This window comes from Nicotiana sylvestris, chromosome 6, assembly GCF_000393655.2.
Source record: "Nicotiana sylvestris chromosome 6, ASM39365v2, whole genome shotgun sequence".
Lineage (NCBI taxonomy): Eukaryota > Viridiplantae > Streptophyta > Magnoliopsida > Solanales > Solanaceae > Nicotiana > Nicotiana sylvestris.
The window spans coordinates 40567225-40639313 of record NC_091062.1 but is presented as its reverse complement, the minus strand read 5'-3'; the positions used below and the strand labels follow the sequence as shown (position 1 = coordinate 40639313).

The window sequence follows — 72089 nt, the reverse complement described above, 5'->3', positions numbered from 1 at the left end:
ACTGCACAGTTGAACAGATTTTCTTTTAGCAAGAATTTAAGCAAGTGGCTCTGGTTTGAAGACACTTATCCTTAAATAGAAACATGATTGAGCACCTAGATTTGGTAACCAGCATAGTTTCCTTCTTTCATATTTGTCTCAGGCTTAATATGGATGGTCATCACACTTTCAATTTATCATATAAAAAACATAGAAGTATTTTTGTAATGAAAAAATTATTCAATTATGCATTAATTTAGTATAAAATGCTAAATCCATTTCGAGAAATTAATCATAAGTAGGTTACTACCTCAACAATTCACCTTAGCGTAATATGCACCCGACACCACTTACAAAAATAAAGACATATTTTCTAACACAATTTTAAAAAGGTAATGGATGATGTGCCACATGATGGAAGACATAGGTTGGGCTGGAAAATGCAATATTTTGCTTTTTATATTTTGACATGGATATACTTAATTACATGATAATTTTATTCATATGAACAGAAGGCAGCCTACTTGCGGTCGTCAGAACTGAATTTTAATTTTTGATATTTCTCTTTATATTCGTGATACATAACTTAAGTAATTATCTTTTCGAAATAAAATAGTTTTATATTTTCTCCGATCCACTTTAATTGACATTTTGGTCCTTTTTTTTGGGCCACAATATTTGATTTATTAAGATATCAAGAAGTAATTAATTTTTTTTTTCTAAAATTGACCTTGGAGTAAAGAGTTTCGGTGTATATGTTATATATTTCTAATGAACAAATTGAAAAGATAGTAAAGGTTAATATGACCAATTTATTATTAATTAATATTAAAAAATAAATTCCTTAATATATATAAAAATAGCTATAAAAAAAGAAAGCAATTAAAATTGAACGAAGAGAGTATCATTAATAATAAAATAAAAGTTGGACGGCCATCCATGTAATCACTTTTCTACTCAATATCGTTAACTTAAACGAAGAAACCTCTTTTAAGTGCCCAATGTATTCCATTCAGCAGCATGTTAACACATTACTACTGTTTCGATACACACAATAAAACCATAAGAAAACATTGTTGCAATATAAAAATGGGATTGACAACTAATCGAAACCTTAGCGCTCTCTTTATTAATTACCCTCTAAGCTGGAAACAGAACCATTCATGACAGTACAGTATTCCTTACAAAGGAAGAAGCCAAAAGCAAAGAGGGCCACGAAACCGCGTCCGGCTGAAGTCGGTTCTGTGTTTGTGTCAGTGGCGCATGTATAAGAGTTCAATTGAACCCATAATTTTAAGATGGAGCATAAGTTTATGCTAAAAATTTATTTAAATTGCAAAAAATAATGAATATAAACTTATAACTTAGAAAATATAATAAGTTCAATATTAAAATTTTTAAATATTAAATTCATAAAATTTAAATTATAGATCAGCCTTTGGTTTGTGTAGCCTATCTTTGCAGAGTTTAATAATGGAATTTTTGCTCTCTCAGTGTGTACTGTGGTAAACTGTTCGATATTTAAGCCATCCATTGCGAACCTTCGGCCACCTCTTGTTTCTTATTTTTATTTTTTGTCCGAACGTCACAGAAGTACTCTTAAACTATTGCATGGTTTCTTGACCAGATTTTAGATTTTTCTTGGATTTTATTTAAATATTGGTCTCTGTATTTATATAATTAGTTTTTCTTTGTTTTGTTTTTACTATCTCCTGCCTTTACAGCGACCCATCTTTCCATGCTTTCCCTTACATGCACTTGCTTCCCCTAACTCTTTTGTCTTTCTTTCATACCCTGCCACTATTTCCTTAATTACCATTTTGACATCACTGCTGTTTATTTATAACTAATAAATTTAATCTTTTGCAATTGTTACTTCAATATATATGGAGGGTGTATTGGTGGAAAAATGAATATGACACGTGGATTAACGATATGTTGACAGGTGGCATTTGAATGAGATCAATAAAGAAGATTATGAGATTAATTACTAAAGATATCGTATCTAACAATTGGGAAAAAAAATATAGGTAGGGAATGCATGAATACTACAAAAAAGGAAGATCCATAGACAGTTACGAATATGGGAAGGGAATCAGCATTATCGTTGATTGTGCGCGATTGTTATTATTACCTGTTTGCAACAAATTTTCTTAGAGTAGAAAATTAAATGCAATCACAATACAAATATGAAGAAACATAATTTTATTGATAAATAATTGTGGGTACAATTCTGTTTCTCCCTTGATTCTTCTCTCCTGATTATCTTCGTGATTCGAGTGCTAGAACAACGTGTTTCTCGAACGTAGGATGATGCAAAACCTTCATGAGATGTATTTGATCTCCATGAAATTATGTTTATCCGGCCGCATCTTGATCTCTTTGTGAATATCCCATGAGTTTATGGAATTTTCGAGATGATCACCATTTTTTGAGATGCCATTTTAAGAGAATACGTAATCCTTTTTATAGGAATGACCTAGGGTTAGGATCGAGTAGCCTCTAATCCTTAGTTTTGGTAGAGTAGCCTCGAAGCAACACACTGACGGACTCCTAGAATTTCAAGAGGTCTTGTAGTATCTTGAACTTAGGACTTAGCTTGATCCATTAAAATTTTGATGTCTACAAATATCCCCCTACTTCAAGGTTCGTCGGGGTGTAGGCTTGGCGAAACTTGAAGACGAGACTTGATGTACCCGATACAACAGAAATTTTTGAAGCTTGTAGTTTCGATTTGCAGGAGGAAGAGATGAAGCGCAGAACTGGTCCCACTGGGTGTACCAATTTGTTTGCAACAAATTTTCTTAGAGTAGAAAATTAAATGCAATTACAATACAAATATGAAGAAGCATAATTTTATTGATAAATATTTGTGGGTACAATTCTGTTTCTCCATTGATTCTTCTCTCCTGATTATCTCCGTGATTCGAGGGCTAGAACAGCGTGTTTCTCGAACGTAGGATGATGCAAACCTTCATGGGATGTATTTGATCTCCATGAAATTATGTTTATCCGGCCGCATCTTGATCTCTTTGTGAATATCCCATGAGTTTATGGGATTTTCGAGATGATCTCCATTTTTTGAGATGTCTTTTTAAGAGAATACGTAACCCTTTTTATAGGAATGACCTAGGGTTAGGATAGGGTAGCCTCCAATACTGGGTTTTGGTAGAGTAGCCTCCAAGCAACACTAACAGACTCCTAGAATTTCAAGAGGTCTTGTAGTATCTTGAATTTAGGATTTAGCTTGATCTATAAAATTTCGATGTCTACATTACCATAATTGTTACGAGTAATTTAAATAACAGATAATTAATGCAGTTAATGTTAGTAATGGGCAGAAAATAAGTGAGAAAAAACCTTTACATAGTGTATTCTTATATAAGAGCTTCTTGTCTTATTTTATACTATCATCAAGAAATTTACAAATATATGCAATTACTCTTTACTTTTATTCTGTTTGATTGAAGATTCTTACTCGTAATTCTTGGAAGAAAGCTACATTCATCCATAAGATTTACTTTTACCTTTGCCTCTCCCGATTCTAAAGGCGAATGTCATTATTTCTCGACATATTTAATTGGTAATATTACCGAGAGAAGAAGAAGTTAAACAACTCAAAAGATCATGTGACCAAGAACCAGAACATTTCATAACTCTTTATCACGCAGTCAAAGAGATGGCTGATGTCTAAGTCGGAAAATACCCTAAAATGAAATCATCGGCACATGTAAAGGGTCCTTATTGTTCCCATTTTCCTATTCACAGTCAAATAACCACATTACTTTCGGTGAGAATTACACTACAGCTTTGTCGAAATAACCAGTGTCAAAAATTCCACTCTTAATTTCAATTGACTAAAGATGGCACAAGGCTCTACTCTCCATACTATGGACATTCTGCATTCAGACCAAACAAGTGAAAAATATCAAGAAAGTAGAACACAAAATAAGTAAAGATGGACAGTACTAAAGTCGCATTTGCGAGTGGCAAATTCTTGTGTAAATTGTTAGGATATTACTATACATAATAAGGGACAATGAAAAAAATTTTGTCGTCCTGGTTACATTACAACTAGGCATTCCAACTAAAAGGCTTCCTCTTCCAAGTTCACCCTTTGTATGTATCCTATATTACTTTATCTACTAAAATGTATTGTCCATAAATCAAGTCACTTTCAAGCCTTTTTGGTAAGACATCATAGCTCCTTAGACTAACTTTTACAAGTAACGTGATAGTACTATAACTTCTTCATAAGCCTCCTTTTTACTCCTACTATATTTTTTTATTATTATTACTTAGTTCACACTTTCATTTTGGTAAATTAAAATATTTCAAGGTCATTTTAAAATATTTTTAGTTTTTGGCGAAATACAAACGGTCTCTTTAAATTATCCACAACGATCAAATAGACACTTTAACTTCGTCAGTGACCTGATAGACACCCCTCTCAACCCGTATACCATATTTTATTACACAATATAAATAAGAGTGAGCAAAAAATAATAGGGTGATTTTAAAGATCTTCACCATGTTTACCGTTATAACACTTATCAACCTTGTGATTTGTAATGTTATATACCTTCCATATTATGATTTTTGGCAACAATATAAATTTCAATGTTTTTAAATTTTACCCTTTTGTAATTTCAGTGTTATTTTCCTGCAACTCTTAAATAAAGAAGAAGATAATGTTGCTATATTACACCACTTGGCTAGAGTTACAGATCTCCATTATATTTATTGTAAGAGCACTGGAAGCAAAAAAATCAAGAACGAGAAAACAAAATCTATAATTTGCAAGCCATGTGTAATAAACATCAAACATAAATGTAAAACGTTCTTACTAAAAAATAATAACAAATTTTTAAAAGTATATATTCAAAGATAAAAATACTTGAAAGCACAAAAATATAAAATTATTTCTATATAGTAAAAGATTGTCCAACAAGAAGAAAAATTGTCGATAAACTGCGCCTTAAAGTTGTTTAACCAAAAATAGAATTTTAGTCAAAGCTAGAATTTTAGAAGAACACGGGTTACTGATAATCAAAACAATGTATAAAAGAAATTGACTTTCAATAATAACAAGATGAGCAGAAGAAAGCAAAGTAAATCAGTATATTCCAATATTATTTTGTGTGTCCTTACAAATGTTCAGCATTCTCCCTTTTATAATGGGTTTTTGGAAATATATGTATTGCTTTTGTCTTAATAAGGCAATTATGAGCAATAAATGACAATAAAAGAAACGTTACTCAATCATTTATATTAAATACAAATTCTCTAACGTATTAGGTATTTAATATATATTGAATACTGAATTTGGACTGTCATGCGTTGTCAAATTCATTTCCTTGATTCTCCTTGATCTTTGAGCTTTAAATGACTTAAATAGGTACGAGCGCCGAACTATTTGAATAACTGCTCGTGTCTCTTTCATCACCTTCTCTCGTATCTGTTGTTGCTCGTGCCTCTTGGCTAATTATAATTCTTTGACCTTTTGACTAATCCACGTGTCATGACACGTCACCTCCAATATGCAAACTCTAATTTTTTCCAGTACAGATAGTCCCCCCACTTTTCATTTATTTATCAATTAAATATTTGGGAAGTGGATTTCATTAAAAAAAGGAATTTATGTCATCATTAATGCTATGACAACATTGACTCTTCAATTGTCTCTTCTATTAAATGCTCTATACACGTGTCATTCTCCCATCGGTTCTGCAGTTTTGCACCCTTTTTTCAAGGCTTTTACAGCTCCACTATTCACGAAGAGCTAGTTGCCTTTATTATAGGCTTTTCATCATTACACTTCCTGCCTTTGACGGTTGTTTTCTCACATAAATATAACCTTTTTCTCTTGTCCTCTTCTTCATAAAGTTTTATTGAATACTTTACTCTTCGATATTGTTCACTTCTTCCTTAATTCGACCTTCTTCATCATGTCTTCTTCAAACCCTAACCCTAGAAGAGTTCCTACCTTGGATAACTTCCCCAATGCCCCTGTTAAACATAGAAGGGGTAGGGGTGGCAGACTCCATAGTTTAGGATCTGTCTGTGGCGGAAGTTCTGCTGCTGGTTCTTCTATAACTTCCTCTAGTTCTGGTACTCCTTCTAGAATTAGAGGTTCTTTTACTCAGAAATCATCTTCTAAGAGTAAAGAAATTTCCGAACCTTTACAAGAACCTTTGATAGAAGAGATAGTTCCTAGCGACTTATCTTTTACCCATGACAGAGAATCACTTCAAAAACAAGTTTCTTAGTTGAGTCGTGCTGATACCTACCCTACTATGATTACAGAGGTTTTAACCCCCATAGTTTGTAACGACTGTCATTGGAATAGTGACTTCCTAATTGTTGTTCCTAACCCAAATCAAAGAATTACTTCTTATATGACTGGTTTTTCTTTCGTTTATACTTATCCCTTGACTCTAGGATTTAAACCAACCATTGATTCAGTAATTCTTGATTTTTGCACTTTTTTCCAAGTTTGTTTAGCACAAATCGGCCCACTCGTTTGGAGAGCTGTAGCTTGCTTAAGACATTTATCAAACAAGGCTGGTGTTGATTTTACTTTCCCTCATCTAATTCATCTTTACTCCCCCAGGCTCTATCGCATCGGTGTTTTTATTTTAGTAGCTAGGAGTAAAAGGGTTTTGGTAAGCCCAGAAGATGATAAGGATCGTGGCTGGTATGTTTGATTCGTTGCTGCCCCCACTATTGGTTTGGTGGGTGAAGAAAACGTTCCTTTTTCCGAGAAATGGAATTTTGCACGTAAGTCTTTTATTCTCTCGTACCTTTTTCTTTCAATTTTGACAATTTTTTTTTTAATTTTCTCTCCCTCTCCTCTCTGTAGCAATCATGGGAGTTGTGGATAAAGTTCCCAACTTTCGTGGTTGGGTAGAGAAATTATTGAAGGCCGCACCTATGGAGGCCAGGTCATGGAAATCTATTTCCAATCAGTACGGTTGGAAAGTGAAAACTCATGGTAAGAGTTTTTTTTTTATTTTCTCGTATGTAAAATCTTCTATTTATTGCCTTAATTTTTATCCTTCTTTTTGTCAGGATTTTCAATTCGAGGCATTTCTGCTGAGGTAGTTGCGGCCTCTCGAACCTTTACAGGAGCTCAACTCACTTTAAAGAGAGCTCAGGACATACTTGTGAAGAGGAAGACCATTGATGAAGATTCCGAGGAGGAAGATGAAGATGGCTCTTTGATAAAGAGGCCAAGGGCTAGGAGACGTGTAATTTTTGATGATGAAGCTGAAGTCTCTCCCCATGCCTCTTTTGCTAAGCCTGTTCACCTCGTCTTTGATGACGATGTTACCCCCCAAGATACTCGTGAATCCACCAACCAACTTTTTGCTAGTGGTTTTGATAGTGGTGATCTCGGGCCTGTTTTAGATGAAGTACCATTATCGTCTTTTTCATCACCCGTGCCTGCGATTCCTTCTTTACCGGCCCCTGTTATTTTCGTTCCTTCTTCTACTGCACTTACCTCTTCTCCAACTCCTCCTTTGATTATTCCCCCTCCTATTGTTCATCATACTGAAGTTGGTTCTACAAGCAGAACTACTTCCATGAGGAGTGTGACTATTAAAGTTCCTGCCAACAACAGCCTTTTGAGGAAATCTGGTCAGGCAGACGTTTGGCTTGAGCCTTTGATTGGCTCAATTAAAAAAGAGAAGATGAATAGCCATAGCTGCTTGACTTTGATGAACGACATTGTTCATGCCACTTTGAAGGTATTTTCCTCCGTTATTTTAAAAAAAATTCTTTTTCTTTTTACTCTTGGATTCTTACTTTCCTTCTTCATCATTTTCAGGCCAACCTCATTGGTACAGAGTTGATGGGAAGAATTTCTCTTTTAGAGAAGGTGGCCCGTGACTCTGAGAAAACAATTCTTGAGGCCGAGAAAGTGACTCATGAAGCTCAACTAGAAGCGGCTAATTGGAAAGGGCAATTTGATAGTGCACAAATTGCTATTGAAGATATGCAAGAGAATAGGAGTAACCTGGAGCAGCAGGTGCGTGCATTGACTTTGGAATTAGTAGTGGCCAAGGCTTCTTCAAGCCAAGCAGAGAAGGACAAAGAATACCTTGAATCTTCTTTCTCAGATCAGCTATCTAAGGAAAATGAGGAGATTAAAGAATTGAAGGCACTTCTGAGTCAAAAGGAGGTTTACGAGAAGGATCTTGCACAGAGCTTGAATCAAACTCAAATGGACTTGAGGGCCTCTACTGATAAAATTCGTGCTTTGGAAAGTTCCAATGCCTCTCTTCAAATCTCTTTAAATCCCACCTTGGCTGAAAATGAAGAGCTCAAAAGTGAAATTGTTATTTGGGAAAGAGACGAGCTTCTCGGGGATAAAATGGTTGTTGAGGTAAGTTGGACTTTTCTGAACTCTCGCCGTGATGCCTTAACCGAGGCTAGCCAAGAGAACTTTAATTTAGAGTCAGAATTGGCTAAAGTCATAGAGACTATTGAAAAGGCTCAACAACCTCTGGACTTTCCATCTCCCGCAATTGAGGCTTCCGTGGCTGAAGCTCCCGAAAATGATGTAGCCTTGGCTCAAGTTCCTGAAGTTGAAGCTACCGTAGATCAAGCTCCCGAAGGTGAGGCTTCCGTGACTCTTGCTCACCTCAACGAGCCTGCTGTTTCAAGTCAAGTTGACACCGTGCTTGTGGCTGCTTCTTCTGATGGTGGCACCATTACTTCTGATGTTCCTGCCTCCCAGTGACCAATTTTTACAGCTTAACTTGTTTTTTTTTTGGAAGATAATGATCGAACCCTTAGTTTGTTTTAAGGGTTTTTCGAAGGAAAAAGTCCCCAGTTCTTATTATGGGGCATTTATATAAAACAATTTTTCATGACTAAGTTTATACTTAGTCTTTAAATTTTAAATATATCAAGAAGTTTTTATTACTTCTATTCGTTCTATTCTTGCCTTTTATTTATATGGACTTAAAGAATAGCTTGCATTTTTATCTTTTGAAAATGCTCTATGATTAATCTCATGACTTAATAACATGAGTTTTATAAAAGAGGGCCCTTTTAAATTTTTGACACTTAATGAAGAAGACGTCTCAACTTCATAATGGTGTTATAATACGATGAAAGGAATAAGAACACACATGTTTTGTTTGAAATAATTTTGACAGGTTTATATTTATGAACCTTGACAAGTTTTTGAGTAATACTTTACATGTATTTGGATTACATCTATAGCTTTCTCGTAACTATTTTTCTTGTAACAGATTTTTACAAAAGAAAAATAATAGACACAAGGTTTTTCCTTATAACCCGTTTCAGTACATAGTTATTACCCTAACTCCATGTATTGGGAAGGATTTAAGAAGTGACTCCGTTGTTCTCATGAGAAAGAACACTATGATGAATGCCATAGCTATTCATTGTCTTAAAGGGAAAGAACACTATGATGAATGCTATGAATGTCGTAACTTCGTAACTTTTGCTCTGCACTTGTTTCTTCTAAGCTTGATTTTTTCTTCAAATCTTTGATTGAGATTTACACATATGTCTGTGTATATTAGGTAGTCCCCCAAGTGTTTGAGCGTTGAAGTTTGAAGCCTCGAGCACTTGTTTGTTTCTCTCATCTTGGTCCTTTTCCTGAAAAGGAAAAACATACGGGACTCGGAGAGACGATTATAGATGAAGACTACATAACCCATTTTCGTTTCTATTAGAATAATTGTTACCTTAGGCCAGGAAATTTAGGTTACTCCGTGTGCCTTACAGGTCGTGACTCATCATTTAGTACGGGTTAGCTTTTTGCCTATCATCTAAAATCGTTAGTAAAATTAATAATTCAAAAATGAAATTTAAAATGGTTATACCTGACCGTGGGTTTTCCTTAGAAATAGTATCTCTTTAAATGAACAGCATTCCAATGTGAAGGCAGTATTTTGCCATCCATTGTTTCCAGTTCATATGCTCCTTTTCCTACAACATCACTAATTCTGTAGGGTCCTTCCCATGTTGGACTTAATTTCCCTGACTTAGTTACCTTTGTAGATTGAAAAACCTTTTTAAGCACGAAGTCCCCAATTTTGAAGAATCTGAGGCGCGCTTTTCGGTTGTAATATCGTTCAATGACTTTCTTTTGTGTTGTCATCCTTATTAATGTAGCTTCTCTTCTTCTCTCGAGTAAATCAAGATTGACCCGCATCTCTTCGCTATTAGACTCCTCCGTTTGCTGCATGAACCATGTGCTCGGCTCTCCTATCTCAACTGGAATCAAGGCTTCGGCTCCGTAAACCAACAAGAATAGTGTTTCGCCCGTACTTGTTTTAGCAGTTGTTCGATATGCCCATAAAACCCCAGATAACACTTCAGGCCAGTTACCTTTTGCTTCTTGTAAACGCTTCTTCAAATTGTTAATGATAATCTTGTTTGTTGACTCTGCCTGCCCATTACCCACTGGATGGTATGGTGGTGACGTAATCCTTTTAATTTGTCACCTTTGAAAAAATTCCGTGATCTGAGCTCCAATAAATTGAGGGCCATTATCACATACGATCTCCTTTGGCACGCCGAATCGACATATGATATTTCGCCAAATAAAATCTCTAACTTCCTTTTCTCGCACCTGTTTGAATGCACCTGCCTCTACCCATTTAGTAAAATAATCAGTGAGAACAAGCAAAAATTTTACCTATCCTTTTGCTTGCGGTAATGGACCCACGATATCCATTCCCCATTTCACAAATGACCATGGTGCAATGACCGGATGTAACAATTCCGCAGGTCTATGCATATTGTTATCGTACCTTTGGAATTTATCACATTTAGCCACGAAACTTTCTGCCTCCTCTTCCATTTTGGGCCAGTAATAACCTGCCCTAATCAAGGTTCTCACCAGTGATCTTCCACCTGCGTGATTCCCGCAATGACCCTCGTGTACTTCTCTCATTACATACTCTGTTTGCACAGGTCCAAGACATCTTGCTAATGGACCACCGAACATTTTACGATATAAATTGCCTTATTTTAAGCAGTACCGAGCAGCTTTTCTTCGAAGTGCACAAGCCTTTTTCTTGTCATTAGGAACGGTTCCATACAACAAAAAAGCCACAATTTTGTTCCTCCAATCCCAAGTTAAATTATTAAAATTTACCTCGTTAGCATCAGGATCAAGAACTGAATGAAATAAATGTATCATTAAGGCATTTGCATCGTTTGCCATGTCGGCCGCAAATGCGAGATTAGCTAGGGCGTCTGCTTCAAGATTTCCGTCCCTGGGTATTTGTCTAATTTTCAAATCTTGAAATTGTGTTATCAACTCCAGTACTTTCTCCAAATATTGCTGCATCCTTGCTTCTCTAGCTGTATAATCAATAGTATTTGATTAACTACGAGTTGTGAATCACTTTTGATTATAATCTGACTTATGCCAAGCTCCCGTGCCAATTCTAAACCTGCAATCATAGCTTCATATTTTGCCTCGTTTTTAGCTATGGAATGACATTTGATAGCTTGCCGAATGGTTTCACCCGTAGGTGGTACCAATACGACTCCCAAACCTGCTCCTCTCATATTAGATGAGCCGTCAGTGAATAAAGTCCAAGTTCCTAGGTTAGCCCCATTGAACACCTGCAATTTTTTCTCTGCTTCTAACTGTATTCCATGACTAAAATCAGCCACGAAATCCGCTAATACTTGTGATTTTACAGCAGTTCTAGGTTGATATGCAATTTCGTATTCACTTAACTCTATTGCCCACTTAGCTAACCTACCTGATAACTCATTCTTATGTAATATGTTACGTAAAGGGTAGGTAGTTACCACAACGATAGGATGACACTGAAAATAAGGTCTTAACTTTCTAGATGCCATGATTAATGCAAGGGCAAGTTTTTCTAATTGAGGATACCTTGTCTCCGCATCTAACAAAGATTTACTAACCTCTGATACGTCGCCCCTGCATTTTTTAGACCAAAGGGCATTACTTTATAACAGTAAGTCCCCCTGTCTGTTATGAACGAAGTTTTTTCTTCATCTCCCGGATCCTTTTTAATCTTATTATAACCTAAATATGCATCTAGAAAACTTAGTAATTCATGACCTGCAGTTGCATCAATCAATTGATCTATATATGGTAGCGGAAAAGAATCTTTAGGGCAGGCTTTGTTAAGATCTGTATAATCTACACAGACCCACCACTTACCGTTTTTCTTTGGAACCACAACAGTGTTAGCTAACCAACTAGGGTACTTTAACTCTCGAATGGAACCAATTTTTAACAATTTTTGAACTTCTTCTTGAATCACCTGATTCTTGAAAGATCCCTGCTTTCTCTTTTTTTGCTTCACAGGAGGATATAATGGATCTTCATTTAGTTTATGAGTCATCACCCCCGGTGGAATTCCAGTCATGTCTGAGTGGGACCAAGCAAAGCAATCCATATTAATTTTCAAAATTTCAATTAACTTACCTTTCATTCCCGGGTCAATATTAGCCCCAACATAGATTTTTTTATCAGGCCATTGAGCATATAACACGACAGGCTATAATTCTTCTATCGTTGTTTTGATATTTTTATTCTCTTCTGGTTCTTGGATGGTATCAGGCCTTGACTCCACATCCGTCTGTCCTTGTTCAGTTGAGGTTTATGTTGTGATGTCCTCAACTGCCTTCTGTGATTGCTATTTACCTTCACTTCTCGTGCTTGTGTCTGCAACAGAGTTGATAGCCCTGGACGTATGTTGATCCCCACGAATTTGACAGATTCCCCATGGCGAAGGAAACTTAATAACCTGATGCAAGGTTGAAGGAACAACATCCATTTCGTGGATCCACGGTCTCCCAAGAATCATGTTGTAAGCCATTTCCATATCTACTACTTGGAACTTTGTATCCTTCACGATCCCTTCAGTAAATGTGGTGAGTGTTACCTCTCCTTTCGTGACGACACTGGAATTATCAAATCCAGATAGAGTATGCGCCTTTGGTATTATTTTCTCTTCAGCTTGCATCTCACGTAATACTCTTAGCAAAATAATGTTCACGAAACTACCTGGATCAATCAAAACTCGTTTCACATTAGTATCAAACACAATTAGAGATATTACCAGTGCATCGTTATGAGGGGTTAATACTTCGTCAGCATTTGCATCATTGAATGTAATATTGTCTTCTTCTAGAACCTGCAACACCCGTTTCCCTTGGGTAATAGTTACTTTGGAAACTTTGTTGGCTGCAGTATATGATACACCATTGATGTCTTCACAACCACTTATAACATTAACAGTTCTTTTGGGAGACGGGAGTTTTGGAGGTTTCTGCCTGTTCTTCATATAAGCTTGCTTGCCTTTCTCACTGAATAACTCGGTGAGATATTCTTGTTTTAATAAATGATCAACTTCACTTTGTAAAAATCTACAATCTGTTGTTTTATGCCCGTGGTCATTATGGAACTCGCACCAATGGTCAGGGTTGCACCTGTTTGGATTCGATCTCATTTCCTTTGGCCATCGAACCTTATCTCATATACTTCTCAAAATGGCTACGAGCTCAGAGATGCTGACGTTAAAGTTGTAACCTCCAAATCTCGCTTTTAAACTTCTATCATCGTCCCGCGACTCATAGTGGTTTCGCTCGTTCCTAAATCCCGATGAAAGACCTGATTCTCTGTTCCTTGGTCTGTGATCGTGCCTTTGGTTGTCCTGTTTTGACCGTGAGTCTTTTCCCGCAGGTCCCATATAAGGCTCGTACCTGTTTTTACCGGACCTTTTGTCGGTCTCTGCTCGTCTTGGATGTATATTTTCTTTTTTTGAGATCGTGGCACAGTATCCTCCGCAATCCTCAACTTCGTGCTATACCTGTTGTAAACATCATTCCACGTTGTAGCTGGGAATTCACGAAGGCTTTCCTTGAGCCTCCTCGTAGCTTCCGAACTTTTTTCATTCAAATTGCTTGTAAAGGCTATAGCTGCCCAATTGTCAGGTACATGTGGCAATATCATTCTTTCACGTTGGAATCTGTCCACGAACTCTCTAAGCAATTCTGAATCTCCTTGCTTGATTTTGAAAATATCCTCCATTCTTTTTTCCACTTTTTGAGCTCCCGAGTGTGCTTTGATGAAGGAATCTGCAAGCTTAGCAAAATAATTTATAGAATTTTCAGGTAGAAGAGAATACCATGTTAGTGCTCCTTTGGTGAGTGTTTCACCAAATTTCTTGACTAGTACCGATTCAATCTCCTGCTTAGTCAAATCGTTGCCCTTTACACCCGTTGTGAAGGCAATCACGCTGTCTCGTAGGTCTGTTGTTCCATCATACTTTGGAATATCAGGCATTTTGAACTTTTTCGGGATTGGGAGCGGAGCAGCACTTGGCTTCCAGGGTTGTTGTGAATATCTATCCATATCTACCCCCTTGATTATATGTGGCACCCCAGGTATCTGCTTTATGCGTTCACTTTGCTCCTTGAGCTGTTTCTGCAAGGTTAGTACTAAAGTTTGCAAATCAGAATTAATTGTATTACCTGGTTCTCCCTCCTGTGAGTTATTGGGAGTTCCACTGCTGCCTGAGTTAACGAGCCCGAAACGAGGATTTTCTATAGTGTTATTATTTGGAGTAGGCGCGGGTGTTGCAACAGGTAATTGGTTAACAAGTGCCGCAACAACGCTGTTGACTTGAGCAGTAATTAATTTCTGCAAAGCTTCATCAGCGGCTTCCATGTTTTGAAATTGAGCATTCTCGTTCGTTTGAGATTCATCAGGAGAACCCTCGCGAGATTGCCGTGGAGAGTCTTACGGAGCAGGAACTTGAATGTTGATATTTTGTGGATCTCAATTTTGTTGGTTCTCTTGGTTTCCTTGAGTATTGTCATCATTATTCGACATAGTTGATGCGACAAGGAAGTTTAGGTGAAAAGAAAATAGATTATCAGATTTCCGGTAACGGAACCAATTTGTTTAACCAAAAAATAGAATTTTAGAAGAACACAGGTAACTGATAATCAAAAGAATGTATAAAAGAAATTGACTTTCAATAATAACAAGATGAGCAGAAGAAAGCAAAGTAAATCAGTATATTCTAATAGTATTTTGTGTATCCTTACAAATGTTCAGCATTCTCCATTTTATAATGATTTTTTGGAAATATGTGTATTGCCTTTGTCTTAATAAGGCAATTATGAGCAATAAATGACAATAAAAGAAACGTTACTCAATCATTTATATTAAATACAAATTCTCTAACATAATAGGTATTTAATATATATTAAATACTGAATTTGGACTCTCATGCGTTGTCAAATTCATTTCCTTGATTCTCCTTGATGTTTGAGCTTTAAATGACTTAAATAGGTACGAGCGCCGAACTATTTGAATAACTGCCCGTGTCTCTTTCATCACCTTCTCTCGTATCTGTTGTTGCTCGTGCCTCTTGGCTAATTATAATTCTTTGACCTTTTGACTAATCCACGTGTCATGACACATTACCTCCAATATGCAAACTCTAATTTTTCCCAATACAGAAGTAATAGAGATAAAAAGCAACATTGAAGTAAAATTAAAGATAAGCATATGCCTCACTATATATTAACAAATTTACATCTTAAATCTACATAGACTTTCGCAACAAAAATTCAAATACAAAGCTGTGAAGCTTTCTTTTATTTTTCTTTCTCATTGAATTAATCTCATAAATAATCAATTTTTAAATCTTTTAAAGATTTGAAAGATTAGTCAAATAATAAAATATAGTATCCTTTCTATTTTATAAAAGAGATATTTATGTAACGAAACTTAAAAACTAATAATTAAAGTTGAGGAAGGTAATTACGAAATATTACAGCAATATTTATTACTTGAAACCAATTTCTTAACAAGAAAATAGAAACAAAATAGGTAATTATAGTATTTAAACCATATGAGAGGTAATTAATATTGCTAAAGCAAACCAAGAGAGTTTTTGAAATTATGTCTATAAATAATCAGAAGAATTAACCTAAATTATCGTTCACCCAATTGCTTAAACTAAAATAGCCGATAAATGTATAATATATACTTGATATGTTTATAGCCATATACAATCTACGTATAATCTATGTAACCGTAAATGGTAAATCCGATGATTATCCATTTAATATTTAGTATTAAGCTTGGGCCCGGGCTCAACACGAGCTTAACAATACTAGTACTATAAATAATGTGTTTTGTGATAGTATTCTTTATGAAATATTTATTTATTTATTTAATTTAATTTAATAAAAATATTTAAAAAGATCATGTATTCAATAGTTTGTATGCCTTTGATTATATAGTAGATAATTTAGTGTATACAATTTAACTTATATATAGAAGATTAAATCATCGATTCTTATAAGTCATAAAGTTTACAATCTAATTATGGAATTGCACAAACTATTGGAATGGTCGTAGAACAAAATTAAACATAATTTTTCTTGATTATGAGAATAGTCTAATTTTGACTTTTTGTAATAGTATATTTTGCATGTATTGAACGGACCAAGTAGAGATAAGTATATATTACACTGACTTAATAAAATAATTCTCTAGTCCATTAAATGTACTTATTCTCGTAATATTCATATGATTAATATTAGTTATGTTGCTTATTATTTTAATTTATTAAAAGACAAAATTCTTTTGTGGTTCAACATGCCTGATAAATTAGATAATAATAATAATAATACTATAAATTGATAAAATAATAATTAGTTGATAGAATTCATGTCTCGATCGTGAAATTAATGATATACCTTTATGAAAGCTTATAAATTTTTATGTGTAAATCCGATCTGTGAATTTTGTATTTGACCAGAATCAATAATTAAATCGTCAGTAATTTAATTTAGTATTTGGATTTTAACATAGGGATTTAAATAAGATTATATGGAGGAATTTTAAAATTAAACTAATGGTTGTTGCCACTGCTAGGGGTAGAGGCCGGGCCGAGGTCGAGCCAGAGGCCGAGGCAGAGCTGAGCCTAGAGCACGTGTAGCAGCACCTATTCTGGAGCCTCAGATCGAGCAACAGGAGGAGGTTCCTGTTCAGACCGTGCCAGTTGGACCAGCTCAGGTCCCGGAGGGGTTTACTGCTACCCCGGTACTTGAGGACGCTCTAGTCCACTTGGTGGGCTTTATGGAGAGCGTAGCCAGACCAGTGCATTTCCGGTAGCATTCAACTTCAATTACTTCCTTAAGAATAAATTTAACAATAAAATGTATGACGTGTACTAACAACCTCAAATAAATACACATAAGAGCAACTTGACATTGAAAGATGGAACACGTAACTTCAATTAAAGCATATAAGAATAAACTTAATAATGAGATATAGTACATAAAATGACAAATTCAATTATAGAGATTAGGTGTCATCATGATTGTTAAGGTTTGGGTTGTGACATCGGGGGAGGCATGGAATCCTTGAGGTTGTTGGTTGTACATAAGACAAAAAAGGAACAGAGAATTTGCTTATCTTAAATAGTCAATAAAAATTGTAGACTTGAAGAGATGGGGAGGGGGGAGAGGGGATTTAGGTTGAATACTTGAGGCAGTGAGTATTGATGTAGGAGTTTTGTTGTAAAAAGCAATATTTTAAGGATAAAATAGTAAAAATCTTGGTCAAACTTAAAGTGCTTATAAGCTAAAAATTCATAAGCTGGGGGTGACCAGCTTATGGATTTTGGCTCATTTTTACTTATAAGCACTTGGCTTATAAGCACTTTTAACTTTACCAATGTGATACTTGTTTTAGAAATAAATTCTGTGTTTTGAAGCCTTAAAAATATCTTTTTGACTCACCTCGATTTGCGTGTACAGTCCGGACACGTATCCGGAAAGCCATTATGTGAAAATCTGTGAAAAATAATAAATTTTTCCTTTAAAATAAATTTTAAGTTGACTTCGATCAATATTTTGGGTAAACGGACCCGGACCCGTAATTTGACGGCCCCGGAGAGACCGTAGGAAATAGGGGACTTAGGCGTATGTCCGGAATCGAATTCCGAGGTCTCAAGCCCGAGAAATAAATTTTTAAAGAAAATTATTTTCTGGAATATATATGAGTGTTTGGAAATGAAATGTGTTTGAAATTTGATGGTATCAGGCTCGTATTTTAGTTTCGGAGCCCGGTACAGGTCTTATATGTGATTTAAGTCGAGCCTGTAAAATTTGGTAAGAAACGGAGGTCATATGACATGATTCGGAATCTTAGTTGTAAAATTTGAAACTTTGAAAGTTCTTGAGATTTTCTTTGATTTTGATGCTAAATTCACAGTTGTTGATGTTATTTTGGTGATTTGATTGCACGAGCAAGTCCGTATGATATTTTTGGGTTAGTGTGCATGTTTGGTTTGGAGCCCCGAGGGATCAGGTGAGTTTTGGATAGGCCACGGAGTGGAATTAAACTTAGGAAGTTGCAGGTTTTCAGCTGGTATGTTGCAGGTCTGCAGGCTTTGCAAATGCGAATCCTGGCTCGCAAATGCGAACATCTATCGCAAATGCGAAGAAGACCTAGGCTTCCTTGATCGCAAATGTGACATGTTCATCGCAAATGCGATATCGCAAATTCGAAAGGTCCATCGCAAATGCGAAGTGGACCGGATTTCCTTCAGTGTAGCAAATGAGACAAAATTTTCGTATTTGCGAAGATAGCAGGTTTTGAAGGGTTCGCAATTGCAAACCCTGGTCGCAATTGCGACATCTGCGACCTGTAAATTCATAACTTAGCCGAAAATCTTTCATTTTTCAAACCCTTTCAAAATATAAACTCTCTTGGGCAATTTTCCAAAGAAAAGTTCTTCTCCGAATCGATTGTAAGTCATTTCTATCTCGTTTTCTTCAATCTTTATCATCTTTTCACGTGATTTCAACTGAAAAGTAAGGGTTTTCATGGGGGAAATTGGGTGTTATGGGTAGTACCTAGGTTTTTCAAATTTTGGGGATTTGGACCTCTCGATTTGAGGTCCGATTTCATAACAAATTATATATTTGGGTTCGTGGGGGAATGGGTAATCGGGTTTTGGTTTGAACCTCGGGTTTTAACCATGTGGGCCCGGGGTCGATTTTTAACTTTTGGGAAAAACTTATTTTCATGCATTAGAATTGATTCATTTAGCATTTATTGATATAGTTAAGCAACTTGTGGCTAGATACGAGCGAATTGGTGGTAGAATCAAGAGGTAAAGCGGTAGTTGAGGCTTGAATTGTGTTCGTGGCATCGAGGTAAGTGTTTGGTCTAACCTTAGGTTGAGGGATTAGGAGTCGTGTCCTATTTGCTACGTGTTAATTATTGAGTACGACGTATTGGCATGGTGACAAGTATTTATACATTGGTGTCAAACATGCCCGTGAGTCTTATATTATGATTAATGTGACTACGTTTGTATTGTTCATACTTTATGTGATGATTTCTATTGTTAAGCAAGGCTTGTGGAAATAATATTGGTATTTGAACATTGAAGAGCGTTGGTTCAAGTTGTAAAGTGATTTGTGAAAGTATAATTGACAATTGAACCTTGTAGAGCATTGGCTCAAAATTGTGAATTGAGTTGTGAAGTAAACGTGAAAAAGGAAAAAGGACTATGAAATTGTCTCCCTTGCTGGGATGTTGTTATTTAATGTTGTCTCCCTTGCCGGGATACTATTGTTGATATTGTTTCCCTTGCCGGGATATGACTATTGTACTATTGTTCCCTTACCGGGATTTAATTGTAAATTTGTTGATTTCCTTGCCCTTTTTGCTTTGTGATTGTTGTTTAGGTGAGGAAGAGTGTTAAAGCACGAAGGGTGATGCCGTGCATTATTTTGGTGAGAGAGTGTTAAAGCACGAAGGGTGATGTTGTGTATGATTTTGTGAGGAAGAATGTAAAAGCACGAAGCGTGATGCCGTGCCACACGATGTATAATTCCGTGCCAAGTATATTGATTTTTATGGTGAGGACGAGAGTAAAACCAAGAAAGGTGATGTCATGCCGATTATATTGATTCTTATAGTGAGGACGAGAGTAAAAGCACGAAGGGTGATGTCGTGCAAATTATATTGATTCATATGCTGATGGCGAGAGTAAAAGCACGAAGAGTGATGTCGTGCACTTCTTTGACATCTGATTCTTGTTGATAATTGAGTTATGGTGTTCCTTATATTTACCTGATGCCCTTCTGTTATCATTTGATGTTTCCTCGCAGCATGTTCCCCCTTCCGTCCTTAACTGTACATTTTTGCTTTTATTTTTCACTGTATATGATTTAACTGCACATGTTTATTTGGTAGTCTGGTCCTAGCCTCGTCACTACTTTGCCGAGGTTAGGCTAGGCACTTACCAGCACATGAGGTCGGTTGTATAGATACTACACTCTGCACTATGTGCAGATTCCAGTGCTGTAGCTTTTGGACCGCAGTGAGGGTGCTATCTTCAGTCCATTCAGGCGACCCGAGGTAGACTTGCAGGCGTCCACAGGCCCTGGCGTCCCCTTCTATCTTTCCATACTGTTTCTTCTATGTATTTCTGAAACAACTTGTAGTTATCTTTCGAACCCTTATTTTTAGTATTCCTAGACAATCTGTGATATTGTGACACCAAATTCTGGGTAGAGTTATATCTCGGATTTATGTATCAGCGTTTGGTTAAACTATTAAGTTTTCGTCTTTCGCATTTCTGGTTATTTTTAATGATTCCGCTGTTGGTCACCTATTATATTGATCTGTTGAAAAGGCTTAATAAAAAAAGGGTAATGAATTTATAATACTCGGCTTGCCTAGCTTTCACGAGTAGGAGCCATCACGACTCCTGAGGGTGGAAAATTCGGGTTGTGACAACCAAACGCGTAGATAAGTCAAAAAGCGCTTATAAGCTAGTTTTGACCAACTTATAAGCTTAGCCAAACGCCCTCTTACTCTCATTTACAAGATCTGAAAACAAGTAGTAGTAGCAATTATTACCTGAAAATTTTCAGATTTGCGACCGACAGTTGCAAAATTACCGACCAAATCAGTCGCAAATACCTAAAAATTCAACGCGTCCCAGATTATCCATTTTGCGACTAATTCAGTGGCAAATTTTTGGCTGTTTCGGTCGCAAACTGTTTGCGACCATGTGTTTTCCAATCGATCGTTTTCAGTCGAAAATTCGTCAGAAATGTTCGATTTGCGACCGTTTTGCCGGTCGGAATTTAGCCATTTTTTAGTAGTGTTTGAGAACGGTCTACTATATCGTTTGATAATATTTTCTAAAATATTGTGATTTTTTAATTGTTTGAAAAATATATAACACGTTATAGTTGATTTTTCTCTCATAGTAACTTTAATACTATTGCATTATTTATATTTATGAGAAATGTGAAATATAACATCTTTTATGAGTTTTTTGAATATTTTAAATTTTCTTAAACTTTTAATGTACTCTCTCTCTCTCTCTCTCTCTATATATATATATATATATATATATATATATATATATATATATTACTGTATTTTATTTATTTATAAATTAAAAATCTTAAAGATCTGTGGGGCTTATGTCCCATGTTTCGTGGCTTACGCCTCACGACCTCATTTTAGTAAAAGGTCCCACCTTACCCTAATGCCTTTTAAAATACTTCTAGAGAATGTTTGAATATTTTTTATATTTTTAAAATTGCAAGTTATATTTCACAAAACTTTATATTACAAAAGTATTTTCTTATCTGTCTCTCAAAATAAATTATGAAATCATTTATCAATTCAAATTATACACATCACAAAATATATATTTATGTATCTTTTGTAATTTGATGATTAATAATTGTCACGATCCAAAGCTCACTATAGGTCGTGATGGTGCCCAACATCGTCGTTAGGCAAGCCAACGGTAAACGACCAACTTATTTATTAATTTCATAAATTTTGAAATCATGAATTTATTAAATAAAGAAATTTGCGCATTTAGAATCATGGATACATGCACAATTAGTAAAGTATAAAGATGAAAGGTGACAATATTGTGCAATCCCGTAAAATATTAACTAAAATATCTCAAAACCCGATGTCACAAGTGCATGAGCATTTGCTAAAGAGTGCAATAATAATACAACATCTGTCTGGAATATGAAATAGAGAGGATGAAGTAAAAAAATAAGATGGAGATTCTGAGGGCTACGGTGCGTAGCATAGAGAGCAACTCATCATAAAGTCCCCTCAGCAGTTGGACCTACGCGCCAGGATGACCACCAAATGAACCTGTCAAAACCTGCACGTGTAGTGCAGAAGTGTAGCATAAGTACGTAAATCAACGCATACCCAATAAGTATCTAGTCTAACTCCGGAGAAGTAGTGACGAAGGGCCGACATCGATACTTACTAATGGTCCAATAATAAAGTGCATGAATCATAGGCATGCATGAAATACAACAAGATCAATAGGGCAATGAACAGTAGATAACAAAATCAGTTAGCAAAATATCTTCGGTTTTATATCCCCTAGGGCCGCATGGTATCTTAACAATGTAAGAACCATCAACTAAATATCCGATCTCAGGTCATAGAGAAATATCATGAAAATTTCAAGTTCAATTAAGAGGAAAATCTAATGGGTATTCGGACTCCTAATGATTTTCAGGTCATATATATATATTATATATATATATACACACATACATATATACATACATATTCTATGTTTACTTGTGGTTATGTGACTTGCCGGAATGGTCGATTTGGTTCTGGGGATGTTTTAGAGTAAATTGAGACACTTAACCCCAAGGTTAGAAGTTTAAGTAGAAAGAGTTGATCGGATGATGACTTATGAGTAGACGACTCCGAAATAGAGTTTTGATGATTCTGATAGCTTCGTATGGTAATTTTGGACTTAGGCGTATGTCCGAATTTGGATTTGGAGGGCTGTAGGTTGATTGGGTGCATTTTAGCAAAAGTTGGAAAGTTGAAGATTTGGAAGGTTGAGAGGTTTGACCGAGAGTTGACTTTGTGTATATCGGGTTCGAATTTTGGTTCCGGGAGTTGGATTAGGTCTGTTGTGTCATTTATGACTTATATGAAAAATTTGAGGTAAATCGGAGTGGATTTGACATGCTTCTGCATTAGTTTTACAAGTTGGAAGTTCATTAGGTCATTAGGCTTGAATTGGGTTTTGATTCGTGGTTTTGATATTGTTTGATGTGATTTGAGGCTTTGACTAAGTTCATTTTGTTTTAGGACTTGTTGGTATATTTGGATGGGGTCCCCAGGCCTCGGGTGTGTTTTAGATTGAATTCAAATTAGTTTTGGTCTTGGAGTGTTGGCTGAAGTTTCAGGCATCTGGTGCGTTCGCACCTGCGGTGGGAATGGTCGCAGATGCGACACCGCAGGTGCAGCGTCATGGTCGCAGGTGCGAAAAGAAGTGGAGTCTAGGAGGACCGCAGATGTGTCGGTGTTTCCGCAGAAGTAAAAGCGCTTAAGCGATGAGAAGTCCACATATGCGTAAGTTATTGGACTTGGCCTTGGTCGCAGATGCGATAGGCGATCCGCAAGTGCGGATGCGCAGGAGCGGACGAGGGGCCGCAAAAGCGGTCTCGCAGGTGCGCTAGGTCATGGAATTAACTAAATCTCGCACCGAGGGTCGTAGAAGCAAAATCGCTTGCCAATGTTTAAAAATCGAAGGATTTAGTTATTTTTCTCATTTTTGGGATTTTGAAGTTCGGACTAGGGCGATTTTTGGTGAAGTTTCCACCTAGATTGAAGAGGTAAGTAACTTTTAATCACTTCTGTCTATAAATATGAATAACCATTGATTATTATACCTAATTTTGATGAATCTAAATTAGAATTTGGGAATTTTTGGACTATGTTATTAGAGAGCGAAATTTGAGGATTTGAAGGGCGATTTGTGGTTGGATTGGATGATTTTGATATGCTTGGATTCATAATTGAATGGGTGTTCAAAATTTGTGAATTTTATCGGGTTTCGAGGTGCGGGCCCGGAGTTGACTTTTTGGGTTGACTTTTTAATCTCAGCTTTATCTTTTGGAATCACTTCCTATGGCTTTTATCTATAGTATTATATTATTTTGGCTAGATTCAAGCCTTCAGGAGGTTGATACACCCGGGAAGGGTTAGCGGAGTGATTTGGTTTGCTTGAGGTAAGTATCTTATCTAAACTTGGTTGAGGCGCTAGTTGCCTGAATTATTCATGATAGCTATGTGCTATAGGTACGTACATATGTGGGGCTTGAACCCATGTGCTAACACCGGAGTATTTAACCATGCCTAGGTTGTGCTTAGGCTATGATATGCCTAGAATTGTCTGTTAAGCTTTAAGCTATGATGTTTCTCATATTTGTAATATTGTTGAAACTATTTGAGCCATGTTTTAGGCTATATAGAGGTTTAATCCCTGAATGAATTTGATAAATGCTATTTCTGTGATGAAATTATTAATTTGAGCTATGATAGCACACTTTGTACATGCCTACACTTTAGCATGTCATTTATACCAGTCCAGGTGCATGAGATCCATCATTTATTCATCACATACATGTATTCTTGTTTATTTGCTCCTGTGTGATATGATTGGACTGGATGCCTGTGACCACTCTGGGCGGATTGTGTTGTTATGCCTGCGATCACACCGGGCGTATTGTGTAGTTATGCATGTGACCATGTCGAACGGATTGTATTGTTATAGCCCTGACCACGCCGGCGAATTGTATTATTATGCCTATGACTACGCCAGACGGATTATGTTGTTGTGCCTGCGACCACACCGAGCAGATTTATTGAACATGTGACCACCCCAGACAGATTATGTTGTTGTTATGCCTGTGACCATAAATACAAAAGTAGATATAATTCTTGTTCTCTTCTGTGAATAATGACATAGACTTTTACAGTCTAGTCATGCTTTTCTTTTTGTTAAAATACTTATTTAGTGTTTAAAAAAAGTAAAGTAAAATTGAAGGAGTGTTTTCTTGTGTTTTTAAATATCTTATTATTTAGAGGTAAAATAAATAAATAAATAAGTAAAAGACTAGAGAGTACCAAACAAAAGGATCCAAGCCATTAATATTTTTCTTGGACACAACTTCACTGGAGCTAATCTTTTCCCCTAATTATCAACCGTACTATTCCCCCTTATGAGGGAAACCCAAGCTCAAGACAAATCTAGACTTTATGTAGTCCAATGAAATTCGACGCCGAAAAAAGTATCAAGTGGTATGATACTTATATGAAAATTACGTTTTGTATTATTTTGTTGAAGATAAATACTCCTACTACTTTCTGAGTTTAAAAGGGACAGGACAGTAACTTCAGCAACTAACATTCCCTTTAGGCCTTTAAATACCCAAATAATTCCCTTGATGGAGACAACTTTCCGTGTACTTTATTCTTTGGTATCTTTTCCCTTACATTTGAGTTTTTATCTTATTTCACTCCTCAGACATGGAAGATGAAGCGCAAGACTCTACCTCATCAAACCAGTCTAATTCAACCCGGTCTAATTCCGAAAGAAATGAACCGGTGAGATCAAGGTGGAATCCAAAGCCGGAACAAATCCTAATACTTGAGTCAATCTTCAATAGTGGAATGGTAAATCCACCAAAAGATGAGACGGTGAGAATACGAAAAATTCTGGAGCAATTTGGCGCTGTTGGAGATGCAAATGTCTTCTACTGGTTTCAAAACCGCCGCTCAAGGTCTCGCCGTCGTCAAAGACAAATTCAGGCGAGTCTTAATGCTACCAACGAGAATAGTAGAAGTGGAGGAGAACAAGCTGCAAACTGTAGTAGTGGCTGTGCAATTCAATTTGGCCCCTCATCCATTTCTTTCCCTATGGCTGCACCTTCCAATTATCTTGTTCTTGGTTCTTCTTCGTCTTCTTGTGGAGGAGATATGGGAAATAATGCAAATGATGGTACTAATGGCCTCTTCCCTTTTTCTGGTCAAATGGGTCTTCCGGAAATCGAGCAAAACTCTTCTGTTAGCTCAATTTTGTGCTCACCAGCAGACAATGCTAACTTGCACTACCAAACTGGTATTGGTCTTTCTCAAAGTTCCAACAATTATTTTAATTATGACGTTTTTCTAAGCCATACTGGCAACTATTTATGAGATTCATACTTCTTGCTACCTTAATCAAGGCTTTGTTCTCACAATAAATGGCGGCATTTTTCTACTTGCCCCGGAATATAAGGAGGGAACACTCCACTTGAATTATATGCAAAAAAAAAAAAAAAAACAGTAATTTAGAAGGGAAAAAATGTTTTGAGTTGACATATCATATCGTACCAACAAAGTTTGTTGGCCAAATACATATACAGCCGAAAATTTATTTTGTGTCTCATACAACTAGTGTTAGTTGTATGAGTCTCCTTTTAATCTCATAAATTTGTGTACCTCAATCTTATATTTTTGGGTCCATATAAATCTGGGTCCACAAAATTATGAGACAAAAAAATTGTCATAAACAACTAGTGTCAGTTGTATGAGACACAAAATAAAATTTTCCTATACAGCCCATTCAACTTGGCACCATTTTTCATTTGGCATTCTATCTCTGCCTTGTATCATTTTGGCCCTTCAACTCTATTTTATATGTTCCATTTTGGCCCTCCAACTATATTTTTAATGTTCCACTTTAACATAAAAGCTAAAACAAGTACAAAAAATATAGTGCGTTTGTATACACAAATATGATGTGTAATAAATATCCAATTAAATGTTGTCACCTGATTTTTCCATCCATGCCAAATGAGTCAATACTAAAATACCCGAACCCGGCCGTATTTTTTCATCCACTGTTGTCCCATCTTCATTCTGTAAGTTACAAGCCTTTCATTTGCCGATCTCATACCTGACCTTTTTAGATGAAATAAACCCACAAAAAATATGGTCGGGTTCAGGTATTTTAGTATTGACTCGTTTGATACTCCTATAAGGTTATAAGTAGTGTAGTGTAAAAGTGTTGAGTTATATTTCTGCGCAGGTGCTGAAGTAGTATGTGTTTCAGGGTTTATCACAGTTTTTATTAATGGAGTAGCGACAGAGGTGCCAAGGGGACCACTTGACATGAATTCTATGTTCGGCCAAGAAAACTTGGCTTTGTATCATTCCTCTGGGGTGCCACTGCCAGTTAATGAATATGGCTTTGTAGTTCAGAGTTTGCAGCATGGTGAAAGCTACTTCCTGGTAAGCTACCATTCCCTCCCACTCTCCCGCCTATATATTGGGACCATATATATATATATATATATGTATATATTTCGATTCGTGCATTTAGGTCAACATAAGTTAGGTTCGTTTGCATTTTTTCCCTTTTTTCGGCTCGAAAGGGAAGGGTAGGGTGCCTGCAATTTACTTGTAGGATGGAGGAATCTTTAATGCTGCATGCGTTCATTGTATCTGCTTGTTTCCTGTTAACTAATTTAATAATTCTTCCGGTTCAATTTAATTAATTTTTTTAAAAAAAAATTGTGGTTCATAATATTTAATTTTTTAAGATATCAAGGAGAATTTTTTTTTTCTTCAAAGTTATGCTTAGAGTAAAACGTGTCAGAATATGTGTTAAATTTCTAATGAACAAATTGAAAAGATAGTAAAGGTTAATAGGATCAATTTTATTGTTATTAAAAGAAGAATTTTTTAATATATACGAAAACAGTAAAATAAAATCAATTAAAGTGGACTCATGTTAATCTTTAAAGAAAATCAGAAGGAGTTTAAGTGAGCTGGCTAATCATTAAGAATTGAGGTTGGGTTAATTCTTATAGTATATGCTTAACTGCCTTTACCTATTTTAATTTTAGAGAATTCCTTACCCCAAAATCAATTTAACATTTAATTACTTCACACACATTTATACGCTGCCATAGCCACTCTCTTGCTTCATTTTCTTTTTCCTCTTTTTTTTCGTTCCCCTAAAGTTTTAAAACGTGTTTTTGACACAAAATTCTTCTGCCCGTCTTCTATATTAATGAGTTATAACACCGCTTTTATTATTAGTTCAATATCATGACACGGGTAATTCTTTTTCATTTTGTTAAAGAATATAAAATATCATGTATGGTCTCATGCGCTTTTGGCTAAATCATTAGGATACCTCAAAATCTGCGTAGGATTCCAAAAATTATAAATTAAACAACAAAACAAGATTCCTCTGCAAATCTAGAAATTTTTTGTCTTTTAGGCTGTGTTGAGAACTGATGATCTGAATTTGCTGTAGAACTGTTCACGACAACAATGGCGGCACTCATAAAACAAGAAACCATAGCGCTTTTTGGATTAAATTGTCGGTAAACTTCGTCATAAAATTCAAGAAAAAATGTATAAGGATTTTCTTAACAAATTTTTTTTAAGAGAACATTATTTTTTAACATATACTATCTCCGTTCCAATTTATGTGAACCTATTTGACTGAGTACGGATTTTAAGAAAAAATTAAGGCTTTTTGAATTTGTGGTCCTAAACAAGTCAAAAAGTGGTCTAGAGTATTTGTTAGTAAAATTGTAATTTTAAACTAAATTATTTTCAAATTTAAAAAGGGGTTATTATTTTTGAAACAGACAAAAAAGGAATTAGATTCACATAAATTGATACGGAGGGAGTACATATATATATATATATATATATATATATATATATATATAAATGACCTGCAGGGAATTATTAGGGTCTTGGGAAGTTCTAAAAACTGCAAAACTGGAAATTTCTCGTTCTTTTTCTTGGCGAAGCATTTTCGTGCATCTAATAACCGATCAGCCAAAATTTCCAGATAAGTTTAAACTCCAGTAATAAATTACTAAATTTTACTGTGTTTTCCACTTGTTAGAGGTATATGTACTTCTTTTCCTGTGGTCCGATGAGCTTAACACCATATAAGTTTTTGTTTCATGAACTGATAACATATAATTAATTAAATTTAAATATTTCAGTGAATAATTACTGACATCCTCAAACCAGCCCTCTTTATCTCCCTAAAACTAAGCCCAGAATCATATCAATATTTTTGTCCATATTTACTACACCCACCCTTCCATCACTCACTCATTATTTGAGACTTGAGCACCTTGATAAGTTGATATATGAGACGCTTTTTCGATTCATAGTTTTTTCAAACTATTTTATGCTTTTTTATTCGTACTGAGAACTTTGGTTATAATAGCACCGCTTTTAAAAAAAATTACTAACCATTTAATTTATGCACTCCTTTAAAGGAGACTAATGTAGAAGTAAATCTGTTTACAGGTTTCAAGACCAGCTTAAAGTGAATCGTACCAACCCTTGACTTGTTGAGGAGCTTTCGTTGTACTGTTGTTTTCTGTTGTATTCTACCAAGTAGGTGAGTTTTGTTATATTTACGAAATAAGTACCCATATATAGTTTGTCTTGATAGATGCTATCCCTCTTCCGCCCGTATTTCTCCATCAGGGAAAAAAATTACTGTGTCACAAATCTTAGTCGTGAAATTAAGGTTGTACTTCTTGGAGGCAAATGAAGCTATTTCCCGCTTATCAAAATATAATATATTAGCACTTGGTCCCCGTTTGTCGAATGCTTTTTTCTACTTTTTTCTTCTTCTCTTCTGTATCTAGGTGTTTGAGTTTGCGATCCTTGACCTTTTTTTAATTTTTTGTTTTTTTTATAGTTTTGATTAGTGGTGGCAAAATAGTTATCCACCCGTATTATTCGTTAAAAAATGGGTTGAATAATGAACTTTTTTAAAAATGGGTCAAATATGGATAATAACCATATTATCTACAAGAGTAACCTAAGGGCATGATGACTGAAAACTCTCTCGGGGCACGTTAGTCATAACATACGCCATCCATGGAAAGGAGAGCGAAAACCGTCATCCCTGTACAAATTCCGATCCAGAAAGCACCGGGGAAGAATGTTATGCAAGATGCACATGAAGGAATCCAACAAAAAAGGGGAATGGAGCGGAAATTGATAAAACAGTAACGGAGGAAATTAAGGTTCAGCAAATTGCATAGCCATCAAAAACACCAGCGAAGGAGAGAGTAAGCAAATGGAACAATGCTGTCAAAAGTCAAGGAAGTGGAAGCAGACTATCCTGGGCGGATGAAGTCGAAGCACAAGAGAAGGAAGCTGGTAAGCAGGCACATGCAGAGTCAATTTGGGATACGTTTGACATTTCTAAAATATCTAATACTAGATTTAAACTTGAATTTTTGAGTCCTGAAAAGGATGGGGATCGTATGATAAGGGAGATAGAATTGGATGATGTAGAATCTGAAATCATATATTGGAGAAATGCAATTGTTTTGTAGAGGATATGGGGAAACACATGGAATTAACAAACTAGCAATGCTCAAAAATGACATTGTGATGGTGAGGTTTGATACTGAGTTGGGAAAGAATGAAGTCATTCATGAGTTTTTCATTTTGATAACAAACCTTTTATTGTTAAAGCTTGGATTCCAGATATGGAGTTCTCCAAAACAGAACTGTGTACTGTTCCAATATGGATTAGACTGCCAGGGCTGGAGTTTAAGTATTGGAGTGCAACAGGATAAAGTAAGATAGGAAGTTTGATTAGGAAGCCATTAATGGTGGACAAGAATACAGAGAAAAAAGTAGGATTGCAATTTGCTAGAATGCTTGTTGCAGTGACGGTAGGGGATCAATTTCCTAAGGAAATCTACTTCACGAATGAAAAAGGGGAGATCATTGAGCAAATGGTGACATATGATTGGAAGCCAACTAGGTGTGAGGTGTGTCAAAAATATGGTCATACAGAGGATAGATGTAGGAGGAATAAGGAGAACAAAAGTGAGGTGGGGGTACCTACTAAGGGAGATGGCAAACTTATTGTTGTTTCAGTGGAGAATACCAATTAGGTGGAGTGTCACGACCCTAAATCCGGACCCGATAGTGATGGCGCCTCTCGTGAAGACAAGGACAGCTGACACACTCCCAAATCATTTTAAGCAGTTAAAGTAATACAAATTAAGTTTTTAACATAAAAATAATCCCAAAATAAGGTGAATACTACAGTTGCGGAATAGACATAGCCCGACATCGGGGTGTCACCAATCATGAGCATCTATCATAAAAACTACAAGTCTGAAAGAGTCTACACAACTATTACATAACTAAAACAGGAGAAGATAAGATAGAGGGAGAAGCACTGGGCTGGGAACGCCGAGCAGCTAACTAGTAAATCTCCGAAATCTACTAGAAGCTCTCAACCCTCGCAAGCAGGACCTGAAGCGCCTGAATCTGCACACGGGGCGCAGGGAGTAAAGTGAGTACTCCAACTCAGTGAGTAATAATAATAAATGAAGACTGAGCAATAAGAAATCACGTAAAAGCACATCAACATACTATAAAGAAGCAATATAAAACCAATAAAAGCAATGAAACAGTGAAAATATATAAAAATACTTAGTTCAGAAGAAGCTTCTTTAAAACACCTTTTTAACAGTTAAACAATTAAATGAAAAGCAGCTAGAACAGATAAACACATAAAAATTATCCCCCTCGGGCACAACGTCAACAAAATCCGCCCCTCGAGCAATATCATAGAACAACACCAGCCCCTCGGGCTATATCTTATATCACAATGGATACCCGCACTCACTGGGGGTGTACAAACTCCGGGAGCGGCCCCTTACAGTCCAAGCGAAATATCAAGCCATCTCATGGCATAATCAATAGGCCCTCGGCCTCATATAAACAAGTCACCTCGTGGCGTACAATCTCAGGCCCTCGGCCTCTTAATCACGAATCAGTATATCCTCACAACACATGCCCTCAGCCTTATATAGTTAGAATCTCACAAGCCACTCGGGCAACAGTAAAACATGATGCTCAGCCCAAATTATTATTTAAAATATCATTTAAAGTGTTGAAACAAGTAAACATGGCTGAGTTATGAGAACAGTAGAATAAAGCATGGCTGAGTACAAGTATAAAGTCAAAACAGTGAGGAAATATCAGTAAAAATCCCCTAAGGGTCCAAATAGTTGGCACGAGGCCCAAATATGGCATTCAGCCCAAAACATGGTGATAGCAAATAGTTTTCAATCAAATACGCGATAAAATAGTCATTCGGGATAGACTAAGTCACAATCCCTAACGATTCACTACCCCACGCTCGTCATCTAGCGTTTGCGTCACCTCAATATTGCACAACGATGTGAAGTTTGGGGTTTCATACCCTCACGACAACATTTAAAATCATTACTCACCTCTATCCGGTCCAAATCTCTAACCCGCATTGCCTTTGCCTCTGGAATCAGCCTCCGAATGTTCCAAATCTAACCAAAATTAGTGCAAACCATCAAAATATGCTAAGGGGACAAAGCCCACTCGAAAGAAATCAAATTACAACACAGATCCCGAAATTGGCCAAACCCGACCCCCCGACCCACTTCTCGAATTCTGATAAAAATTACATCAATAGACTCCTTATCATTCCCCGTGTTCATTCATATCAAAAACATCAAAATCCAACCATAAACGACCCCTCAAATCCCAAATTCTAGGTCTCCAATTACAACCCCTAGTTCTTCAATATTAGGCTTAAATTCCATGATTAATTAGGTAGAATTCACATTAGAATCAAGTATTAAGTCCATAAATCTTACCTCCAAGTGATTCCCCTTGAATCCCTCTTCAATCCTCTTCAAAAAGCTCCAAAATCGCTCAAAAATGGTGGAAGTTAGCCCCAAAGTCACGGACAAATCGCCATTTAAACATTCTGCCCATGCATTAAATCCTTCTTCACGAACGCGGTCAAAGCCTCGCGTTCGCGAAGCACAAACTGATGTTGACCACATTTCCCTCTTTCGCGAACGCGACCACTACCTCGCGAACGCGATGACTCTACAACTCAACCTTCGCGAATGCGGCTCCCCTTCTCGCGAACGCGATGCCCAATGGCCCAGCCCTTCGCGAAAGCAGGACCTACCTCGTGAACGCGAAGGACAAAACTCCAACCTCACCTGCTAACCCTTCCCGAACGCAAGGCCCCACTCGCGAACGCGAAGGCCAATCGTCTGCAACACTTAACAACAGTTTTCTGCAGTTTCACAACATTAAATGGTCCGATTTACCACCTAAAACTCACTCGAGGCCCCCGGGGCCTCAACCAAACAAACCAACATATCCCATAACATCATTCAAACTTTTTCCAATCTTCGGAACACTCAAAATAACATTAAAACACCAAATTCGCATCAGATTCAAGCCTAAGAATTTCAAAATCTTCTAAATTACGCTTTTGATAAAAAAGTCTACTAAAACACGTCCGAATGACCTGAAATTTTGCACACACATCCCAAATGACACACTGGAACTACTGCAACTTCCGGAATTCCATTCCGACCCCTATATCAAAACTCACCTATCAACCGGAAAACGCCAAAATTCCAATTTTGCCAATTCAAGCCTAAATCTACTCTGGACCTCCAAAACACATTTCGATCATGCTCCTATGTCCCAAATCACCTTCCGAAGCTATCCGAACTATCGAAACTCATATCCGAGCCTTCTAACACATAAGTCAACATCCTGTTGACTTTTGTAATTTAAGCTTCCTCAAAAGAGACTAAGTGTCTCAAACCTTACCAAATCCTGTCTGAACCGGAGCCAACCAACCCGATAACACATAGAACCTATAAATAAAGCAATAAGAAGTAGAAATTGGGAAAATGGAGCGGTAACTCATGAAACGACCGGCTGGGGCGTTACATGGAGGGTACATCTACGAGTGTTAATGAGCTTGATCAAAGGACAAATCCTGCTAAACAGGTGCAGGAGATGGGAAGGAACAGAAGGTATCAAGGGAGAGGGTGGACTCAACCAGTGATGACACTGAATGGAAATGGGGCTCAGGATATAATCAAGAATGTAATAATAACCAAAAACTCTTTCATGCCACTTGGGAGGGAGGAAGGTGAAAAGAATGGGGAAGTACATGGAATGAGGGTGGACTATCATCTCTCCAAGTGGGGGATGGTTAATATACTTAGCTAGAATGTGAGAGGCCTGAATGGCCTCACCAAGCAGAAGGAAGTTAAAATCCTCTGCAATGAGCTAGATGTTGGATTAATTGGTCTTTTGTAGACTAAAATAAAGAATAATAAGATTGATATAATAAATGCTAGAATGTTTGAAGGTTGGAAATACTATACTAACCATTTGTCTCACTACAATGGGAGAATCTGGTTGGTGTGGAAGGAGGAAGTATATAATATTACAATAATTAGTGAGAATGCTCAGGCTATAACCTGCAAGGTGAATCACTTACTATTAAAAGTGGAGTTTATAGCTACATTTGTATATGCATACAATCAGAAGGAAGAGAGAAAGGCATTATGAGAGTACTTCAATCAAGTATCAGTGGGAATAAATCAATCATGGATAGTGTTAGGAGACTTCAACTCTGTCTTGCATGTGAAGGGCAGAAAAAGAGGTAATCCGTTTACTATAGCTGAAGTTCTGGATTTTCAAACATGTTTAGACAAGAATAGACAGATGGAACTTCCTAATGAAGGATGCTCTTATACATGGAATGACAAACAAGAGAATGGAAATGTGTTCTCTAGAATTGATTGGGTGTTTGTTAATAGGGATTGGATGGATAATATGGTGGACTGTCGAGCAAGGTTCTTACCTGAAGGGGTGAGTGATCACAACCCAGTACAAGTCACAACCATGCATCATACTAGTAGGAGAAAGAAAGCTTTCAAATACTGTAATGTATGGAGTACTCATTCCCAATTTATAGAAATAGTTGAGGATGGATGGAAGCAGGACATAGAAGGATGGAAGATGTTTCAAGAAGCTGCATAAAAGAAACTTCATAACATAGCGAAGGAAGCAACACTAGATAGAGAGCAGCTGTTGAAGAGCCAAGAACAACTTCAGCTTAATCCTTTGGATGTGAACTTACAACAAGAGACGAGGAGATTGGGGGCAAAGTTTTAGAGATCTAACTACCTGGCAGAAATATTTCTTCAACAAAGGAATAAAGCTAATTGGATATGACTGGAGGATGATAATACTAAGTACTTCTACTCTATTATCATGTACAAGAAGTTAGTACAAGCAGTCACACAGGTGCAAGATAGTAATGGGAATATACAGGATGATCTAGAAGCTATAACTGAAGTGTTTGTTAAGTTTTATAAAGAACTATTAAGGGAACATGGAGGGTGGAGAAGAATAGCATCACCATGGTTTCTACATAATGGCCACAAATTAACTACACAACAACTGGATTTAATTGCCCCATACACAAGGAAAGATGTTAAAGATGCAATGATGAGTATAAATGTGAACAAAAGCCCTTGGGCCCGATGGATTTGGAAGTGGTTTTTTCAAGAGTGCATGGAGGATAGTTGGTGATGAAGTGAGCGAAGCTATGTTAGACTTTCTAAAAATGGGAAGCTATTGAAACAACTGAATGCAACACTGATTAGTTTGATCCCTAAGGTGCCTAATCCAATGAATGTTGGGCAGTTTAGACCAATCTCTTGTTGCAATACTATATGCAAATGTATCTCTAAAATTCTATGTAGTAGACTTAAGAGATTACTTCCATTACTGGTTAGTGAATCATAGGTAGTGTTTGTCCAAGGAAGATCACTAGTGCATAATGTATTGATTTATCATGACCTCATGCGACAATATAACAGAAAAACAACTCCAAGATGTTTAATGAAGATTGACTTGAGGAAGACTTATGATATGGTACCCTGGGAGTTTATAGAGGAGATGCTGAAAGGCTGTGGATTTCCAGGAAGCTTCATCCAATTGGTAATGGCATGTGTTTCTACTACTTCCTTTTCTATCAAAGGGAATAGGGAGGGATATGATTACTTTGCTGGAAGAAGGGAATTGAGGCAAGGTGATCCGATATCACATCTCTCGTTTGAAATGGTTATGAAGTACTTGTCCAGAATTATGGGAAGAATAAGTCAATTACCAAACTTACTTTCGATTTCATCCGATGTGTATGAGACAGAAGCTTACTCATATGATATTTGCTGACAACCTCATGGTTTTTTGCAAAGGAAATATTAGCTCTGATAGTAGAGTTATGGAAGCACTAAAATATTTTTTAGAGGTAACTGGCTTAACATCAAATGTGGATATATAAGTCTAATACGTTTGTGGCTGGAGTAGATACAGAGTTGAAGGAAAAGTTAGTAGAGATGACTGAATTTGTAGTAGGGACATTTCTAATAAGGTACTTGGGATTACCACTTTCGCCTAAGAAGTAGAATAAGATGGAATGTCACCAATTGATATTGAAGATTACAGAGAAAATTAGAACTTACTCTGCTAAGAATCTATCTTATGCAGGTAAGTTACAAGTTATAAACTCTGTTCTATTTTCATTACATAACTTTTGGGGAGCAGTATTCATCCTCCCACAGAGTGTATTAAAAGAAGTTAATAGGAAATGCATAGAATGTTTATGGTGCAATAACGCAGAACAGAAAAAGGTCTCTCTAGTTGCATGAGAGAAATATTGCAAGCCAAAAGCACAAGGGGGTTTGAATGTCAAAGGTTGTAGGAATTGGAATATAGAAGCAGTGGGGAAATTGATATGGATGCTAATGGAGAAAGCAGATAATCTATGGGTGAAGTAGGTGCATGGTATATATATGAACAATGGCATAAACTTTTGGGAACATCAGGTACCAGTAGACAATAGTTGGTACTGGAGAAGGCTCAACAAACTAAAGCTGGGGATGACAAGTTTGTACCAAAATTGAAAGTATTGTCTAACTACTAATTGGCACTACTCGATGGCAAAAGGATACTTGAAACTAATAGAAGACTCTCCTAAGTTACAGATAGCTGGATTAGTATGGAACAAGGTAGTGCTACCAAAACACAGATTCATAGTGTGGTTCGCTATGCAGGGAAGGCTCATGACAAAAGATAGACTAAGAGATATGGGAATACAATGCGACAACGCAGCGTGTTGGATGTGTGATGCTGGAAATATCGATAATACAACACATTTATTTCATTAATGTACTTGGGCTGGGCAGCTATGGACAATGATAAAGCAATGGATTAGTTTCAGCATACGGTGTTCAGAGGTGACTGATACAATGCAGAATATTAACAGGAAAAATTAGAGCAGCTTTAAGAAGAAGATCATGGCAGCGATATATGGTGCGGTAATTTATCAAATATGGCAAGTACGAAACTGGTGACAATTTAGAGGACATAGTGTAGATAATAGCTTTGTTTTGCAACAAATACAAAGTGTAATAAGAGAAAGAATTGAGATGTTGAGAGATACTAAGGAAGCAAGTAAAACTAGATTTCTAATTGATACGCTATGTAGTTAGTAGGTGCTTTTTTTTAGAGTGATCGAGGCTCAATTACTGGTTTTACAATAGTAGTGAGTGCTCTCTATGTGTAAATTGATGGTTTGTTTGTCCGGTAATATATTCACATCTTATTACCAAAAAACCATATTATCTACTTAGAAAATGGATAACCAATGGATAACTAATGAGTTTAACTTTTATATTTGTAACGCCTCAAATTGGAAGTTCCTCAAGTTAAGGAGACTAGGAATTCTCCCAAAAGTGATCATATTCAAGAAGCCATGGATTATTATCTACGATTAATCCATTTTTTATCCGTATTATATATGGATCAAGTCGGATGATTTATCCGTTTTGTATTACCCGTTTTCAACCCACTCATTTCCGACCCAACCTGCCTATTTTCTGCCCCTAGTTTTGATCATTATGTTTCCTCAAATATAGTACTTGTTTACTTCTTAAATGGATTCTAGGGCATAAACGGTCCTTGAACGTCTTGAACTAATGCAACGAGAGGAGAAAAGGGCCTCCAATTTAGTTAAGGTGTTAAACTTGAATGGATAAGGCACACATCGGTTATTTCTTGGCTTCTGGATTAAGGGAAAGACACTTGATGTAGTGCCATATGCTTCTCCTCGACTTGTTGCCACTATTCTACATTCCACTGTAAAATCATTTTAAAGATGTTTGATGTTAAACTTCAACTCTAAAATTTGGCTTCCTGCCTGTACAGATAGCAACTGATCAATGCGTCTTATGAAATTTACCTCAAGATGTTTCGTTCATAAACTATTTTAAAGGCAAATCCTACTATTTCTTAACCTGTAAGATATAAGAAGAAATAGTCGCTTCACCTTTGATTGAGACAAAAACCCCTTTGGTCTTGGATTGACGACCAAAGTGAGCCAGTAACCTCTGAGATTTTTAAAGGTAAAAAGTCACCATCGCTCACGGCTGATTATAAATAGTAAAAAAAAAAAAGGATTACTCCAGTATCTATTTATATGTCTGTCTATCTATCGATCAATATATCCCAACAATACATATCCACAAATACATGACAAAACCTCCAGAATTAATAAATTGGCTAATGAAAAAATTGATTACTCCAACAAATGTCTGGTTCAACGAATGAATAGCTGTGAAAATGAAAGGTCACGACTTGAAAGAAGTGTTTACATTAAACCTAAACCTTAATGTACAAAGTTATCATTTGACAGATTACTAAAATAATCAAGTACAAAAATGACAAAGAGGCACTTGTTCTCACAAGTTTCCTGATAACTACTTTAACTCGACCAAGCACAGTGTAGCTTTGCTATCCTTCCGCGTCAACACTTCCCTCGTGTCTTGTGAGAAAACAAAGTCAGTGCAAGTAAATAACAAATTACAGGGTAAATTAAAATTCTATTAACTTACAAATTTTGGTGCCAGGAAAGTTTTAAACAATAGCAAAGACCATATCATATATAGTTAGGTATGTTCTGGGTCAAGTCAGCAACTCAAGGTCTCATATGTTTAGGCTAATGCTTGAGAAATGAATACAATTACAGTTATAAATATAATAGAAGCAACAATAGATTCTATCAAAAAGGTGGCTCCAAAACTTCTTGTGGAAAAGCCTACACATAAAAAAGTAGCCTTCTATGAGCAACATGACTAATTAAGAGAATCTAAGATCAATGTAAGTAGTATCATTTTAGATTGGCTCACACTGTTGCATGCTTTCTTTGATCATTATATTTTTTGGAGGATGACTTGACTACTGACTTTAGAAGTATGAGATGCAGAAGAAAAGGCAAAGATGAATCACCAAATTTAGATGGAGGGCTTAGTGAGAAAGAAACATAAAAATTACCATCGCTTGCAATAGAATGCTTAATTAAATGGAGAAACAAATTGTGCAGTACATAAACAAAAGACGTTCCAGGCTTGTAGAATTCCATTATAAAAGAAGCACCATCAAAGAGCTATTTAGATTTTCAATTTTTCCGGTATCGATACATTTATTTTCGAATTTTTCTTAGTATAACGTACTTTAATATTTTTAAGATCACCTACAAAGAACCCAGCAATTGAAGTGGACGAAGTTGAGCTAATATAAAATATTTAGGTCCATCAAAGCAAAACACAATGATCTCCCTTCATCTTGTGCGAAGTGAACGTGCAATCCAATGAAGGCTACCAACAACTTATGATGATGACTCTGTGACCCTAAGTTGCTTGGGCTCAGGTGCGGGCATCCGATACGGGCACGGATCCGAGTGTCAGATTCGGCAAAATCTAAATTTTAAGATTCGGGATGCGGATCTAGGTATGAATACGGGTGCGAGAATTCGGCTAAAACAATTCAAAATTATAAAAAATAGAGCTATAAAGAGAAAAAGAAAACCATTCAAAGCCTTCCACCAACTCTCCATCTATATCGCTGCTACTGTCTATCAGAAGTCCGAACTCAGAACACGACCCTTTGAATTCTTGGTTTTTCTGAAACACAAAGAACCAAATATGAGACAAAAGTACTACAATATTGAAGGTATGCCATTTCCCATGTCTTAAATCTGTTTTATTTTTAATTTTGAGAAATCAAAATCTCAATTTTCCCTCAAATTTATCGATAGACTCAGGTCAAAATATCCGAAATTAGATGACCGAATCTGGGACGTATCCCTTTCCCGCTCCCTTCTCGTGTCAAGATAGGTGTGGCGCCAAAAACGAAGGGTCCACACAACTTAGCTGGCCGTCCATTATCCTCTTTACTTTGTACTATATTGCAAAAGATCTTGGCCAAAATGTCGTTTTTTTACTTTAAACCAAAATAAGGAATAATTCTTATGCATTGTGTCCTAACAGATAGATTAAATATATAAATAATTAATCTTCTGTCTATAGGACAATGGCCATGCATCACTTGAAGTTCAGAATTATTACTCTTCTGTCTATAACAGTTGCATCAGTTGAATTTCATCGATAAATCTGCGATACTTTTATAGATCTCAACTTTATAGCTCATAATTTTCATATGAGAATCTTCACGGTGTATAGTCCAACAATACAAAAATAATAAATTTAAGCACATATCTACACTAAACAAAAGTTATCTTCATGAGCGATTGCATACTGGTAAAGCTGCTGTCATGTGACCAGGAGGTCATGAGTTCGAGCCTAGCTTTTTGCAGCAATGCAAGGTAAGGCTGCGCACAATAGACCTTTATAGTTCGGCCTTTTTCCGAACCCCGCACATAGCGAGAGCTTAATGCACCGAGCTTCCCTAAAGCGATTGCATACCTAAAAGGCTATAAGTAGTAGGCCGAGAAAACAGTGGAACCAATCTTGGAAAGACGGAGCTCAAAGTCCATTGTAAGCTAACATCTCATTCTTTTAGCACATCCTGTTCTAATCTTTTTAATAAAGCATCTATTGTTGCATTATACACCATTATGACTCCAATTTTTTGAAAGGTCCACTATGACTCCTAATTAACCTTGGTGTACAAATGACAGATTTCACTCATATGATAATATGTTAATTCTTACCACTGATAGTAAGAAAGCTTGTTCCATCATAGTACAGTAACCAAAAGCAATTACTTGAACCAATTTTTAGAGAAGAACCAAATTTAAACACACCAGAGAGCCATCATCATGAAAATCACACCAAGTTCTATTGCAGATCATTTTATCTTCATGGCTTGACTTATGAGCATATCTACTTTTTAGAAAAAATATATATTTCAAATAAAATACAGAAATCCATCATTCAATGTTATAAATATATACAAAAGCACAGAATATATTGTGTCAATAGTATCTATACACATCCAAAAACTAGATTATATTGTTCGAAAGAGTTAGCGCATGTGGGCTAGCAAAATATACTTGTATGCACCACCCTATTCAATCGAATTTAACTGCATTAAGTTGTATCTTCTGCATTATTTTTATAAACAATACAATAAATTTCAATTATACATGGTTCCCATATTGTATCTTGTGAAAGAAAGACACAAGAGGATGACCCTGGACAATATTTTATCATTCTTTCGACCTATATCACAATAAAATGGTGTGAACTTTATATGTCAGCGTAATAAATGATACTGATTTAAGTAGAATGTCTTAAGGAGAATTTCAAATTCTTCTTCAATATTCTCTCAAAATAGACCCTGTTAATATAGGTTATGTGGAAAGCTAGGAGATAAGAAGTAGGTATAATAGCATATATGACAAATGAGGCAAGTAGAGGCAATTTAAAGTTAACTTAAATACGTGACCTTCTCTCTCGTCGAAAATATCTCCTAACGGCTAATTTCTCAGCGCTTCTGGTCCACGCGCCTCCAGGTGGAGCCGCCGGGAGGCCTCCAACTGGTGCGTCTGGAAGGGCTTCAGCAAAATAAAGTTGATCCCTCTCACATGCAAGGAACAATTACAAGAAACACTTCTTATGCCGATAAAATCTCAGCGCCGTCCAGTCCCTCGACGGTCGATCTCAAGCTTGAAAAAGAAAAACTGAAAGCTAGACACACTACACACAACGGTATGCCCACTGTTATCTTCAAAGCTTCTGATTATTATGGAATAATGGCTATGTCTTGTAAATTCACAATTGTGGGTCGATTTCTAAGACACCGTCCCCAAATTGAAAGAATTAGGTCAAGATTCAAGGACATTGTTCCTCTTAAGGGGTTAGCGTGAATTGGGAATTTTGATAACCATAATATTTTCATTGACTTATTTAATGAGGTGGATTGGAAAATAATATGGTTTAGAAGGGTCATTGAAATTGATGGTATGCAAATGTGGCTTCAAAAATGGTCGCTGGATTTTAAATCAGAAGAAAATTTACTTGTCGCTCCAACTTGGGTTCTATTACCAGGATTACCATTTCATATGCACGATTGGAATTATGTCAAACAACTCCTAAGTTCCATCGGAACCCCTCTTGCTCTGGATGCTGCCACCATGGGAAGAACTAGGCCAAGTGTGGCGAAAATTAGAGTTGAAGTGGACCTTCTAAAGCCACTTCCTCAAAGTGTATTTGATGGCCAAGAATATGAAGACTCCCCTCTCAAAGACTAACTCAGAAACTGGGATATGAAGGAGTCCCAAAGTATTACAAGCACGATAGAAAAATTAGTCACTATACGATCAATTGCAAAGTATTGGAGAAAAAGAAAGCAGAAAATTTACAAGAAGAAGGGAAAGAAAAACAGAATCAAGGTATTGAGGATTTTCAGACAGTCAGAGAACAGGAAGGGAGCAAGGTTGATGAAAGTAGCAATGGAGAATCTCCAAAGCTGCCAAGTCCGGAAATCAGCCAAAAACGACAACATAAAAAATAGCAACAGGAAGAAATCTACCGCAACATCAGTAAGGAAAAAAAGAAGAAGACTAAGAAGTAGAATCCTAAAAAGTTGCCAAAAAAGAAGAGCGAAGTAGTGTTTAAACCAACCAACAGTAAAAGAATAGAGGAAAACATTTCAGCAGCCAAACAAAATGAATTCTCAAGACAATCCATTGAAGAAAGCATTTTGAGCCTAACTACAAAAAACAACATCTCCCACCAAGATCCAAACGATGAGAATATTAGTAAAAGTTCTGTTGAGAAGCTGATCGAGAGCAATGGAATGAGGGACTTGCAGCAACATAACAGAAATATTCAAAACATACAAGAAGACAATAGTGAAGGGATAAAAGGCCAAGAACAAAGTGGTAATTCCAGTTCTTCTACTGTTTCGACCGAGATAAGGAACCTTCTAGGTCTCCAACTTGTTGTGGATTTATATAAATATAAAAATGATAACAGAACTCCCATTTAAGAAGAAATCAGTTCTGAAAGCTGTCAAGATGTAGAGCAATCGAACAAACAACAGGAGGAGAGCAAAGAAGACCAAAATTCTCTTTCCATTATGGATGATCAACACCATAATACCAGGAGAGGAAGGAGCGAAACAAGGAAAAATGGCAAAAGAAACAGGAACAGAACCCATCCCTCTATAAAGAGGAATCAAAAGGAAGACAACCCCCTAAATGATCTTAATGATTAGTGCTCCTTTTTGGAATATTAGGGGGGTTAGATCCAAAAAAGTCATTCATAGGCTAAAAAATCTTATTAACATCAACAACTCTCAATATGTGGCTATCTTTGAACCTTTTGTCTCTAATGATAAATTGGAGGGGTATAGGAAATTCTTGAGTTTCCAACATTGTTGCAGCAATAATATTGGCCAAATCTGGTGTTTCTGGAACTCCTACAACACTACTACAGTCACTTCCATCAGTGAGCAACATATCACAATCCACTTTCAAAATATTTTTGATAAGAAGGACATATATGTTTCTGCTAAATGCAAATCCAAAGATAGAAGAGACTTATGGTATTCTCTCGAGCTAGATAGTATGGTTATTGATGCCCTTTGGTGTGTGGGAGGGGGCTTCAACATTATCATGGATCCAAATGACAAATTAGGGGGTCATCCTCACAGGATGTACAAAAGTCTGGAGTTTCAAACATGTATTAACAACTGTGGTCTCATTGACATGGGTTACAATGGTTCTAATTACACTTGGTGCAATAACAGAAGACCTGGGAAGAGAATTTGGAACAGGCTTGACAGAATTTTTGTAAATGATCTCTGGGATCAAATATTTCAAAGAACCTCTGTTAGGCATCTGGCTAGGACATGTTCAGATCACAGGCCCCTTCTTATGAAGAACCTGAGTGCTACCCACCAACATATTTCCTATTTTAGATTCCTGAATTGTTGGGTTAATATTGAGGGCTTCTTTGATATAGTGAGGGAATCATGGAGTTCTAAAGTGCTTTATGTGGATTCTTCAAAGTAAACTCAAAGATCTTAGTAAAAGACTTTCCCAATGGTGTAGGAAAGAAATTGTTGATATTAATGATCTTGTTACTAATTGGGAAGATAGACTTCAGGAGTTGGATAATATTGACATAGAAGATAACTCTGAAAAGAGTAGAGAAGATGTCAACATGGCTCATGCTCAATATATCAGATGGCTTAATCTTCAAGAATCTTTGCTCAAGCAAAATTCTCAAATAAAGTGATTTGAAGAAGGGGATAAGAATACCAAATACTTCCACTCCATCCTTAGAGAAAAGAGAAGAATGCAACAAGTTAACCATATCAAAAATAGTAGAGAAAATTGGATTAAAGGGGATGATAAGATTGCCAACAGAGCTGTGAGATACTTCCAAAATTTCTTTAATCTCACCCCTCCTACTATTAACAATTCTATCCTAGATTGAATTCCTTTTTGTGTTTCAGGTGATGATGGCAGAGGAAGTTGAAATCAAGGAGACAGTTTTTAGCCTTAGCCCTCACAGCACAGCAGGACCAAATGGCTTCAATGGCACTTTCTTTCAGAGTTGTTGGAATATAATTGAAAGGGATGTCACTACCTTTGTGAAAGAATTCTTCAAAGGAAAAGGTTTGACCAAATTCTATTCTCATACTTATTTGGTTTTGATCCCTAAAATTGACAATCCTTCTACTTTCTTGGATTTTAGACTCATTAGCTTGTCTAACTTTACAAACAAGATTATCTCCAAAATTGTCTCTCTTAGAGTAAACACTTTATTGCATAAAATAGTTTCCCCCAATCAACGTGGCTTTGTTAAGGATAGGCTCATCTATGAGAATGTCTTGTTAGTGCATGAAATTGTCCACAATAATTCTCATAATAATCATGGGGTAATGTTATTATTAAACTAGATATGGCTAAAATGTATGATAGAATGGATTGGGAGTTCTTATATGCAGTGCGTAGAAAATTTGGGTTCTCAGATAATTCGATTGATTTAGTGAACAATCTCATTTTCAATATATGGTACTCAGTCATCATTAATGGTATGAGACATGGATTCTTCTCTTCATCTCAAGGGCTTAAGCATGGGGACTCTCTCTCCCCTACTCTTTTTATTATTGCTGCTAAAGTATTATCTAGATCTCTCAACTCTGTGGTATCAGAGCCAGCCCATCCTTTTGGATGGAGGAACAATTTACTAAATATGTCTGAGTCATTTCCATCATCTTCTTCCCTTGCAAAAATGAATATGTCTTCTATTCTATATAAAACCTTGTCCAAAAAATATGATTACCTCTATGAAGTAGATATTCTACCCGATGAACAGAAAGTATCCTCCACTGAACTACCTCTCATAAACCCTTACTCAGCCTTTGCCAAAAAATCGTTTGCACCCTGGACTCAAATTCGTTCCTTAGTCCAACACAGACCAAAAGGAGTCAAAGAATATGTTGCTTCCTCAAAACTTGACCAATATCCTATTCTTGCCACTCGAGAGGAACAATTTATCACCCTTCAAATTCCAGATGATTTTCCCAGACAATGGAGAGATCATGGTTTTACGCATATCCATTTTGGTGCTATCTGAATCTCTTTAACATATCATGGAAGAAAAGTTCAACCTGTTGTAGCTCGCCTTTCTCTTCTAGATACAAGATACTTGGAGTACCAACATGCAAATTTGGGTACTGTAGAAGTTACCCTGAATGCTGGGACTGTCATCATAACTATCTTTCCAAATTTCAACATGCCCCTTTATGATCCATACTTAACCGAAGCACTAAAAATCCAAGTCCAAATCCAAGGAGCCCCTCAAGCCAAAAATTCCATCCAAGCCACTCTTTATTACCAAATGGCGTGGCGAGTCCAAAATCATGCCATGGATCTTTGCCTTCCCGGAGGAGAAAATACTTTACTCTTAAATATTGATGCTACCAAAGGAAACACCATTTGCACCCAAATAACCAGACAAATTTCCAAAGATGAGCTTGTCAAAATTCTTTCTGATTCCTGGATCACAAATTATGAAAAGTGTATGCAGCGAAATCAGGGAGTCCAATTTCTTGCTATCAAGTCACTTCAGAAGAACACCTCGAGACTTCGAGGACACGAAGTTGTGACCGAGCTCCCTCCCTCGAAGCTCATCGAGGATCGACCCAAAGAGAATATTGATCGAGGCTAGAATAAAATAGGGGATTCCCAAGGCACACTGCTAAGTCTAATGAAGCCGACCTACCCGGAGCTTGTATCAAGGTGTCACGTCTAGCCGTCCCATCTCCAAGCCTTTACAATTAATGTATTTTGTACTATGATGAGATTCCCTTTCTATATAAAGGGGATCCTTATCACTTTGTAAGGGGCTGCTGTTGCTCCAACCATTCTACATAAGATCAATAAAATCTCTCTCTCTCTCTCTTTTCTCTCTAACGTATCTTATCGACGCTGTTGCTTACCACTTTCATACTTGTTCTTCATTCATTGCTTGTTATTCGCCATAAATAGCTTCCTTTAATTATATTCTAACTGTTAGTCCCTTCCCGGTTACCCCTGATAGCTAGAGCCCAAGCCCAAACATCGACCTCGAGGCCCTTCATCGGTTAGCCTGAGGCCCGGATAGCTAGCCCCTAGGTTCGATTATAACCCTGCTTTAGTTCGTAATTCCACCGTTAAGCTCCACATATCTAGCATCAACTGCTTAAACAACTAGCATAAAAATAGATCACGTATTTTTAGAGTCCCATCAACAAATTTAATTATTATTACCATTTTCACGGTAAACAGTTTGACGCCCACCATGGGGATAAAAATAATAGTGTTTATTTTCTTGTTGGTTCCGTTACACAACACAAGTTATCTTTCATGCATTTTCTTGTCCAAGATCTTTGGTTTCAGGTCAAAATGCCTGGCTCAGTAAACAGAGTTGAGAACGACAACCTCGAAAACCATGGAGAAAATGGTATGGCCATTCCAGTTATTGGCGCGCCACCGCAGAACCTCGATAATGCACCTGAACCGATTCCAGCGGACGCGGATTCGCAAGACGCACGGTAGGCCGACGGAACCTCACACACCGACTAGAGCAAACAAGATGGCGATCAACAGGAAGCCCCAAAAACCCTAGCCCGAGAAGAGCAAGAAGTTAGTCTTCATGTTATTTTTGAAATATTGCAGACACAACAGTTGGCTATCACTCAGTTGCAAAGCCACCCGAAGATTCCCAGCTCAGTAGTACTGGAAACTACTCCCCCAGCCGAACAGGTACCAGAGAGATCGAGCAACAACGGATCAGTAGCCGATCCTGCCATCGTAAAAAAGCTGGAGGACCTCACCAAAAGGACCGGGTTGGGCGAGAAAATGATAGCAGCCAACGACAACAAGGTCATAACCTATAACTTCAGAGTCGACCAAACCCTGGGCGCACCTCCGGTCCTGAAGGGTGTGATTCGAAGAAGTTCGTACGACGGCCGTTCTCAGAGGAAGCAGCTCTGAAACCCATTCCAAAGAAGTTCGGAATGCCAGAACTCCCAAAGTACAATGGGACCTCAGATCCCAACGAACATGTCACTACCTATACGTGCACGGTAAAGGACAATGACATAAAAGACGACGAGATTGAGTCCGTATTGCTGAAGAAGTTTGGAGAAACGCCCTCGAAGGGGGCCATGATGTGGCATCACAATCTAACTCCCAACTCCATAGGTTTATTTGCCATGCTAGCAGATTCTTTCATAAAGGCACACGTCGGTGCCATCAAAGTAGCAATAAGGAAGTTCGACGTATTCAAGATTAAGCAAAGGGAGAATGAAATGCTGTGAGAATTCGTACCTCGTTTCCAAACGGAACGAATGGAACTACCCCAGTCTCCAAAGACTGGGCGGTGCAGGCCTTCACTCAAGGCCTGAATGAACGAGGCTCGGTGGCTTCAAAACAGTTGAAACATGACCTGATCGAGTATCCAACTACGACCTAGTTGGACGTCCACAATCGGTACCAGTCAAAAATCAGGGTTGAGGATGACCAGTCGGGAGCCCCCTCGGGCCTAGTATACCCAAGTAGGCTCATGGCAAAGGAACCGAAACCAAACAAAGAAAGATACCAGCCGTACACCGAAGATAGGAGGAGTGCCCCCGAGGAGCAACCTACCTCACAACGGTCGGAGAATGGATTGAGGATAATATCCTCGAGGGCTCATCAACAAAGCCAGGTCCGACGGAGACGCGAAGCCAATGAGGGTACCTCGCCTATCAGAATACAACTTCAACGTCGCTGTATCAGACATCATGTTCACAATCAGAAAAACTAGGGACACCAAATGGCCCAATCCTATTCAGTCAGATCCTTCCCAAAGGAATCACAACTTGGTACGTGAACTTCATAATGCGCACAACCATAGGACAAAGGATTTCCACTAGCTTCGAAGGGAAATAGCCAAGCTACTCAGTAAAAGTCACCGCCGAGAACTTTTGAGCAATCAGGCTCAAGTTCAGTTTCGAGAAAAGAAGGCGGCTAAAAGGGACGAATTAAATAGGCCACGACATGCTATCATGATATTGGGGGAGCATCGACACTCCCCAGGAACTCATGAAAGGGAGGACAAAAATATCTGTCACTGGAGAAAAACGGACCCGGGGATACGTACCCGAAGACCCTCGCGTTCGGCGAGGAAGACTCCGAAACCTCGCCCCAACCTCGTAACAACGCACTGGTAACCTTCTTTCTCATTCGTTCATTTCAAATAAAACATATGCTCGTAAATTCAGGTGGCCCGACCAACATTATCGGGTCGAGGTCGATAGCGCAGCACGAACTGCCAGGCTAAATCATGCCCGCCTCTCGGAGCCTTGATGGATTAAACACGGCGATTGAAACAACAAAAGGAGAGACCATTCTCTCAGTCGGCATGGCCGGCGCAGAACGGAACGCCAAATTCCATGTCATCGAAGGAGACACGAGGTATAAATGCCTTATTCGAGCAGCAGCGGACACACCGCATGAAAGCGGTACCGTCCCCTCTTCGCCAAATGATAAAATCCCCAGCAAAAGACAGAATTAAAACCGTCTACGGGGAACAACATACGGCGAGGGAAGTGTTCGCGTTACACAACGTAGCGCCGGCACCAATATCTCCACTATAGAAAGAGTCAAAGGGTAATCAAACTACGTCTTCGGCTAAGCCCGATTAAACACAATGTAGGACTGTACCGGGTCCTCACTCCAAACAACAGGGACACATCAGGCCTTGGAACATCGCCTGCGCACCCCGCGATAAGGTAAGACCACCTCCCTCTTTCATTATTTTACACTAACCCATATGCAGGCGCCCGGTCAGGGTGGTCGAAAGTATTAACCCAAGTCGAAAATCCCAAGGCCTTAATGGCATCCGTTGCACTCTTTCCCTTCGGCTGAGCTTTTATCCCGAAGAAGGTTTCCTCGGCAAGGGTTTTAACGAGGCAACATCCATGCACTACCTAAGGAAGATTCGACAAGCCTACAAGGTTTCTTTTGGAATCAACCCTGAACACTGGAGGGCACCCCCTTGAGAGGTCATCCACTTAGAAGAACCAGGGAATGACAAACAAGGTTCCAATAGGAAATGATGTACCGGGCCAAACGGTCAAACAAACCGTGTCCGCATAAGCCGGGCTCACGGCAACAAAACAACATGTACTTATGCCAAACATTCAAAGAATATCTTGTAAGGCCCCGTGAAAATTTCTACTCAAAACCCGAAAGCTCGTAGTGCCAAGTTAGGTATATGTGTTAGAGATTTGTAAAATTCTTTGCGGTAAGCTTGCTCGCCACAGTTTGGACTCTTTGGATTGATCCGTGGATTAAAAAGTTAAGTAACAATGTTTTCCATAAAAGTGCATTTCTGCGGTCCATTATGCGATCGCAGAATAGCTTTGTGGACTGCATAGTCGCCGCAGAGTCAAACAGTTAGATGGTTAATTTGAGGTCAACTATGCGGCCAATTATGCGATCGCATAATCAATAAGCGGGCCGCATAGTCATCGCATAATCCCCTTGGAATTTTTGTAAGGGGCAGTTCTACAGTGCATTATGAGACCGCAGAACAGGTGTGCGGGCAACATTTCTATTGCATACCCGGGCAATTTGCTCAGGTTTTTGGGGCCATCTTTGCAGTCCATTCTGCGGGCCGCATGTCCATTATGCGATCACAGATCGTGTCGGTGCTCCTATTTTCTAACTTTTAAAACCCGACCCATCCCATTAAAAACACCCCATTAGACCCCTTTTAAGATATTCTTCTGCAAAAAGAGTGAGAGGGGAAGTTCTAGAGAGAGAGAGAGGGTGATCTTCGTCAAATCCCCACTCAATTCTTGCCTAAACTCTTGAAGATTATTAAATAAAATTTGCTAACCTTCACCCTAAGAGGTAAGAACTTGAGCCCTAACCTTTGGTTTCGAAATTCACACTAGAATGACTAATTAGCTTGGGGGTTCATGGGTATAAGAATGGATTTTCTTGCGTGCATAAAAGATAATAGGGTATGGGGAGGTTGTGAACTAAAAAAATAGCAATAGGGATGTAAAACGATAGAAATATCTCACAAAAGGGTCCTAAAATCACTGTGCACACCTAGTGCCTGATAATTTACTAAAATGAGCTAGAATCTTATTCATGTCTCTAATTCTTGGTTCAATTTATAATTTTTATAAAATAGATCGAAGTTGCTATGAAATTCCGGAATTTATTATAAGGAATTAAGGAAAGCTCTATTGAGATATGTATGGCTAAAACCCACTCCTCTTGGAAATTGAGCCTCCATGGTGCCCGTGCAAATGTTGTAAGTCCGAAATTTGATTGATGTAGTACTTGTTATGTCAAATGAATTGATGATTGCGAAAATGTATGTGGAAGGTGCTTCTCCATGTGTTTAATGTGTTATTCTTTGTAAATTGAGGATGTGTAGAGAACATGAGCTATGTGCTAAATGCCTAAATGTCAAGTCAAGGTTACATTGTGATTAATATGCCGAACTAGATGAATTCCTCTATATGCTTATAACCTAAATTGCTTTTGTATGTGCCTATGATCTTAAATGGAAAGGTTAATGTTGAAAATGGGAATAATGTGAAACGTGAGTTATGGAATGTGGTAATTGTGGCCCCAAGTGCCGATGAACTAATACATGTGAGCAAAGATTGAAGTGAGATGATTAACGGAAAAGGGTAACTTCTTGGTGAGATGGCTTAACCGATCGGGCCGTGATCGGATGCCATGTTATACACACATGGTGGTAATGTATTGATAATTGAAACTGGAAAGTGAGAATGAAATAAGGGTAACGTCTTGGTAAGACGACTCAGCCGATCGGGCCGTGATCGGAATCCGCTCAAGGAAATGGTGGTATTGTGGATAATGATGCAACAATATGGAATGCCCCAACCTGAAATTTTGGAAACTATGTGAAAGCTATGTAAACCTTTTATTTGCTGACGTGGTGTTTCTTTGAAGATTTGTAGTCCTTATGATTTTTTTTTTACTCTTGTATGGTTGTTCTTTCTAACAGGATGGTGTTTAGTTATACATACTAGTACTATTCCATGGTACTAACGTCCCTTTTGCCGGGGGCGCTACATTTTTGAATGAATGTAGGTGGCTCTATAGCAGACAGTGCCGATCGCGCGTAGCGGAGTATCCTCCTCTCAAAGTCTTGGTGAGCCCCCCTTTTCTCCTCCAAGGGGTTATGTTGTACATATTTTGTTATAGACTTCTACTTTTGAGGTATAGCCGGGGCCTTGTTGCCGGCGTTGTCATAATTGTCTTTTGTGTCCTTAGAGGCTCCATAGACATTTGTGTGGGTTGTGTTCGGATGTCGGATGGGACAATGTACTGTATAGTAATTCTAAACTCTAGTTCTTCTAAACTGTAACTGTATGAAATCTTAAAACTTAACCACGACTTAGGGTTCGTGATATGAAAATGAATAACAATGTTGAATGTACGTTTTTGCTATTATCTAAATAAACGAAAGCATGGTTTCTTAATCGTATTGAGCTGGGTAGAAATTGTTAAAAAGGCTTGCTCAGTTGGGTTCACTAGATTGAGCGCCGATCGTGCCTCCCGAGGTTGGGGCGTGACATATCTTTCACCAAAAGCAACTTCAAAGCAAATTCAGTATTTTCACAGCAAGGATCCCTCCATCGAGAACGCCCCAAAATACTCGGAGACTAGCGTCAATAATTCGGCACCCGCATGGCCTCAGGGTCAGAACTCCATACTCATAAGCCCTTAATGAGGTAGCACGGAAAGCACAAAACATTCCTAAAAAGGAAATATGTCCCGAACACTCGGAGACTGGCATCGCAAACTCACAAAGCGCATGACCCCAGGGTCGGAATCTCCAAAAATAAGCCCTCGATAAGGCAATTCCGAGCTCGCAAGTAATGGCCTCTGAGCCTAAGCAAACTTAATGACTCGGAGATTGTCGCCAATCGCCATTCACTTAAAAACCCGGGGCTGTAAGACCCAAAACGGGTAGACCCGGTCTCAAATAAAAACTCACATTGAGTATCAACAACTACATCTGTAAGACCTCAACAAGCATGCAAATACTGTAAGACCTTAACAAACATGAAAAAATTGTAAGACCTCAACATACATGAAAATTTTGTAAGTCTGTGGACATTCCGAGAACACTGTTTAGATTCTTGAGGATATGCTCCGTGCGTGTGTGATCGAGTTTGGAGGGTCTTAGGATCAGTTCTTTCCATTGGAGGAGTTTGCTTACAACAACAACTATCAGTCCAGCATTCAGATGGCACCGTGTGAGGCTTTATATGGGAGACGATGTAGATCCCTGGTGGGTTGGTTTGAGACAGATGAGGCTAGATTGTTGGGCACAGACTTGGTTCAAGATGCTTTGGAGAAGGTCAAGGTGATTCAGGATAGACTCCGTACAACCCTGTCCAGGCATAAGATCTACGCGGATCGGAAGGCTCGTGATGTTTCCTATATGGTTGGAGAGCGGGTTCTGCTTCGGGTTTTGCCTATGAATGGCGTTATGAGATTTGGGAAGAAGGGAAAGTTGAGTCCGAGGTTCATTGGTCCTTTTGAGATATTGAGGCGTGTTGGGGAGGTTTCTTATGAGCTTGCCTTACCTCCCAGCTTGGCAGGAGTTCATCTGGTTTTTCATGTTTTGATGCTCCAGAGGTATCACGGTGATCCGTCACACGTGTTAGATTTCAGTTCAATCCAGTTGGACAAGGATCTATTCTATGTTGAGGAGCTAGTGATGATATTGGACAGGCAGATTAGAAAGCTGAGGTCAAAGAACATTGCATCAGTGAAGGTTCAGTGACAGGGTCAGCCGGTCGAGGAGGTGACCTGGGAGACCAAGCAAGATATGCGCAGCCGTTACCCTCATCGTTTCACTACTTCAGGTATGTCTTTATGTTTGTTCGAGGATGAACGAATGTTTAAGTGTAGGAGGATGTGATGACTTGGCCGGTCGTCTTAAGAATTTATGCCTCGATCACCCATTAACTGTGTTCTCCATATTTATTTCTACTATTTTGATTTGCCGAGATGTTCGGTTTTGAGTTTCGGAGAGTTTTGGGACACTTACTCTTTAAATATTAGAAAGTTGACCGTAGTTGGAACAGTGTGAAGACAGCCTCGAAACAGAAATATGATGGTTCCATTAGCTTCGTTGGGTGATTTCGGGCTTAGGGGCGTGTTCGGATAGTGTCTTGGAGGTCCGTAGCTAATTTAGGCTTGAAATTTCGAAAGGTCGAATTTTGAAGTTTCCGGTTCGATAGTGAGATTTTGATATGATGGTTGGAATGGAATTCCGGAAGTTGGAGTAGCTCCGTAGTGTTGAATGTGATGTGTGTGCAAAATTTCAGGTTATTTGGACGAGGTTTGATAGACTTTTTGATCGATAGCGTATTTTTAGAGTGTTTGGAATTATTAGGCTTGAATCCGATGAAAAATAGGTGTTTTGATGTTGTTTTGAGAATTCCGAAGGTAGGACCAAGTTTGAATGATGTTTTAGGATTGGTTGGCATGTTTGGTTGAGGTCTCGGGGGCCTCGGGTGTGTTTCGGATGCTCAATGGGTCATTTTTGGACTTAGAGAATTGCAGAAAATGCAGTAGGTCTCCAGTTCTGGTTTCCTTCTTCGCGTTCGCGAGTGGGGTCTCACGTTCGCAAAGAAGAGCTGGGGCTGGTGGAAGCTTAACGCTCGCGTTCGCGATGATGGCCCCACGTTCGCGAAGCTGTGAGGTCGTATGCCTACCGCGTTCGCGTGGGAGGGAGAAGGCTGCTACCGCATTCGCGATAGGAGCATCGCCTTCGCAATGAAGAAAATCTGGGCGAAGCGAAGATTTGCTTCACGAACGCGAGGGCCCTTCCGCGTTTGTGAAGAAGGATTTACCTGGGCAGATTATAAAATTTCAAAGTCGAGGGTTTAGCCATTTTTATCAAAACTAGAGTTTGGGAGCTCGGATTTGAGCGAGATTTTGAGGGATTTTCAGAGATATCAATTGGGTAATGTTTCCTTACTCCTTTTTGCTTGTAACCCATTAATCTAAACATGATTTCATCATTTTATTTCGGATTGGAGATGAAAATTGGGGAAAAGTTGAAAGAAAGTTCTTAGACCTTGAATTCGACTTTTGATTGGAAATTTGACCTTAGATTTGGATAATTTTAGTATGTATGAACTCGTGAGAGTGTGAAGATTCTAAAAATATAAATTTTACCCTATTTCGAGATGTGGGCCAGAGGGGCATTTTTGTCATTTTACCTAATTTCGCGTATTAGCTTAGAATTTCTTTGTAGAATCAGTCACTTGAAGTGTTATTTACATTATGCAATTGAATTGAATAGATTTGGGCCATTTGGAGTCGAGTACTCGGGGCAAGAGCGTGGTTTCAGATTGATTATTGAGCCGGTTCGAGGTAAGTGGCTTGTCTAACCTTGTGTGGGGCACCGTCCCCTTAGGATTTGGTATTATTGGTAATTGAAATGCCTTGTACGTGAGGTGACAAGTGCGTACTTGTTCTAATTATTTTGGGAATAATTATTGGTTTTTGTACTGCTAAAGTGGACAATAAATTGATTTTAAAATCTTTTAAGAAAATTAGAAAAAATATCAAAACACTTGGGCATGCTATATATGCATATATATGTTACTTTGAAAGTATTTTGCATATATAAAATATACAAGGAAAAATTGGGTATCAACAGCTGCTCCTCTTTACTCGGGAAGGATGAAAGAGTTGTCGGGTAAAGATATGATGGCCAATTTGACCGAACGAAATGGTTTGAAGAATCTGACCGTGCTCTTGTTCCTGAGCTGCCTATATATCTCTGGTCTTATAGGAATTAGACCATATGTAGTTCAGGATCCGTCGGCGGAATATGCCGATGGAGATTTGTTTCAAGAACAGACGACATATTCGGGTTGGGATGGACTGTTAGAGTCTAATAGGGCTGCGGGAACTGGAGCAGGATCGCTCCTGCTGAGATGGCTGTTGCTCGCCGGTTTACCTGCAAATAAGCAATACAAGTGTATATTGTGCGAAAAATTTAAACATGATGCAATTTCCCATAGGACCATGAATGATGTCTTCGGACGGTTAGGATGACGTCCTCAGACCATGCTGTCCTGAACCATGAAGCGTATGATAAGGATTCGCAGGCCATGAAATGATCTCGGGCTATGAGAATGATGCCTCCAAATCATGATGCCTTTGAATAATGATATGCAAAAGATAAAAGGGGTCCTCAGACCATGAAATGGCATTCTCGGGCTATGAAAATGGTGCTTCTCAACAATGATGCCTTTGGACACTTTGGCGATCTTTTAGCCCATGAGATGCAATAGGTGGCAATCTTTCAACCAATGAAATGCAATAAGTGGCGATATTTCATCCATGCAGATGGAGGTAGAGCTTAACCTCGGAAGGCAGAATGGTAGCCTTATGCCATGCAGAGAATTCAGATGGAGACAGAGCTTAGTCTCGGAAGGCATAATGGTAGCCTTAGGCAATGCAGAGAAATGCAGATGGAGACAGAGCTTAGTCTCGGAAGGCAGAAAAGTAGCCTTATGCAATGCAGAGAAATACAGATGGAGGTAGAGCTTAACATCGGAAGGCAGAAAAGTAGCCTTATGCAATGCAGATAAATAAAAGTCGAATAGTAATAAGATCTCTTAGCTGATAGCTGATTGCGATATTGTGGCTGCTGGGGATATCGTGTACGGATAGCAATTGCAGGTGATGGTTCTGGGAGTTGTATTCCTGAGAAGTGTGAATGTATAAATATGTCCGATAATTTTGTGACTCAGGTGCCTGCATCAAAGAAAGATCGTGAGTTTTATAGGCAGGATTTCTATATGTGATGCATAACTTTTAGGCAAGACTTTTATATGAAATGCATAACTTATAGGCAAGACTTCTATATGAAATGCAGAAATGAAACAACTTATAGGCAGGATTTCTAGTGCATGCAAAAAATGCAGAAAAAAAACCTATAGGCAAGATTTCTAGTGCATGCATAAGTGCAGACTTATAAATGGTAATTCCAATGAGCATGATGTCTACCCTTTGCATACATAAAAACCCTCCCCTTTTCACTAGAACCCCATAGTTATTACAAACTATTACAGACCTGAATGAATTAAGAAAGATAAAAAATTACATCAGAAATTCCTAGCTACAACCAAACAGCCTAATTCAGACTCAAGGTCTAACAATATAAGATAAACCAACTTCCAGGACCAGTTTCCAAAGCCTTTCTCCTTTTTGGGATGTGTCAAAGTTCCCAAGAGCCTCATGGGGGCTCCGAGCAGTGCTTACACCCCAAATACATTGCGGAATTAGATTATAGTGCAGTGTGGAAGGGCCAGCCCTCATATGTCCAAGTTCAGAGGGAACTCAAGGTCCCCAAAGTAAGGCTCCTAGGAGGGGGGAAGAACATAAAGTCTAATAGTAAGTGTAGGTGCATAGAAGGGAATTAGGGAAGGCCATGGCAGGCTGGTGGTCATGCCTAGCAATTAGGAGTGCTGGCACACCCCTGACCAGCTTGTTTAGGATCCATTGAGGATCAACTTCAGACCTAAGAAACAACTTGGATGCTGTCAGGCCATGAACCTTAACTCAAACACATAGAAGGGAGTGGGGGTATAAGGAATTCATAACAAACAACAGATGCAAAGAGAAAAAGATAATTTACATAGTTAACATTAATCACTGAATATGAATAGCAAAGTAAACGAGCTTGCAGAAGTTGTAAATAAACACATATGGGGGTGAGACATAAAAGTTAAATTAGAACATACCAGTTTCAGGGAAAACAAACAAGTAAAAGCAGTCTTGAGAAGCCAAATTGCAAGCAAACAGTTCCAAAAGATCTCAGAAAGAGTAGAATGTTGTAAGAGTATTGAACTCAAAGCAGTATTGTAAGTATGTAAGTCGAAAGTATTGAACTAAAGGATCGAGGTATTCAACTCGAAGTCATGTCTAAAAAGTGCAGAAGGGTAGTCCCTTTTATAGTGCAGAATGAGTAAGACAGGTAAGGGAATGGTTTGCCATTAATCCCATATGATCTCTCTTCAGTTAAGGGATTTGATTTCAAATGGGTAGAATACAATTAAGGAAAGAAATTTTGATTAAAATCTTTTCAAAGTAGCATAAGAAGGGAAAATACATAGAGTTTATTTAAGGCAAGAATCTATTGGTACTCGGTTTGTAAAAAAAGGGAAAGGGAATCAATCAGACAACCAGTAAAATCAAAGTGACAGGCTCTATTTGAATGAACCAAGTCGAGAAATAGTAAAGAAGGTTCAATTAGAGAGAATCAGTAACAATCAGTCAGGACTCATTAAAAGGAATTCGAAATCAATCAATTAGTCGGTAAAGACCTTTTGAAAGGAGAGTTCCCATATATAAAGCACACAAACATGTGAATCAAGAAGTTATATAGAAGGGAGTTTAATCAAAGAGAGGTTCAGAATCCTGAGCAAGAATGGGTACAACTCTAGTTTGCAGACTCACAATGAGTCTGAGAGTTCAGGGTCCCAAAGCGGAACCCTAACTCGCCCAAATTAAAAATTGCTAAGAAACCCCCAAATCCCAAGGTTTCATAGAGATGAGAAAGCAAGTCATTGAAACAGTCTCAGAAGCCTCTTTCAAAGACTTATGAGAAACAAACAGATATGATACAAAGAAAGAAAGCTAATTTGAGGTCATAGAGAACATATTTGAGAAACTCGGAACTTAAACAAGTTTAGAAAAGAAGAGGTGATACAGACATTAATTAAAACAGAGGAAACATGTTCAGCAAGAAAGCAAACAGAGTCTAATAGAGCAAACAAAAATCAAAGAACTCAACAGTAATCACATATACTAGAAGAGTAAGGGAAACATAACAAGGATTAACTAGAGTAATAGGTATAGTAAAAAAAGAAGAGTAGGAGAACAATACACGTGTAGTAAAAGAAGCCATACGAGTATAGCACAAACAAACACACATAAAGAAAGAATCAGAAAGATCTTTTTGAGAACTTTTTCAGAAACAATTTTTGAAAAGAAAATTTGGGGTAAACACTTTAAAATCCCAGTAGAACAAGAACATACCATAGATCTAAGTAAATAAACAGAGAAGAACCTCGAACAACTTAGGGTTTCGGAGAAACCCTAGAAATGAGAAAGGCTTGGAAGAAAAATCAAATCCTGAGTCGAAGAGGTGAGGAATCAGGCTCCTGAGGCCTGAATGTGCCGGAGCATGGCCGGAGAAGCTATGGAAATGAAGATCTGAGAAGATCTGGAAGAACCATCGAAGTCAGCCATCAAAACCTCGAACACCCAAGGTATAATGATGGAGAGGGGTGAGTACAGATCATCCATGGCCTAAGAAGCCATGGATTCCGGTGAAAACATGGTGAAATAAGGTAGGAGGAGGCTAGGGTTTCGAAGAGATGATGAGAGGATTTGAGAGCATTTGGGATTCAAAGGCGGCGGGTCAGGTGAGAATGAGGGAGGTTAGGGTAGGTCGTTTGGTTTAACTATGGAAGGGTGAGTTATGGCTGTTGATCTTGTGTCATCAACAGTCCAGATTTAAGAGGGTAGGTGGAAACCGGGTAAGGGTCATTTGGATCGGGTTATGGGTTTGGTCAAATTAAAAATTGGGCCGGTCCAAATGGGTTAAGATTGGGTCAAATAATGGTTAAAATTGAAAGGTAAAAAGGGTTGTAATTGAAATAAAGTGAGGCTAGATGTTAAATAGCCATTTTCCTTTTTATTTTATAAAAATAGTAAAAAACAAATGATTTTAAAAGCCAATTAAAAGTACTGAGCCAGTAAATAATATATAAATATCGATTTAAAGATATTGGAACCAATTTTACAATTATAAAATGTTATTAATCTTAAAATAGGCTAAAATTGCAATTAAATGCAATTTTAGCTTTAAAACTGCCAAATAAATTTGTAAAAAAAATATATACAAAAATTACCTTAACTATATTTTGGTGAAAATATGAGAAAAAATATGTTATTCACCAAAATGATAATTTTGGGAATAATTATTGGTTTTTGTACTGCTAAAGTGGACAATAAACTGATTTTAAAATCTTTAAATTTTTTTTAGAAAAAATACTAAAACACTTGGGCATGCTTATATATGCATATATATGTTACTTCTAAAGTATTTTGCATATATAAAATATACAGAGAAAAATTGGGTATCAACATAAATGGCTTAATTGCTTTATTTGTTCAAACGACTTTTTTTGAATTCTCTGCAGCATGCTAGGTTAGAAATACCTGTTTTACCTTGGTAGGAAATTGGATTGAACTGAATATTCTTCTTGTTGTTGCTGTGTGTTTACTTTGGGACTGTGGGACGGTATCCCGGTAGATCCCCCTATTTGTTTACTTTGGAACTACGGATCAGTATTTCGGTAGATCCCCCTGCACATTTACATTTGGGACTATGTGACAGCACCCGGTAGATCCCCTGTACTGGATATTTACTTTGGAACTACGGACTGGTATTTTAGGAGTTTTCCCTGCATTTTTATGATTCAGACTATGAGACGATATCCCGAGAGAACCTCTGGACATTTACGTTTGGGACTACGGGACGGTATCCCGGAAGATCCCCATTTTCTATTTCTGTGTACTGAGTTAGATTTCTTCTATGTTTTTAATTGATATAGACTATTAGCACGTAAATTATATTGTCGTATTCTATACTATTTACGTTGTTTATTTCATTTATTATCAATAGGGCCCTGACTTTCCCCTTCACTACCCGACCGAGGTTAGGCTTGACACTTACTGAGTACCGCAATGGTGTACTCCTGCCCTTTCTGTGAATGTTTTTCATGTGCAGATCCAGGTTCTTCGGCTCAGCCCTACCATCCTTGAGGCGAGGCGATCCTTCAGAGACTTCGAGGTATATCTGCCGCGTTCGCAGACCGAGAAGTCCCTCTCCATTCTCTCTAGTAGTTACAACCCTTCTGTATTTACTTTGTTTTAGACATTCTAGAGCTAGAGCACTGTAGTATCCTTAGCTTGTGATTTCATGAGATTCCTGATTTTGGGAAGTTGTTCAGTTTTTGAGATCTTGTATTAGTATATGCCGAGCGACATCTTAAACGCTTTTATATTTGCTTATATTTAGTTTTTATTAGTTTTTTTTGCATTTTTTTCTTTTTCCGCAATTGTTAGGCTTACCTAGACATAGAGACGAGGTGTTGTCATGACAATTCAAGGAGGGCGAACATGGGTTGTGACAAGTTGGTATCAGATTGTGTTTTGGAGGTCCGTAGCTTATTTAGGCTTGAAATGCCGAAAGTTGGCTATTTTGAAGTTTCCAGTTCGATAGTGAGATTTTGATATCGGGGTCAGAATGGAATTTTGGAAGTTGCAGTAGCTCCGTAGTGTTGAATGTGACGTGCTTGCAAAATTTTGGGTCATTCAGATGAGGTTTGATAGATTTTTGATCGAAAGCGGAATTTGAGAGTTTTTGGAGTTCTTAGGCTTGAATCCGATGTTAATTTGGTGTTTTGTTGTTGATTTGATCGTTCCGAAGGTTGGAACAAGTTTGAATGATGTTTTAGGATTGGCTGTCATGTTTTGTTGAGGTCTTGGGGGCATCGGGTGTGTTTCAGAAGATCAACGGGACATTTTTGGACTTAGGGAATTGCAGAAAATGCAGTAGGTTTTCAGTTTTGGTTTCCTTCTTCGCGTTCACGAGCGGGGTCTCGTGTTCGCGAAGAGGAGCTGGGGCTGGTAGGAGCTTAATGCTTCGCGTTCTAGATAATTTTCCTACGTTCGCAAAGCTGTGAGTTCGTATGCCTATGCGTTCACGAAGAGGGTCCCACATTCGCGTAGGAGGGAAAAGGTTGCTATCGCGTTTGCGACAAGGTCATCGCGTTCGCGATGAAGGAATTCTGGGCCAAGGAAAGTTGTGCTTCGCGAATGCGATGGTCCTTCTGCGTTCGCGAAGAAGGATTTACTTGGGCAGTTTATAAAATTTCAAAATCGAGATTTAGCCATTTTTATCAAAACTAGAGTTTGGGAGCTCGAATTTGAGCAAGATTTTGAAGGATTTTCAGAGATATCGATAAGGTAATGATTCCTAACTCCTTTTTTCTTATAACCCATTAATCTAAACGTGAATTCATCCTCTAATTTTGGATTTGGGCTGAGAAATTGAGGAAAAATTTGGAAAAGTTATTAGGCCAAATTTTCGAGTTTTGATTGGGAATTTGACATTCGATTTGGATAATTTTTGTATGGTTAGACTTGTGAGTGAATAGGGGTTCATTATCCATAACTTTTATCCGATTCCGAGACGTGGGCTCGGGGGACTTTTTGGGCACTTTTCTTAATTCCGAATGTTAGCTTCTAATTAATAAGTGGAATTAGTTACTTGAAGTTGTATTTACATTATGAAATTGATTTGAATAGATTTGGGCCATTTGGAGTCGATTTCTCGTGGCAAGAGCATGGTTTCAGGTTAATTTTTGAGCCGGTTCGAGGTAAGTGTCTTGTCTAACCTTGTGGGGGGGGGGGAATTCCCCTTAAGATTTGGTATTGTTGACATATGAAATGCCTTGTTTGTGAGGTAACGAGCGCGTACATGTGCTAATTGTTGAAAATCCTATTTTTCATTAAGTAACTATAACTGTGTTTTTCTTCCTTGTTGTACATTACTTGCAATTTAAACCTACTTCTAGATTAGGGAAGCATGTCTAAGTGACTTAATTGCTTTATATGTTCAAACTGCTTTATTTGAATTATATGCAGCATGCTAGGTTAGAAATACTTGTTTTACCATGGTAGGAAATTGGATTAAACTGAATATTCTTCGTGTTGCTGTTGTGTGTTTACTTTGGGACTACAAGACAGTATCCCGGGAGATCCCCCTGTTTGTTTACTTTGGGACTACAGATCAGTAGATCCCCATGCACATTTACATTTAGGACTACGGGACAACACCCGGTAGATCCCCTGTACTGGATATTTACTTTAGGACTACAGACTGGTATTCCGGGTGTTTCCCCTGCATCTTTATGATTTGGACTACGGGACGGTATCCCGGGAGATCCTCTGGACATTTACATTTGTCACAACTCCTTTTTACACCCGATAGGGTATATAAGAGAGATTTTCCAATTAAAATGACATAATTCGAAATGAGATTATTTTATTTATTCAGAGTCGCCACTTGGAATAGTTTATTTGCTGTCCCAAGTCACCGGTTTATTTTAAATCCCAAATCGACAAAATCGACTTTACTTAAAAGTCTGTGAAACCAAAAATTCTAAGTCAAGAATTTTGTTAACATGGGAGAAGGTGTTAGGCATTCCCGGATTTCGTGGTTCGAGCACGGTCGCTTTAACTATTAATAATTGGCCTAATTATCTGATTTACGACACGTTTTAAACCTATTGAGTATTTTTAACTTTATAACCTCTTTTAATTATTTTAAACCACTTTTTAGGATTTATGAAATTATTTTCTTGAACAAGTTACGATTGTCATACACTTGCCATTTTGGAACACATTGCAAGTTGCGCTATATGAAATGCGCCCGCAATTTGCGACATGTTTATTTTAATATTGTTCGAAGATATTATGATCGGGTCACATGAAATGTACACCCAAATTGGAAATTACATGTCGTGACCATGCCACGGGAACCGTACCCATAGTCACGATGATTTATTATTAATCGCGCCTAAAGCAAGTTACGGTGTTTATGGTTTGTGAATTATTTATTTCCTAAGTTAAGACTATTTGCAAGTCATGAGAAATGGATTAAAAATATTTGATGAACGAAGTACTTTTGAGGAGTTAAAATTACTAAAAAAATTCAGAACAAGTATAAGCATTTAGTAATTGCGGAAGAAGTGGGATAACGTGTAGCCTTATTGACATTTTGGGCCAGCATTAGATCAAACACTTCTCAAAGCTATCAGGCCCCATGGATTATGGTTATTGGGCTAACGGTGAGTTAATTGGTCCCTCAATATTATAAACTAAGTTTTTGATTGATCAATTAACCCAAAAATCTAATAAGAGAACCATCCGGAGAAGAACGCCATAAACAAATGAAATCAAAACACTAAAAATAAACACCAAGCAAAGGGAAACAATTTCACGGCTAAACTTCAATAACATACAAATCCAACAAGAATTAGCAACTTGTGAATACCATGTAAATTCCGCTCAAACATATACACCATTTTACTGATTTGAGCCTCAAATTTTAAAAATTATTTTTTAGTAGGTTAATCCATGAAAAGAGTTATAAGCAGCAACAAGAAGATATAATTATCAAACCAAGGAAAAATTTCATCCAAACCCATAAGACTTTAAAGTCATGCATTAATTAGAAATGAGATGAATCAAAATGGACCTTTCACTTTAGTAAATCTTCTTTAGATTTTAGTATTGAGAAACCCCAAAGCAAACCAACGTACAACAAAACTCCGCCAAATGAAAGTGCAATAGTGAGCACCGATTGAAAATTATACGAAAATCGAACAGAAAACTCGTCGGCAAACCTCGAGCTCGATTGGAGTTTATGTGCTTTGTAGACTGATTCTGACCGCGTTTTTGCTAGGATTTTGATGGTTGTTTCTAAGGGAGTTTAGGGATGATTCATGGAGGATTTTGGAGCTGTTTTAATGGTGTTTTTTGGTGCTATTTTCAGCTGGATTTGGAGTGATTCAACAGGGGAACAATGGTACTTTGGGTGAAGTTTGGTTATGTGTGTTGGTGTCAATTTGGGTGGTTTTCAGGGCTAGGAAGCTGCTAGTTTTAATGGAGTTTCAAGGTAATTTCAGAATTATTTTTATGGGGTTTTTGGGTTGAAGAGCATAAGTTAGCCATGAAGAGGAACTCAGTCAACAAGAAAGAGGAAAGCTGCCGTGAACTTAGGGTGTCTAGGTCTAGATTTTTGATTTAGGAATTAGGCATTATTTTATAGGGGGTACGAATTAGGTTAGGTCAAATGGGGAGTGGATATGGGCTTGAATTTAGGAAATTGAGTTGGACCATGTCTTATTGTGTTTTAACTTGTAGGAAGACTAAATAACATAATGTATCTATAAAATATAATAACCAATCTTAATTAAAATAAGTTACTAAAATAAAACTAAATACTAGAAGTGAAACTTTGTTTCGCCTTTATAGGCCTTTTGTTTCTGGCTTCTTTCTCTCAATTTCAATTTCTGAGCATTTGGGCACCTTGGCTTTTCAAACCTTTGCCGAGACGGTTAGCCACGTGGGACTCAACCTTTTCAACTTCATTTACCTTTATAGGCACTTCAATTTGATTTTATTCTTACAAGAGTTTTGATTTCGAAGCATCGGCCGCCATGGCCAGTCGAGGTCGACTTGACGCCCCTGACGAGGTTGGGTGCCTTTTGCATATTAGCTCATATCAAATGAGAACCCTGTAAATCAGTCTTGCCATCCTTTATTTGTCTTAGTTTTTGAACAGTGTTAGACCGAAAGGGATTCAAAGAAAACAAACAATGGAATAGACAATAAGTTTAAACAAGATGTGTCCCTTTTGGGGAAAGAAAAGAAGGACTTATCTGAAGTACATGCGAACTTCAATGAACACGACATGCCTTTTGGGCTGGATGCCTGATCTGTGTAAACTGTCCGACTCTCAGAAATTCATCACAACTTTTGCTTCAAAATTCGAGAAGCCTTGATAGGACTCTATCGATGCAGATGGTTGTGAGGATCCTCTGCGATTAGGGGCACCCTTTGCGGGTTTTCACAAGTTGACCTCTCTCATTTCTCTTCTCACCATCGCCTTATAGTGATTTTTGCAAGTTTTCACTAACAAGACTCTCTCATTTTCCATTTGTCTGCTTACCATCGTCTTACGGTGCCCGTGAGGGTTTTCACCAATAAGACTCTCTTATTTCACTTCTCTCATTTGGTTGTATCAGATCCAAGTAACTGTATCCTCCGATCCTTGAACATTATCACTGATTAACCGGAAGGACTTGAAAGGATTTGGGTCAAAGATGATTTGGACTGAATTACAACTTTGAAACCATCCAGGCGGGATCATCGCCGAACCATTATAACATCTGCCCCAGTTTCACTTTTGGGGGAATTTGGATTTTTATTTTGGTGTGACTGAACCCCAGAGAGTGGCTACCTACGTATCCTTTCGGAATCAAGTCGAACGTAGTTCATGGAACTTTGTTTTTGATTTTCTTTTGTTTTTCTTCTGTTTCATTTACTTTTCTCTTTCTTTTTTCCCTTTTTTCATCTTTTTTTTTTCATTCATTTTTTTCATTTCAGCTTCTTTGTCTTTTCTTCCCCTTTTTTTTGCATCTTTCTTTTCTTCTCTTTTTCATTTTCATTTTTTTTCTTCATTTTTCATCTAATTTTTTCAATCAATTTTTTTTCAACAACACTTTCAGGTTCCAAAGAGGGTAATCAAAGAAGAGTAACCGGCTGAAATAGCTTACAAAAGGGTTAATGGTGTTTGGGTAGCGAGAATGAAAGCCTTCGTCATCCCAACCGGAGAATATTAATACTATATGGAGGACCAATCAGAGTAACTTTTGGCTGCGTTTCAATTGACAGTTGTTTCAAGGACATTTCTTTCGATGTGTCCCAAGTACAACACACTCTATTGGCAATACTCTTGTTGCAATGTATGGACCTTTCCAATCCTGAACCAATTTTCCTTTAGCTGTTCCAAGTCTTTGATTTATTTCCTTAAACTTACCTTCATTGCGATCTAATTCTTGATTCATTATTTCGAGGTCTGACAGCATTTCAGGATCTGTGCATGAAGTCCGTAAGCATGTCATGTTATTGAAATTTGCATTTAATAGAACTAATAAGAGAATAAGAAAAACGATAAGATTAAGAAAGGAGACATTCCTGGACAATGAAATATTAATTTCATTTGATTTTTGATTCTTTTGATCTTTTGAATTTTTTTTTCAATTTTTTGAAGATAGAGGGGTTTACATTGGAAAGTAAGACAATAAAGTAAAATATCCGGATCACACCCTGAGATAATTCGGACACAGAAAGGATAGCAAGACTGGCTACCGAGACTCCCGTCTGATGGGGAACTTTCAGGCTTGGAGACCGTCTTTCGGCTTTTCTTGTATTACGGCAATGGCTGCAATAGCCTTCAATGCCGGATCAAATTTCTCATATTCACAAATAATTCCGACTATTGGCCCAACATTATGAGCAGGCAACAGATTGTTCATCACATCAGGAGCTTCTTCATCCCAAAAAATGATTCTTTCAGCTTCAACCAAGTCTTTAACTGCCCTTTTAAGGGTCCAACAGTCCTCCGTACTATGTCCTACTGCGCCAGAGTGGTATTCACATCTTGCATCAGCTCGGTGTGAGAGGGACTAGGGGTCGGCCGGTTCGGGGCCACTGGCTGCAATAGATCTAGCTTGATTAGCTTTTCGAACAAGCTTGAATACGATTCACCAATAGGGGTAAACTGATTCTTTCTGAATGGCTCTCTTTGGCGAGGATTGTACTGGGGAACATTTTGTTTGGGATTATATGGAGCTTGGTAAGGATGGGTATTTATGGGAGGTGGTGCTCGGTTTTGTGTATGATGTTGTGGTCGCGTGTAAGGTTCCACGTTCATCACCACATAAGGAGGTGGTGCCATGACATAAGCAGCATCTTAAAGGGGATAATAATGTTGAGGGACCTCATGAAGCATATATGATTGGCTGAATGACCTGCGGGTCCCCCTCGAGCTGGAAACCATCATGGCTCCTTCTTCTCTCCCGTTTCCATTTATCAAATCTCTGAACCATTTTGAACATCTGGTGATATGGCTTTAAAAGCAGCATGACTCAAGATTTGACCCATTTATAGCCCACTTTCTACCATCTCCCCAATTTTGATAGCCTCAGCAAACGACTTTCCCATAGCAGACATCATGTTCTGGAAGTAGTCCACCTCTTGGGCCTATAGAAAGACCGTGACAACTTCAATTTCATCCATTGGAGGCTTTACCCTGACAGCTTGCTCATGCCATTTGATAGCATATTCACAGAAGCTTTCTGCGGTTTTCTTTTTCAAATTGGACAAAGAGTTTCTATTGGGAGCGTTGTCCATATTATACTGGAACTGGCAGACAAAATCTCGGGCCATATCATCCCACATGTGCCAATGGGTAATTTCTTGATCCGTATATCACTCGGAAGTGATTGCGGTGAGGCTTTCCCCAAAGTAGGGCATTAGTAGCTCCTCTTTTTCACCAACACCCCTCAACTGGTTACAATATCGTTTCAGATGAGCGACCGGGTCTCCATGCCCGTTGTACTTTTCAAATTTTGGCATCTTGAAGCCAGCTGGCAAGTGGACATGGGGAAACATGTAGAGGTCAAAGTATGAGACACTTTTTGGCCCCTAAGACCTTGTATGTTTTTCAGGCTTTGTTCTAGGCTCTTCATCTTCCGAGCCATTTCCTCTTGCTCGAGATTTTTAACAACCTTTTCTTGCTCCACCGAGAGATCATATTACGGAGGTTGAGTTAAAGAGTACGGGATCACATATGTTATTTTTGATTGAAGCTGTGGACCCTGAAAGATGAACATTAGAGGCGGTGCACTGGAAGCTGGCGCCTGGGGGCGAACCAGAGAAGGCATGCCAGGATCATTGAACGGCATTGGATGGTGCCCGCATCGGATGAGGGGGTTTGGCATAGGGGTGTTGGTAACCTCACCTGACCCGTGGATTAACTCAAGGAACCCAGGGGTTGCACTTGGCGGTTCCCTACCATTAGACCAGGCATCCTACATTTCCAATATGCAGAGATGCAACATCCTATTCTCTTTAGCAGCTGATAATCCTATCCTCAGGATCGATGATTTGGAGATGGATTTCAGAGGCCAGAGGAACCTTTCTTTGGATCTTGTGAAGTAAGGATGGGAAGCCAGATTACCAACAAAACCAACCACCTGAACAGAACTTGGCTAATTTGCACACCCAATAACCTTGTTAGTTTTGAGATGTTTAACAGATAGGAAATCACATATTGCGATGCAATGCACCTGGACAGTTAAACCTTTCTACTATGTGTTTGAACGAGTTGTATGTTTCATCCCAGCCTTAATTAACCCCCTTTTTTCAATTTGCACCTCTTTTCTTCATTTTTGCTTCTTCTCTAATCACTCTTGATTTTTGTTTTGTTTCTGTCTCTCTTCTATTTTTTCACTCTCTTTTTCTCTCATTTTTTTTCTATTTTTGTCACTCTTTTTGTAACGACCTAGCAGGTCGTTTCATGAGTTACCACTCTATTTTCCCTATTTATGCTTATTTATTCTTTGTTTATCCGTGCTATGTATTATCGGGTTGGTTTGCTCGGGTTTGGAAAGGTTTTGGTAAGGTTTGAGACACTTATTCTCTTTTGAGTAAGCTTAAATTGGAAAAGTCAACTGGATGTTCACTTATGTGAAAAAGGGCTCGGATGTGAATTTCGGTGGTTTGGATAGCTTCGGGAGATGATTTGGGACTTAGGAGTGTGATCGGAACGTGTTTTGGAGGTCCGTTAGTAGAGTTTGGCTTGAATTGGCAAAATTGGAATTTTGGCATTTTCGGTTGATAGGTGAGATTTTTATATAGGGGTAGGAATGGAATTCCAGAAGTTACAGTAGGTCTGTTGTGTCATTTGGGATGTCTGTGCAAATTTTCAAGTCATTCGGACGTGGTTTGATAGACTTTTTTATCAAAAGCAGAATTCGGAAGATTTTGAGAACCTTAGGCTTCAATCCGATGTGTTTTGGTTGATTCGATGTTATTCGAGGTGTTTTGAGGATTGGTATAAGTTTGAATAGTAGTATATTGCTTGTTGGTGCTTTTGGTTGAGGTCCAGGGGGTCTCGTGGTAATTTCGGATGGTTGGCGGAAGATTTGAGTTAGGTTTTGGCAGCTGAAGTTTTTCCCATTGCTGTCATAATCGCACCTATGGCTAAGGGACCACAGGTGTGGTCTCGCAGAAGCAAAACTGGAGCCGCAGATGTGGCCAAGAAAGGCATCATCTAGAACCGCATAAGCGGTTGAGGAAGTGCACCTGGGTAGCACAGGTGCGAGATTTGCATTGCATATGCGGAGCCTGGAATTTAAGTGAGTACCATAGAAGCGGCGTCTTGGACTGCAGAAGCGTACCTCAGAAGCGGTAATTGGACCGCAAGTGTGAAAAGACTGGGCCTGAAGGTATAAAAGATTTCCTTTGCGATTTTGAGCTATTTTTTCATCATTTTCATATGGGTTTGAGCTTGAGGGAGCTATTTGAAGAGGGATTTCAAAGGGATTTCATTGAGGTAAGGATTTTTAACCCTAAACTTGTTTCTATGGTGTTATTTCACTGATTTGACTTGGAAATTAATGGAAATTTAGGGTTAAAATTTTGAAAACTAGGGCTTGAGCTTGGAGATCTTTAAGGAAGGGTTTGAGGGGTCATTTGTGGTCGAATGTTAGTACTTTTGATATTTATGAGCTCGTTGGGAGATAAAGAGTCTATTGATGCAAATTTTATCGGATTTCAAGACGTGGGCCGGCGGGTCGGGTTTGGTTAATTTCGGGATTTGCATGGTATTTTGATTACTTTTGAGTGGGCCTTGTTCCCTTAGCATATTATGATGTTTATGTACTGATTTTGGCTAGATTTGGAGTATCCGGATGCCGATTCGAGAGACAAAGGCATCGAGGGCTAGTGTTTGGACCGGATAGAGGTGAGTAATGATTGTAAATGTTGTCCTGAGGGTATGAAACCCCGGATTTCACATCGTTGTGCTATATTGAGGTGACACACACGCTAGATGACGAGCGTGGGATCGTGCACCGTTGGGGATTGTGACTTAGTCCATTCCGAATTACTATTTTACCAAGTATTTCTTTGAAAATTGTTTGCTATCATCATGTTTTGGGTTGAATGCCATATTTGGGCCTCGTGCCAACTGTTTTGGACCCTTAGGGGATGTTTACTGCTATCTCCTCACTATTTTGATTTTATATCTATACTCAGTCATGCTATATTATACTGTTTTCATAACTCAACCATGTTTACTCTATTTTAACACTTTAAGTGATATTTTGGGTTGAGCATCATATTTTACTATGCCCGGGTGGTTTTTAGAGATTTTTGACTGAGTAGGGCCTAGGGCCTGTATTGTGAGGATTATTATGAGAAACACTGGGCCACGAATGCCGAGCAGCTACCTAGTGGACTCCGAATAACCTGCTGGGTGCAATCAACCCTCACTAGCGGGACCCGAAGCTCCTGAATCTGCACAAAGGGTGCAGGGAGTAATGTAAGTACGCCAACTCAGTGAGTAATAAAAATAAATGAAGAATGAGCGATAAGAAATCACGTAAAACACAATATCATACTAATAAGAGGCAGTGTAAAACCAACACAATGCAACAAAGTAGTGAAATCTTATAAAAATACCTTAGTTCAGTATAAGCTTCTTTAAATAGTTGGTATCAGAGCCTATGTTACATAGGTCTCACGAGTCATGAGCAGGTTTAGTAGAGTCTCTTGGATCAGTACCAAGACGTCTGTAATTATCCTCGAGAGGCTGCAGAGCCTTTAGGAAAAAACTTCATATTCTTGGAATTCTTGTTGTGCGAATCTGTTGATCTGAGTACTAAACGTATGTTATTATATTCTCTCACAGATGGTGAGGACACGCGCTACCGGTCAGGATGGACGACCACCAGTACCACCAGTTGTGGCCACTAGAGGCCGAGGACATGGTCGACGTCGCGGTAGGGGCAGTGGTGTAGCCTGCACAGCAGCTAGGGCAGCACTTACAAATCCACCAGCCGCCCCAGTTCAGGATCAGGTCCAAATTATGGACGCTCCAACAACACCTGCTCAGGCACCAACTATGCCCATTGTGATTCTGGGTCTTTAGGAGGCCTTGGCTCAGATTCTATCAGTATGCACTGGGCTAGCTCATGCGGTCTCAGTTACTACAGCCGCAACTACTTCTCAGGCCAGGGGAGGCACTTAAACTCCTGCCGCTCGCACACCTGAGCAAGTCGTGTAGGGACTTTAGACACCGGAGGCACATCCAGCCCAGCCAGTTGCAGCTGCTTAGGACTATGTAGCTCCTACCATGCTAGAGGACGAGAAGCGCATGTTGGAGAAGTTGGGTAGACTTCAACCTCCGACTTTCAGTGGTGCAGAGGGCGAGGATGCCTAGGGTTTCTTGGACAAGTGTCAGAGGATTCTTCGTACGACGGGTATTTTGGAGACCAGCGGGGTCGCTTTCACTACTTTTTAGTTTTTTGGAGCCGCCTTTACTTGCTGGGAGGCTTATAAGAGGCATAGGCCTGTTGGTACAACACCCATTACCTGACAGTAGTTCTCCATTCTCTTTTTGGAGAAGTATGTGCCACAGTCTCGCAGAGAGGAGCTATGCAGGCAGTTTGAGTGGTTGTGTCAGGGATAGATGGTGACACAGTATGAGAT

General features: G+C 38.2%; 2 protein-coding genes across 4 annotated transcripts; both read left to right on the top strand.

Moving 5' to 3' along the window:
* The first annotated feature begins 25247 nt into the window (after positions 1-25247).
* Positions 25248-51842, top strand: LOC104243617 (WUSCHEL-related homeobox 11). 3 transcript variants are annotated; one of them, XR_715244.2, is made up of 5 exons: positions 25248-25982; positions 26934-27136; positions 29192-29285; positions 44561-44723; positions 51720-51842. XR_715244.2 is itself a non-coding variant. In XM_009798836.2 (3 exons), exons 1-3 carry the CDS (start codon positions 25391-25393, stop codon positions 29207-29209), a joined length of 789 nt encoding a protein of 262 aa, XP_009797138.1. In that variant the 5' UTR covers positions 25248-25390; the 3' UTR covers positions 29210-29468. The 3 variants fall into 3 exon arrangements, 2 of the variants coding, with proteins under 2 accessions (XP_009797138.1, XP_009797137.1); XM_009798836.2 differs by lacking the exons at positions 44561-44723; positions 51720-51842 and having other exon boundaries at positions 26958-27136; positions 29192-29468; XM_009798835.2 differs by lacking the exons at positions 44561-44723; positions 51720-51842 and having other exon boundaries at positions 29192-29468.
* LOC138870521 (uncharacterized) lies at positions 43668-44340 on the top strand. Its single transcript, XM_070148332.1, has 2 exons — positions 43668-44110; positions 44154-44340. Exons 1-2 carry the CDS (start codon positions 43668-43670, stop codon positions 44338-44340), a joined length of 630 nt encoding a protein of 209 aa, XP_070004433.1.
* Positions 51843-72089: the final 20247 nt, after the last annotated feature.

Coding starts and splice junctions, on each gene's coding strand:
- LOC104243617 (XM_009798835.2), top strand. CDS start 25,391: ATGGAAGATGAAGCGCAAGACTCTACCTCATCAAACCAGTCTAATTCA. Junction 25,983..26,933: donor TAACTTGCACTACCAAACTG/GTATTGGTCTTT, acceptor ATTTCTGCGCAG/GTGCTGAAGTAGTATGTGTT.
- LOC138870521 (XM_070148332.1), top strand. CDS start 43,668: ATGGTTATTGATGCCCTTTGGTGTGTGGGAGGGGGCTTCAACATTATC. Junction 44,111..44,153: donor CTTTATGTGGATTCTTCAAA/GTAAACTCAAAG, acceptor CCAATGGTGTAG/GAAAGAAATTGTTGATATTA.